Source organism: Bufo gargarizans, chromosome 2 (assembly GCF_014858855.1).
Source record: "Bufo gargarizans isolate SCDJY-AF-19 chromosome 2, ASM1485885v1, whole genome shotgun sequence".
NCBI lineage: Eukaryota > Metazoa > Chordata > Amphibia > Anura > Bufonidae > Bufo > Bufo gargarizans.
The window spans coordinates 216,769,228-216,841,316 of record NC_058081.1 but is presented as its reverse complement, the minus strand read 5'-3'; positions in this window follow the sequence as shown (position 1 = coordinate 216,841,316).

Genomic DNA, 72,089 nt, shown 5'->3' with positions numbered 1-72,089 from the left:
AGTAGAATAAAACCTTTTAAGATAAGATTCTCAATGGTGCTTCACTATTCTTCGTATCACCTTAAATCCTGTAGAGGAGGAGATCTGGGAGGATCGTATTCCTTGGCATTGAGGAGAGGGGTGGACACCCTTGCATCACCCACTTGTAACCGGAACACATAGTGTCCAGCAGCGCGGTTCCAAAACCTATTGATCTGACTTTTGCCAGTGTGAAACCTACCACACTATCCCGGGACCAGCAGCAGCGCAAGTAATTGTCCGTGTTGGGACACAGGACTGACATCTTTGTTATATTTGTAATGGACCAGTGATGGCCATGAGCTGGTCTGGGTGCCACCCTGCTGTGAACAAGGTTCCTCCTCCTCCATCTCCTCATCCTCCACCTCGTGATCCTCCAGAATTGTGCCCTGGCTGGACAATTGTGTACCTGGCGTTAGTGGGTGCAGGAACCCACCCTCGGAGAAACTTGTGAATGACTGTCCGGAAACCCTACAAAATTATCCCTCTTCCTCCTTCTCCTCCTGTGCCACATCCTCTTCCATCATCGCCAGCAGCGTTTTTTCAAGGAGGCATAGAAGTGGGATAGTAACACTGAGAGCGGCGTTATCGGCACTGGCCATGTTGTTGGAGTACTCAAAACAATACAACAAGGAACACAGGTCTCGCATGGAGGCCCAGTCATTGGTGGTGAAGTGGTGCTGTTACACAGAGCGACTCACCCGTGCATGCTGCAGCTGAAACTCCACTATCACCTGCTGCTGCTCGCACAGTCTGGCCAGAATGTGCAAGGTTAAGTACCAACTTGTGGGCAAGTCGCATATGAGGCGGTGAGCGGGAAGGCCTCCCATGTACTCATCTTGAAACATAAGTGGTTGGGCATCGGTGCTCTCAATCTCTTCCACTTCTGGTGCAGGGCTAGGTGGATGACCCTGGGAAACCCTGCTAACAGAGTCATCAAAAAGCAGAAGAGACTGCTGCATGACATGGGGCTCAGACTGCTTGGCTGATATGCAAGAGGGTGAGGAGAAAGACTGATGGACATTGGCTGCAGGTGCCAACTCTGATCTTTCAGCAGAAGACTGGGTGGGAGACAATGTGAAGAAACTGGGGGCACCATTCGTAGATCCGCATTAGGCCCGACCAAATACCGCTGCCGCTTCTATCACCTAATTGCACCTGAGGAAGGGGTTTCACTTGTGCGTGAAGCTGGCACAGATCGACCATTTCCTCTCCCTACAACAGGAGCTTCACCAGCAGCACCCTGACCGAGGACACGTCCCTTATTTGACGCTCTCCTCATATTTCTCAAATTTAGGATCTTGCCCTAAATGGGTGTTTTATTAATAGCAAAATAGAATCACAGTATGTAGAGGGTGTATCTCACACTTCCAGATGCAGACTAGGCTGCAATTAAAGATTTTTGCCCAAAATGCTTGTTTTTTTGTTAATAGCAGAATAGAACCACAGTATCTAAATGGTGTAGCTCACAATGAAATATGCAGCAAAGGCTGCAAAATTTAATTTTTTGCCCAAAATGGGTGTTTTTCTAATAGCAGAATAGAACCACAGTATGAAAAGGGTGTATCTCACACGTACAGATGCAGACTAGGCCGCAATTAAAGATTTTTGCCCAATATGGGTGTTTTATTAGTAGCAGAATAGAACCACAGTATCTAAAGTGTATATCTCACACATAAAGATGCAGACTAGGCCGCAATTAAAGATTTTTGCCAAAAATTTGTGTTTTATTAATAGCAGATTAGAACAACAGTATGTAAAGGGTGTATCTCACATTGACAGATGCAGCAAAGGCTGCAATATTAAGTATTTTGCCCAAAAACTGTGTTTTTTACAAACAGAATATTACAGCAGTATATAATGCTTGAATTTTACACGTGCAGATGCAACAAGGGCTGATTCACACAGTCTTCTCTTAACAGTTGTTCTAGAGATGTGTCTGCTGCTAGAACTCTGTGTGGCATTGACCTGGTCTCTAATCTGAGCTGCTGTTAACCTGCGATTTCTGAGGCTGGTGACTCGGATGAACTTATCCTCTGCAGCAGAGGTGACTCTTGGTCTTTCTTTCCTGGGGCGGTCCGCATGTGAGCCAGTTTCTTTGTAGCGCTTGATGGTTTTTGTGACTGCACTTGGGGACACTTTCAAAGTTTTCCAAATTTTTCGGACTGACTGACCTTCAATTCTTAAAGTAATGATGGTCACTCGTTTTTCTTTACTTAGCTGCTTTTTTTTGCCATAATACAAATTCTAACAGTCTATTCAGTAGGACTATCAGCTGTGTATCCACCTGACTTCTCCACAACGCAACTGATGATCCCAACCCCATTTATGAGGCAAGAAATCCCACTTATTAAACCTGAAAGGGCACACCTGTGAAGTGAAAACCATTTCAGGTGACTACCTCTTGAAGCTCATCAAGAGAATGCCAAGAGTGTGCAAAGCAGTAATCAAAGCAAAAGGTGGCTACTTTGAAGAACCTAGAATATGACATATTTTCGGTTGTTTCACACTTTTATGTTATGTATATAATTCCACATGTGTTAATTCATAGTTTTGATGCCTTCAGTGTGAATCTACAATTTTCATAGTCATGAAAATAAAGAAAACTCTTTGAATGAGAAGGTGTGTCCAAACTTTTGGTCTGTACTGTATATTTTTCTTATTTTACTAAAATAGGGCCCTATATGCTTTCACCAGAAATAACTGCAACAGTGCAGTGCATATATATTTTTCTTTTTTCAATGAAATACTCCCCTATATGCTTTCACCAGAAATAACTGCAGAAATGACCTGAGAATATATATTTCTTGTTGGAATGAAATAGGCCTCTATATGCTTTAACTAGAAATCAATTAAATAGTGCAGTGCGTATATATTTTTTCTATTTTAGTGAAATACGCCCCTATACGCTTTCACCAGACATAACTGCAACAGTGCAGTGCGTATATATTTGTCTTTTTTTAATTAAATATGACCCTATACGCTTTCACCAGAAATAACTAGAAGTGACCAGAGAATATATATTTCTTGTTGGAATGAAATAGGCCACTATACGCTTTAACCAGCAAACAATTAAATAGTGCAGTGCGTATATATTTTTCTTACTTTTCTGTAATACACCCCTATACACTTTCACCAGAAATAACTGCAACAGTGCAGTGCGTATATATTTTTCTTTTTTTTACTGTAATATGGCTCTATATGCTTTGACCAGAAATAACTGCAACAGTTTAGTGCGTATATATTTTGCTTGTTGTTCTGTAATATGCCCCTAGATGCTTTCAACAGAAATAATTGCAGAAGTTAAATGCGTATATATTTTTTTTGTCGTACTGAATAAGACACTAAGGTATAAGCCACTAAAGGCTTTCCAACATAACACTTGCAGCCCAATAACAAAATGCTGGAATGACAGAGCTGTCTAATGACTATTTGGATCCCCAAATAATTGTTCCCTGCACTTGTAAATCACTTTCCTATCAATGTCCCTAGCGCCTTCTGACGTCTCTCTCTGCACTAAAATGCTATGAAATGATTCCTTCCTATCCTTTCCCTGCACTTATAAATCCTTTTTTCATTTTTTTTTTAAACATAGAGGTCTTTCCAATAGCTGTCCCTAGCGCCTTCACACGTCTGTCCCTACACTCTGAACACTGGAAAATGTCAGAATCTAAAATGGCTGCCCTATTTATAGGGCATCACAGGGCTGGCTGGCTGCTGATTGGCTGCATGCAGGCATGTACATCTGGGTGATCCTGCCTTCCCAGAGTTCCATGCCCCATGTCCTCAGTCCTCACACTTGTAGCCGCCATTTTAGGAAAATTGTGATTCGTTACCATGAAGCAGAAGGAAATTCGCATTTGTTGCAAACAGAATTTTTCCTGAAATTCTAAACAAATTCCACATCGTCAGCTTTGATTCGCTCATCTCTAATTGTAACATTTTAAAAACTTAATGTGGCACTATCATTTTAGTTTTAGAATTTTGTCTGACATAATTTTATGTTTTCTATATTATTATGTTATTACTTCAGTATCCTGTGATATTGTAAAATGAATTTCTCTATCGGATTCACATTTGTAATGCAATATATGAATGCCTGCTTATACTACTACAACTCCACTTTGATGCCTCAAGCACTTCCTCTATCTGTATGTTTTAAAGACTAATATGCTCAATAATTTTGTTACACATGTTATGTATTTCTTTCCAGGCCATCAGATAAGAAACAAATGAGGCTGAGAGGATATATGGGTTTAATATTCAATCTGTGCACACAACACTTATGTTGCAATAAAGAGACCACCGATATATCTCTTAAGACACTACACAGCTACCTGCATTGTTTATGTGGCTTTAGCCCTTTGGAGCAATTATGTTGGATCATAACATCTGGGGAACAACTGAGACAAAAACACATTTTCATTCCTATGTAATAATATTCTACTTCCATTATGACTAAATAAACATTTATACAAGAAAGTATAAGACAGCAAGGATCTCAAATGTGACAGACTCAGCTGGTAAGCAACTTGGCAGATTTTATTTTTAAAGATTTTAGTATATTCTCTCAATGTCAACCCCAAATAATTTCTCACTGGCATACATGGATCATAATAATTTTAGATTATAAAGTATCCCTTTCTCAAAGAGGATCCAGCAAAGCATTTTCATATACACTCACCTAAAGAATTATTAGGAACACCATACTAATACGGTGTTGGACCCCCTTTTGCCTTCAGAACTGCCTTAATTCTAGGTGGCATTGATTCAACAAGGTTCTGATAGCATTCTTTAGAAATGTTGGCCCATATTGATAGGATAGCATCTTGCAGTTGATGGAGATTTGAGGGATGCACATCCAGGGCACGAAGCTCCCGTTCCACCACATCCCAAAGATGCTCTATTGGGTTGAGATCTGGTGACTGTGGGGGCCATTTTAGTAGAGTGAACTCATTGTCATGTTCAAGAAACCAATTTGAAATGATTTGAGCTTTGTGACATGGTGCATTATCCTGCTGGAAGTAGCCATCAGAGGATGGGTACATGGTGGTCATGAAGGGATGGTCATGGTCAGAAACAATGCTCAGGTAGCCCGTGGCATTTAAACGATGGCCAATTGGCACTAAGGGGCCTAAAGTGTGCCAAGAAAACACCCCCCACACCATTACACCACCACCACCAGCCTGCACAGTGGTAACAAGGCATGATGGATACATGTTCTCATTCTGTTTACGCCAAATTCGGACTCTACCATTTGAATTTCTCAACAGAAATTGAGACTCATCAGACCAGGCAACATTTTTCCAGTCTTCAACAGTCCAATTTTGGTGAGCACGCAAATTGTAGCCTCTTTTTCCTATTTGTAGTGGAGATGAAAAATTATAGATAAAAAGACTGGGCACACCTAGGATATGAGGACAAATGCTTTAATTAGTAAATATTTTGATAAAACAAAATTGAATAAAATGCAATAGAATAAAGTTGAATTACAATCGGGTAGATCAATTTAAGACATTCAATACCAATACTCTAAATTATAAAAATAGCAGCAATATGCAAAGTGCATTAGTAACAGTGGAGGTGGTAGCGGTTAAGGATAGTCTATAGCTTCTGCAATAATATATCTACTTGAGGGAAAATAGATAGACTTTGTTACTTTGTAGCATACATAATGTTTGTGGATCCACCTGTGGAGAATAAGATAGTTTCTAGCCAGCGCAGTCCTAAATAAATCCTCGATGTATCCAAAGAGAGGGGGATTTAAAGTGCCGTCTGTAGAGTCCTTCAATATAGCATTTGTTAGATACTAATACACTGTGCACTTCGTAATCAATAATTGTTTGTAGATGTATCCTCGACACTAAGTGCACACCATATACCTAACTCGGCGGCGTCCCGCTAACACTCAAAGTTTTAAGTTAGGGTGGTGTGCCAACTTTAGCTGGATTACTGTGCCGGATTTATAAATGAAAACGGTCTTACCGGTCTGTTAGATCTCCGTTCTCAACTGCGGATGAGTTCTTCTGTCCAGGGGAAGCTTGCTTAGGTTAGTTTTTTCAGTTAGGGAGATATCGTCTTCACCGCGTTAGATGTTTGCTCCACGTGGGTTAGCTTGTGCCCGCGGTGACGCTTTACTCCCTTCACCTTACGAGCTAGAGCTTCTCACTGGTTTGTTGCAATGTCCTTAGGTAGGTCCGGAGATGTGGTGCACTCACATAGGTTCGGGGGTCTGACCAGACGCGTTTCGGGGTTGGGGTATCCCCTTCCTCAGTGGTCCACTGAGGAAGGGGATACCCCAACCCCGAAACGCGTCTGGTCAGACCCCCGAACCTATGTGAGTGCACCACATCTCCGGACCTACCTAAGGACATTGCAACAAACCAGTGAGAAGCTCTAGCTCGTAAGGTGAAGGGAGTAAAGCGTCACCGCGGGCACAAGCTAACCCACGTGGAGCAAACATCTAACGCGGTGAAGACGATATCTCCCTAACTGAAAAAACTAACCTGAGCAAGCTTCCCCTGGACAGAAGAACTCATCCGCAGTTGAGAACGGAGATCTAACAGACCGGTAAGACCGTTTTCATTTATAAATCCGGCACAGTAATCCAGCTAAAGTTGGCACACCACCCTAACTTAAAACTTTGAGTGTTAGCGGGACGCCGCCGAGTTAGGTATATGGTGTGCACTTAGTGTCGAGGATACATCTACAAACAATTATTGATTACGAAGTGCACAGTGTATTAGTATCTAACAAATGCTATATTGAAGGACTCTACAGACGGCACTTTAAATCCCCCTCTCTTTGGATACATCGAGGATTTATTTAGGACTGCGCTGGCTAGAAACTATCTTATTCTCCACAGGTGGATCCACAAACATTATGTATGCTACAAAGTAACAAAGTCTATCTATTTTCCCTCAAGTAGATATATTATTGCAGAAGCTATAGACTATCCTTAACCGCTACCACCTCCACTGTTACTAATGCACTTTGCATATTGCTGCTATTTTTATAATTTAGAGTATTGGTATTGAATGTCTTAAATTGATCTACCCGATTGTAATTCAACTTTATTCTATTGCATTTTATTCAATTTTGTTTTATCAAAATATTTACTAATTAAAGCATTTGTCCTCATATCCTAGGTGTGCCCAGTCTTTTTATCTATAATTTTTTACTCTAATCAACAGTGGGGTGACACTGTGGGACTGTGAGCACCCTTGTTTGGAGGATCAGCATTCCTGTGCATCTCCTTCACTATCGTTATGTAGTGGAGATGAGTGGTACCCGGTGGGGTCTTCTGCTGTTGTAGCCCATCCGCCTCAAGGTTGTGCGTGTTTTGGCTTCACAAATGCTTTGCTGCATACCTCGGTTGTAACGAGTGCCGCATACTGGATGTTTTTCCCTTTTCACACCATTCTTTGTAAACCCTAGAAATGGTTCTGTGTGAAAATCCCAGCAACTGAGCAGATTGTGAAATACTCAGACCGGCCCGTCTGGCACCAACAACCATGCTATGCTCAAAATTTCTTAAATCACCTTTCTTTCCCATTCTGACATTCAGTTTGGAGTTCAGGAAACTGTCTTGACCAGGACCACAACCCTACATGCATTGAAGCAACTGCCATGTGATTAGTTGATTAGATAATCGCATTAATGAGAAATAGAACAGGTGTTCCTAATAATTCTTTAGTGAGTGTAGTGTATGTGTGAGTGTATATTAGAAGGCAACATTTCTAGAAACTTACCGCATTGTAGATACTCTGTTATGTGGCTTTTGTCCAGAAAAAAAAGTATGTAATATGTTTAAAGGGGTTCTTCGGGATTGAAATATTGGACTTATGCCCTTGATAGGTCATCAATATAAAATTGGTGGAGCATGACTCCCAGCAGCCCTGCTGATCAGTTGTTTTTGGAAGCCATGTTACTCACCGAGCTCTAGTGAGTGCTTAGCTGAGTTCACACTTCAGATATTTGGTTAGTTATTTCCATCAAGAAAGATCAAGTGTAATTATTTGATTTGTACCTATTCTGTGTTTTTTACCCCCACATGGACTAGGAAGAGGTCTAAATGGGGAACACGATGGCTCACTGGTGTCTTGCAGCACTGAGGTCCTAGGTTCGAATCCAACCAAGGTCAGCATCTGCATGGAGTTTGCATGTTCTCCCCGTGTTTGTGTGGGTTTCCTCTGGGTACTCCAGTTTCCTCCCACACTCCAAAGACATACTGATAGGGACCTTAGATTGTAAACCCCATTGGGGACATTTGGATGCTAATGTCTGTAAAGTGCTGCAGAATATAGTAGCTCTGTATAAGTGCATAAAATAAATAAGTGCTCACAGAGCTCATTGGCCTCTTCATGCAGCTGTTTTATTCAAATGAAAGCATACATAGATCTAGGGTTAGGCAGATGTTTTCCTCCATGGTCTAAAAAATGTGACAAAGCCTATTTATGGCTTCATGCAAATATCAGTATTTCGGTCCACAAACCAGAAATGTGTGAAATACGGATACCTTCTCTTTGCACTCTGCTTTTTCTTACTCCCGTTGATATTACTTTTCTCATCCACAATGTGAATCAGAATAGGACAAGTTCTGTTATTTGCAGAATGGCCTTATGACTCCACAAAAAGTACAGATGTGTGCATGGCCCCATAGAAATGAATGGGTCAGTGTGCTAGATTTTGCTGTCACTGATTAAACCTTATGAATTGCAAAAGGTGAGACACACAATCAAAATACAGATAAATAATTAACATTATGTGGATTTATTATCAGTACCACATGCCAATTTTTAAACAGATATTGTTTCACAATGAATTAATTAGATTTATTAAAATCTTATCCACTTTGCTGCCACTGCAATGCAATGTGGATTTTACATATCCAGAGGGAAATTCTGCAGTGTTTCTTATACATTTAATTGCACAAAGATATAAGCAAACACTGAAAGAATAAATACTTGGTGGTCATACTTACTGCAAATGCAGCTAGATGCTCTTTGCGAATATAATTAATCAAAAATATTTCGGGCCCATCTACCGATCGAGAAGGTAGCTTCTAATCATGCCTCTCCTGGGCTTACAGCCTACAATCTGGGCAAAGTAGTACCAAGCTGTATCCTACGTATGCCTCTCCCAGGTTGTGAGCCTGCAGTATGGGCTGAGTAGAATACAGCTGTACAAGCTATCTAATTAAAAGCACATGGTAAATTGGCTGGTGGTGCACGGTTCAATCTCACCACCAGGGGGAGCCACCTCCCTAGTGGCAGTGACAATGGGGAAAAAAAAACGAACCAGCACCTCCATAATAACTGAATATGAGAACGCATGTGCACGCTACCTTGGCTGAAACACAATTGGATTAATAGAACTACAGGTAACAGCACTCTGCTAGTCAATTGCACAAAGATATAAGCAAACACTGAAAGAATAAATACTTGGTGGTCATACTTACTGCAAATGCAGCTAGAAGCTCTTTGCGAAAATAATTGATCAAAAATATTTCGGGCCCATCTACCGATCGACAAGGTAGCTTCTAATCAAATGGGTCCTACTCTAACATGCCTCTCCTGGGCTTACAGCCTACAATCTGGGCAAAGTAGTACCAAGCTGTATCCTACGTATGCCACTCCCAGGTTTTGAGCCTGCAGTATGGGCTGAGTAGAATACAGCTGTACAAGCTATCTAATTAAAAGCACATGGTAAATTGGCTGGTGGTGCACGGTTCAATCTCACCACCAGGGGGAGCCACCCCGCTAGTGGCAGTAACAATGGGGAAAAAATAAACGAACCAGCACCTCCATAATAAGTGAATATGAGAACGCAGGTGCACGCTACCTTGGCTGAAACACAATTGGATTAATAGAACTACAGGTAACAGCACTCTGCTAGTCAATTGCACAAAGATATAAGCAAACACTGAAAGAATAAATACTTGGTGGTCATACTTACTGCAAATGCAACTAGAAGCTCTTTGCGAAAATAATTGATCAAAAATATTTCGGGCCCATCTACCGATCGACAAGGTAGCTTCTAATCAGATGGGTCCTACTCTAACATGCCTCTCCTGGGCTTACAGCCTACAATCTGGGCAAAGTAGTACCAAGCTGTATCCTACGCATGCCTCTCCCAGGTTGTGAGCCTGCAGTATGGGCTGAGTAGAATACAGCTGTACAAGCTATCTAATTAAAAGCACATGGTAAATTGGCTGGTGGTGCACGGTTTAATCTCACCACCAGGGGGAGCCACCCCGCTAGTGGCAGTAACAATGGGGAAAAAATAAACGAACCAGCACCTCCATAATAAGTGAATATGAGAACGCAGGTGCACGCTACCTTGGCTGAAACACAATTGGATTAATAGAACTACAGGTAACAGCACTCTGCTAGTCAATTGCACAAAGATATAAGCAAACACTGAAAGAATAAATACTTGGTGGTTATACCAAAAATAATTGCCTACAATCTGGGCAAAGTAGTACCAAGCTGTATCCTACGCATACCTCTCCCAGGTTGTGAGCCTGCAGTATGGGCTGAGTAGAATACAGCTGTACAAGCTATCTAATTAAAAGCATCTTAATCCAATTGTGTTTCAGCCAAGGTAGCGTGCACCTGCGTTCTCATATTCACTTATTATGGAGGTGCTGGTTCGTTTTTTTTTCTCCATTGTCACTGCCACTAGGGGGGTGGCTCCCCCTGGTGGTGAGATTGAACCGTGCACCACCAGCCCATTTACCATGTGCTTTTAATTAGATAGCTTGTACAGCTGTATTCTACTCAGCCCATACTGCAGGCTCACAACCTGGGAGAGGCATGCGTAGGATACAGCTTGGTACTACTTTGCCCAGATTGTAGGCTGTAAGCCCAGGAGAGGCATGTTAGAGTAGGACCCATCTGATTAGAAGCTTCATACACAAATTAGAGAGTCAGGAACTTTTTACATGGTTCGATGATTGGGAACAAATATTTGTCTAAATGTACTTTGACCTGATAATTGATCTGAAGCCAAGGACCAGAGCCAAAAGTCACTGTCCAAGATTTTTCCTTCATCAGGAGACACACTCTACAAGCTGTTCCTCCATACCCCAATTGTGGTACAGGTCATGTTATCAAACCAGCTTCTAAAGTGTGAGCTGCTGTATGTTTCAACTGAGCTCCTCAACTACATTGATGCTTCAGCATATTCCCATTCAGGTTACTTGTACCATGACTGGGGTATGTAGGACTGTTGAAATAATGCATATTATTCTGTGTATTGCAACAACTACATTATGTGATTGCCTGTTTCCAGACACAGTGTTATATTGTTAATAAAATACTACTACAAATTAAAAGCAGGAAGGGGTGAAAACTCACTGCACATGTACAAATGGATTAATAGAATTACAGGTAACAGCACTGTGCTAGTCAATTGCACAAAGATATAAGCAAACACTGAAAGAATAAATACTTGGTGGTCATACTTACTGCAAATGCAGCTAGAAGCTCTTTGCGAAAATAATTGATCAAAAATATTTCGGGCCCATCTACCGATCGACAAGGTAGCCTATAATCAGATGGGTCCTACTCTAACATGCCTCTCCTGGGCTTACAGCCTACAATCTGGGCAAAGTAGTACCAAGCTGTATCCTACGCATGCCTCTCCCAGGTTGTGAGCCTGCAGTATGGGCTGAGTAGAATACAGCTGTACAAGCTATCTAATTAAAAGCACATGGTAAATTGGCTGGTGGTGCACGGTTCAATCTCACCACCAGGGGGAGCCACCCCCCTAGTGGCAGTGACAATGGGGAAAAAAAAACGAACCAGCACCTCCATAATAAGTGAATATGAGAACGCATGTGCACGCTACCTTGGCTGAAACACAATTGGATTAATAGAACTACAGGTAACAGTACTCTGCTAGTCAATTGCACAAAGATATAAGCAAACACTGAAAGAATAAATACTTGGTGGTCATACTTACTGCAAATGCAGCTAGAAGCTCTTTGCAAAAATAATTGATCAAAAATATTTCGGGCCCATCTTCCGATCGACAAGGTAGCCTATAATCAGATGTGTCCTACTCTAACATGCCTCTCCTGGGCTTACAGCCTACAATCTGGGCAAAGTAGTACCAAGCTGTATCCTACGCATGCCTCTCCCAGGTTGTGAGCCTGCAGTATGGGCTGAGTAGAACACAGCTGTACAAGCTATCTAATTAAAAGCACATGGTAAATTGGCTGGTGGTGCACGGTTCAATCTCACCACCAGGGGGAGCCACCCCGCTAGTGGCAGTAACAATGGGGAAAAAATAAACGAACCAGCACCTCCATAATAAGTGAATATGAGAACGCAGGTGCACGCTACCTTGGCTGAAACACAATTGGATTAATAGAACTACAGGTAACAGCACTCTGCTAGTCAATTGCACAAAGATATAAGCAAACACTGAAAGAATAAATACTTGGTGGTCATACCAAAAATAATTGCCTACAATCTGGGCAAAGTAGTACCAAGCTGTATCCTACGCATACCTCTCCCAGGTTGTGAGCCTGCAGTATGGGCTGAGTAGAATACAGCTGTACAAGCTATCTAATTAAAAGCATCTTAATCCAATTGTGTTTCAGCCAAGGTAGCGTGCACCTGCGTTCTCATATTCACTTATTATGGAGGTGCTGGTTCGTTTATTTTTTCCCCTTTTTTGCACATGTACAAAGAGAGAGCTGAGAGAGAAAGAAAGCTAGATTCTGATCTTTAGTAAAAGCTATAGTCATATGTTGTGCTGTTATTTCTGAATAAAACACACGCCTGATGCAGACCTGATTATTCCACCACCAACAAGTTATCGGCCCAGAAGCACACAGAAGCACACATCATACAGGACAACAGTGAACAAAGAAAAGCAAATACCAGCAGTTCAGTGAAATTCACAGTGCCAGTTCTGACTAACCAGAACTACCAATCCTGGAAATTCAAAGTGAAGAGAATGTACAGGTAAAACTCAAAAAATTTGAATATTGTGCAAAAGTAAATTTATTTAAGTAATGCAACTTAATATTAGAATATTGCGTACAGGTTCAATATTCTAGGCTCAAAGTGTCACACTCTAGTCAGCTAATTAATCCATACCCCATGAGCAAACGGTACCTGAGATTGTGACTTTGGGGTTTTCATAAGCTGAAAGCCATAATAATCCAAATTATAACAAATAAAGGCTTGAAATATCTCGCTTTGCATGTGTAAGGGATTGCACCTTTATTTTGTATCCCGGGTTCCATTTTACTTTGCTGGTTTATTTTAGGTCAGAATTGAGAATTGCTGAGCCGTGTGTATTTGAGACAAACAAAGTTAATTGCTTATTAGTTCAAAGAAGTATGTGTGCTTGATGTTCTGGGAGTGCAACTGGTACAGGGTACTTTTCAAGGCTAAGATAAGGTTTTTTGTAATCAAATGTTCTTGACTTGCAAGCATCAAAAAGAAGTTATTATTATTATTAATCATGTGATGCTTACGTAAAATGACAATATCTGTGTTTGGCTTGAGTTCTAGAAAAAGGGTATAAATATTTTGTATCCGCCCAATAAAGATGAGAGAGAGAGATCATTCTGATACAACCTTGAGCCTGTGTCATTTATCTCTCCCGAGTATACTCGTACTTTTATCTGATTTGGACCCCAGCAGATCATAGAAGTAGGGGTTTAGCCCTAATAGTTCTTGGCGCCATCAATGTGGGGCTCGACCAGTGGACTCTTCCCAACAACTCCGACCGATTAAGGAGAGGGACCAGGATGCACAGATGATCTAAAAACAGCACTGTTAAGGTAAGAAGCTTATTCTTACAAATCTATCTGTGTCTCCTTTGCCTTTCTGCCTGGGATCGGGACTGTGGGGAAGTATAAAAGGTCTACTTAAGGTCGAGCCATATTTGAGAGGTAAGAACCTCAACCATGTAATTCCTATGATCGCTGGGTATAGATAATATATTTTTTTTTTTGGAACACCTTTGGGTTTGCACTTGGTATCGTCATATATGTCTTAGTAGTCCTGGATTTTGTATAGAACCACAGTGAATGCAGCACAGGGCATTCAGGAGCCCTAGAACCCCATAAGGTGCTGCTAAAAGCAGGTAGGGGTTGGTATTCTGCTGTCCTACGTAGTGTACACTAGAGGAAGGAAGTCTAGTGGGGACGCACCACGAGGAAGGGACAAGCAGGGAATTAAAAATACAGACGTCTGGACATAATTAGTGCATTCAGTTAAACCCCTAAGGGCTACAAACTGACAGAGGAAGTGTTCGAAAAGGCTGGGAATTGCTTGGGACTGTTCTGGAAGTAACTGTCTACCTATTTGTCATTGTTTATTGTGTGTGTAGAATCTGGCAGGAAGCTAGGGGAAGGGTCCAAAAGCCCAAAGAGGCTTTGGCTTTAACACAGTAGGTACACCTAGAACGCTGTGGGAGAAATTAGACATTTAAGGTTCCCCCTAGTAAGCACAGATTCAGGAATAGACAATGGGTAATCAGAACCCCCCAAGTGATGTCACGGCACTGGAATGTGAAATAGCGAGAACACTGTTGGCAATTTTAAGAGAAAATAACAAGGCAATGTACAGTACAGACCAAAAGTTTGGACACACCTTCTCATTCAAAGAGTTTTCTTTATTTTCATGACTATGAAAATTGTAGATTCACACTGAAGGCATCAAAACTATGAATTAACACATGTGGAATTATATACATAACAAAAAAGTGTGAAACAACTGAAAATATGTAATATTCTAGGTTCTTCAAAGTAGCCACCTTTTTCTTTGATTACTGCTTTTCACACTCAGTCCGAAAAATTGGGAAAACTTTGAAAAGTGTCCCCAAGTGCAGTCACAAAAACCATCAAGCGCTACGAAGAAACTGGCTCACATGCGGACCGCCCCAGGAAAGGAAGACCAAGAGTCACCTCTGCTGCAGAGGATAAGTTCATCCGAGTCACCAGCCTCAAAAATCGCAAGTTAACAGCAGCTCAGATTAGAGACCAGGTCAATGCCACACAGAGTTCTAGCAGCAGACACATCTCTAGAACAACTGTTAAGAGGAGACTGTGTGAATCAGGCCTTCATGGTAGAATATCTGCTAGGAAACCACTGCTAAGGACAGGCAACAAGCAGAAGAGACTTTTTTGGGCTAAAGAACACAAGGAATGGACATTAGACCAGTGGAAATCTGTGCTTTGGTCTGATGAGTCCAAATTTGAGATCTTTGGTTCCAACCACCGTGTCTTTGTGCGACGCAGAAAAGGTGAACGGATGGACTGTACATGCCTGGTTCCCACCGTGAAGCATGAAGGAGGAGGTGTGATGGTGTGGGGGTGCTTTGCTGGTGACACTGTTGGGGATTTATTCAAAATTGAAGGCATACTGAACCAACATGGCTACCACAGCATCTTGCAGCGGCATGCTATTCCATCCGGTTTGCGTTTAGTTGGACCATCATTTATTTTTCAACAGGACAATGACCCTAAACACACCTCCAGGCTGTGTAAGGGCTATTTGACCATGAAGGAGAGTGATGGGGTGCTGCGCCAGATGACCTGGCCTCCACAGTCACCGGACCTGAACCCAATCGAGATGGTTTGGGGTGAGCTGGACTGCAGAGTGAAGGCAAAAGGGCCAACAAGTGCTAAGCATCTCTGGGAACTCCTTCAAGACTGTTAGAAGACCATTTTAGGTGACTACCTCTTGAAGCTCATCAAGAGAATGCCAAGAGTGTGCAAAGCAGTAATCAAAGCAAAAGGTGGCTACTTTGAAGAACCTAGAATATGACATATTTTCAGTTGTTTCACACTTTTTTGTTATGTATATAATTCCTCATGTGTTAATTCATAGTTTTGATGCCTTCAGTGTGAATCTACAATTTTCATAGTCATGAAAATAAAGAAAACTCTTTGAATGAGAAGGTGTGTCCAAACTTTTGGTCTGTACTGTGTATATATATATATATATATATATATATATATATAAAAAAAAACTAAAACAATGATGAACAGACAAAGGGAAACTCACTATGTCTCCGGTAACTGTGTATCTTAATTTAGGATGTCAGCCCCCTCGAGTGAAGCAGTACCCCCTCCGTATACCACCTCCCCCTCCGTCATGCCGAGGAGATAGCAGTCTCCAAATTGATGCTTTTCTCCAGCCCTGAGTATTCCAAAGCATGATGAGGAATTTAACCTGTTCTGTTCAGAAATGCAGGGTCACAGTACTGCTGTGCTTACTCAGAAGCATGGTGAACGTCAACGCTCACTGGCATACTTCTCAGCTACAGGGAGTGCAGAATTATTAGGCAAGTTGTATTTTTGAGGATTAATTTTATTATTGAACAACAACCATGTTCTCAATGAACCCAACAAACTCATTAATATCAAAGCTGAATATTTTTGGAAGTAGTTTTTAGTTTGTTTTTAGTTTTAGCTATTTTAGGGGGATATCTGTGTGTGCAGGTGACTATTACTTTTACTTTTATTATTTTTACCAGTGAGACCAATATAACATTTCAACATTCACAAATATACATTTCTGACATTCAAAAACAAAACAAAAACAAATCAGTGACCAATATAGCCACCTTTCTTTGCAAGGACACTCAAAAGCCTGCCACCCATGGATTCTGTCAGTGTTTTGATCTGTTCACCATCAACAGTGCGTGCAGCAGCAACCACAGCCTCCCAGACACTGTTCAGAGAGGTGTACTGTTTTCCCTCCTTGTAAATCTCACATTTGATGATGGACCACAGGTTCTCAATGGGGTTCAGATCAGGTGAACAAGGAGGCCATGTCATTAGATTTTCTTCTTTTATACCCTTTCTTGCCAGCCACGCTGTGGAGTACTTGGACGCGTGTGATGGAGCATTGTCCTGCATGAAAATCATGTTTTTCTTGAAGGATGCAGACTTCTTCCTGTACCACTGCTTGAAGAAGGTGTCTTCCAGAAACTGGCAGTAGGACTGGGAGTTGAGCTTGACTCCATCCTCAACCCGAAAATGCCCCACAAGATCATCTTTGATGATACCAGCCCAAGCCAGTACTGAGTCGGACTGGAGCTCTCTGCCCTTTACCAATCCAGCCACGGGCCCATCCATCTGGCCCATCAAGACTCACTCTCATTTCATCAGTCCATAAAACCTTAGAAAAATCAGTCTTGAGATATTTCTTGGCCCAGTCTTGACATTTCAGCTTGTGTGTCTTGTTCAGTGGTGGTCGTCTTTCAGCCTTTCTTACCTTGTTCATGTCTCTGAGTATTGCACACCTTGTGCTTTTGGGCACTCCAGTGATGTTGCAGCTCTGAAATATGGCCAAACTGGTGGCAAGTGGCATCTTGGCAGCTGCACGCTTGACTTTTCTCAGTTCATGGGCAGTTATTTTGCGCCTTGGTTTTTCCACACGCTTCTTGTGACCCTGTTGACTATTTTGAATGAAACGCTTGATTGTTCAATGATCACGCTTCAGAAGCTTTGCAATTTTAAGAGTGCTGCATCCCTCTGCAAGATATCTCACTATTTTTGCCTTTTCTGAGCCTGTCAAGTCCTTCTTTTGACCCATTTTGCCAAAGGAAAGGAAGTTGCCTAATAATTATCCACCACACCTGATATAGGGTGTTGATGTCATTAGACCACACCCCTTCTCATTACAGAGATGCACATCACCTAATATGCTTAATTGGTAGTAGGCTTTCGAGCCTATACAGCTTGGAGTAAGACAACATGCATAAAGAGGATGATGTGGTCAAAATACTCATTTGCCTAATAATTCTGCACTCCCTGTAGATTAGATTCTGTTGCTCAAGCGCCCCCACCTGCATCAGGGCAGTCGTGGCAGTGCAAGTAATGATTGAAAAAGCCTCATAAGTAGTTTTGGACTACCCGGTGATTGTGCAAACTACATACAGGACATTCTCACACAGGTGCAACCAAAGCATTTCTGTGGCTAGACAACTCAGACTCCAATGTGCCCTCTTCATGCCAGACAATTTTTATTTCAAAAGGTGCTACTTTGTTACCAATTATAGATTCAGAAATGGGGAGGGTAGAACAGGTAGCCTTTTGTCTGATTTAGCGAAAAACGATCCTCATGATTGTATATAGTTGATGCAACAAGAAACTTCTGGATTTTTTATGTGCATAAAAAGCCTCTTGATAATCCTGATGTTGACTGTTTTGGAGATGGAAGCAGGTTTTTGGGAGAGGATGGCCGGTTCAATACTAGATATGCAGTGGTCGACACAGCATGAGGTAGCCATTGCTGAACCACTTCCTCCGCACATGTCTGCACAGGAGGCAGAGTTCAAGGCACTCACTGAGGTGTGTAAAATGGCCGAAGGGAAGGTGAACATCTACACAGACTCCAGGTATGATTTGGAGCCATATGGCAGCCTTGAGACTTTTTGACTTCTGCAGGTTAGCCAATTAAAAACAAAGACTCTGTACTTGAACTAATGAACTCTTTACTGTTGCCAGAAGAAGTTGCTATTGTGAAAGTAAAGGCTCACACAAGGTGTACCATGGCAGAGGTAAAAGGCAATGACAGAGCTGATAAGGCAGCCAAGCTAGCTGTGTTCCGGCTACTGAGTGCTGATGATATCCCGGTAAGAGCCTTAAAACCTGTGAATATATCCAAAGACACTCTGATCAAATTGTCTGAGCAGGCCCCACCAGAAGAAAAAGAACTATGGACTAAACAAGGGGCTGGGCCAGATGACCAACGACTATGGAGAAACAAAGACAGAAATCTGCTTGCTAAGTCCTCTGTACCCGGTTATGGCTCAGGAGGCCCATGGGCCTACACATCTGTCAAAAGGTGCCATGGTAAGTGGTGTGGTAAATATTGGCTGGATTGCTCCAGGGTTCTCTACAGTTACAGCCATTTTGTGCAAGGATGTATGGTCTGTGCATTTAAGAACCCCAGCTAAGTGGTGAAGACTCCAAGCAAGCACACCCCTAGGCCACTTTACCCTTTTCAGAGACTGCAGATAGACTACATACAACTACAAAAGGTAGGAATGTATGAGTTTGTTCTTGTGTGTGTTGATCTCTTTTCAGGGTGGCCGGAAGCCTATCCCGTGTCTAAGGCAAATGCAAAGAACACCGCAAAAAAACTGGTCAGTGAACTGATATGGAGGTATGGTGTTCCTGAAGTTGAATCAGATAGAGGTTCCCACTTTACAGGTTAAGTGATGAGAGATGTTATGCAAGCTTTAGGGGGTGACCTAAGCCTTCCATACAGTGTACCACCCACAAAGCAGCGGCCGTGTTGAACGATTGAACAGGATAATAAAACTGAAAATTCAGAAAGCCATGCAGGGAACAGGTAGACCATGGACAGAGTGCTTGCCTCTAGCCTTGTACTCAATAAGACCCACACCAAACAAGAAGATAGGCTTGTCCCCCTTTGAGGTATTGTTTGGTAGTGCCCCAAGGCTAGGATTGTATTTCCCCCAACAGATCACACTCATAAACAAGTGTTTGCTTCCATTCCAGATCCCGACTCAGTAGAAGGTATACACAGTCTTGACCCTGGAGAATGGGTGGTGATAAAGAGGCACGTGAAGAAAACCTTTGAGGCCAGATTTGATGGTCCTTTCCAAGTCCTGTTGAAAACTGCAACCTCCATAAAGGTGGAAGGAAAGCCTAACTGGAATTTACGCCTCACATTGCAAGAAAGTGCCAAACCCTGTGGATGGAAATCCTTGCACTGCTACTCCAGGCTCTGAACATCCAAGCTCTACATGTGAACCTAAAAAGTGACTGGGACAATGCCCTTATTAGCCATCATCAGGTCATGTTAAAGAAAATGACAGATGCGGACAATTTAAAAAAACTGTTGGATCTGTAATCACAGTCCTGTGAGTTCAAAGATTATGCCTCATTTAGCGATCCTGGTACTGTGGTTAGAGCTTGCTAACATGAACTGTACAAACTTTTTATCCATTCGAAGATCAGAGAATGAAATTGTGACCATTACTGCAGTTGCTTATATACTCCTTTATCATGTAACCTATAATTATACTCTTCCTGGTGATCTATGTTTTGCTTGTGGAGTGGCAGCATATAAGTGGATTCCACCTGGAGCTTACAGAACCTGTACTCTTGTCCGGCTGACTCCAGCAACATTTATACTGTCACATGATAAGCTTAATATAAATGCTGTGCCTAAACATACATTATAAAAAAAAATTCTGCAGACAACAAACCCATACCAAATGGGAGGCCTCATGTAGAAGAGATGAATATTGCAAATAAGTTCTTTAGTACTCATTTACCCAATGATTATGCAGATGTGGGATAAGCTAGTAGTAGCAACAAATTATCTAGATGACCAAATATGGGATGTGTTAGGCTTTGTAAATCAAACTAACGATGTACAATCTCAGTTAATCATAGTCACTAACCAGCATACTTTAGTTCTGGATTATCTCACTGCCAGGTGCAGTACGCAGACCTGCAGGGTATTGCGATGGTGAGGTCACGGTTAATAGGCAAACAAGGGTTGCTCTTGGTTACTCACAGTTTATGGGAGACCCTGGGCAGGCGTACAGCAGTGATGGAGAGGCTGGCACAGGAGACCCCTGGGGCACTCTCGGTGTATAGGGACCAGGCCTGATGGTAGATGAGGTGCCCTGGATGTTGCAGGTGTTTAATGTGTCGGGGGCAAGGTCCCTTTAAGATTCGTAACGCTGTGCCGGTAACGGTGGCACACAGATGTGATTATAGGAATAATTGAGGAACACGTGGTTGTGGTAAACCAAAACTTCCTTTACTGGAAACAGTTAACTTTGTACAGTCTAGGTTCAGTTCCACAGGGCAGTAGCAATAATAAGCAGGCTTTTACATCAATGGCAGGTACAATGTTCTTTGCAAGATACTCAGAGGGTTAAAACACTTACAGAACAGGCTGCACCTTTTCCTCAGAAATCCTGTGCACTATTCCTCAGAACTCCTGTCTGTCTTGATCCAAAGGCCTGTATGCCCTAATGCTGGCTTTATCCTTGGTAGAAAACTTCCTCAGGTATATATCCTTGCTTTAAGTAAAATCCTTCTGCCCTTCAGCCCTCAGGTTGGCTGGTTATCTTCTGCTCTGCACTTTGCTTGGTGGGAACTGCAGGTTTCTAGGGAGGTAAACTCTTCTCCTGGTGATGTCTAGCTGCATGTCAGAGTCTACACCTCAGTTCCACTTTGGCTAAAGTGTCCTCTTGCTTCTGACTCTGCACACAGACTCCCCCTTCCCTGTCTGGGCCTAACTTATGTATTAGGGGTTCCCTAGCTCCCTCTAGTGTCTAGGAGGAGGAACTACACCCTAACAGGCCTGATACACAGATAACAGGGGAAATGAACATAAAAACATATAAAAATACATTAAAATGGACTGTTAAATACACTGCCACTGTTCCACAGGAGGTGGAGGACAACGTGGCCCAATTAACCCTTGTGTAGTGCCCACATTTACCTAGTGGGACACTACACAGGGAAGGAGGAATGTGTCAAGTGATAGGACCAACGTGCTGTCATTATATAGATCCACAAGGCAACCTCCAGATAAGGGCAGGTATTGAAAAGATGAAGGACATGAGAGATAAGTGGTTGGATGAACATAGTGCGGACAAATATTCTTGGTGGTCAGACACTTTCTCTTTCTTGAACCCAGCAAATTGATTCAAAAATATTGGTGGATGGCTTGTGGTCATAGTGCAGGTGATAATACAGATTTTGTTGATTATTGCACTTATTTACATTGTGATTAAGCTAGCATTAATGTGCTTGAGTAAAGTGTGTGACAAAAGCAGTAGTAGGAGAGATTATTAAAATGTATTGAGATTATCCCTCATGCAGGTACGGATATGCAGAATCTGGGAAACCAGCAGCAAAGGGATATGTCCGGCTGAAGTATGTGTACCTGTTGCCTGCAATGAATGAATATCTCAAAATGGGGGAATTGTGAGGGATTGCATCTTCATTTTGTATCCTGGGATCCATTTTACTTTGCTGGTTTATTTTAGGTCAGAATTGAGAATTCGATTTAAATAAAGCTTCAAGGGCGCTCCGTGAGTGTGCTAGATAGTGGCAGCGGTATCGCAGCAGAACAGCAAGATCCGCCACATAAAGGAAGGCACTGTAATAAATATAACGATATTGCACTCTGGGACTTTAGATATATACAGATTAAGGCTTTGCCAGTATACCTCCTGTCTGTATATTGATCCTCCTGCTTGTACTCTTGTATTTGGTGCGCTGATGCGTCTTCCTGAAAATCTGAGATTGCCGATTGAATAATTATTGCTCACCGAATCCTCGATGCTGGAGTCCGGGGAATAAGGTGGTTCAGGTCTCATATGAGTTGGTGTGCAGGTTAGCGTTTAGGTCAGTGTGCAGCGTCGCGTCCCGGCCGGTGACGCGATGCTGCAATCAATAGAGGTTTGGACAAACAGCTTTTTTAGCGCTCACTGAGAGAAATGAGTGACGTCACTACCACGAGAATTGCTGAGCCGTGTGTATTTGAGACAAAGAAAGTTAATTGCTTATTAGTTCTCAGATCTCAGAAGTACAGTATGTGTGCCTGATGTTCTGGGAGTGCAACTGGTACTAGGTACTTTTCAAGAAAAAGATAATTTTTTTTTGTAATCAAATGTGCTTGACTTGCAAGCATCAAAAAGAAGTTATTATTATTATTAATCATGTGATGCTTACGTAAAATGACAATATCTGTTTGGCTTGAGTTCTAGAAAAGGGGCATAAATATTATGTATCTGCCCAATAAAGATGAGATCACTCTGATACAACCTTGAGCAACCTTGAGCCTGTGTCATTTATCTCTCCCGAGTATACTCGTACTTTTATCTGATTTGGACCCCAGCAGATCATAGAAGTAGGAGTTTTGCCCTAACACATGTAATAAGTCTATCTCATATATTAGTTTCACCTTTTAAGTTGCATTACTGAAATAAATTAACTTTGCACAATATTAAAAAAAAAGTTTCACCTGTATGTGGAAATACACACAATAATGTAGACCACACCTACTACCAGAGGATTGGCTAGAGAAGGATCAGAAAACACAGAGCCCTATCGAGTGGCGGATCCAGGGGGGGGGGGCAACGGGGCAATTGCCCCCCCCGAGCTGGCGGCGGGCGGCGGCGGCTGCTGGGCACAGGGAGCGCTCATCTCCAGTCATCTGTATCGCCGTCCTCAGGACAGCGATACAGATGCCTGCCTGTGCTGCGGTAGGGGAGGGAGAGGCGTGTCCCTTTCCCTTCCTCTGATAGGCTGCCGGCCTAGTGCCTGCAGCCTATCAGAGGCCAGCGCAGGCAGCGCGATGACGTCATTGCGCCGCCTGAGCCATACAGAGTGGGACACAGGCCAGAAGAGGCCTGCATCGCATCACTGACATGGAGGTAAGTATGTGTTTTTTTATTTTATTATATACAATACTTTTACTGGCGGGGGGGCTGTTATTACTGGCAAAGGGTGGGCTGTTAATACTGGCAAAGGGGGCTGTTATTACTGGCACCTGGGGGCTGTTATTACTGGCAAAGGGGGGCTGTTATTACTGGCAAAGGGGGGTTGTTATTACTGGCAAAGGGGGGGCTGTTATTACTGGCAAAGGGGGGCTGTTATAACTGGGGGCTGTTATAACTGGGGGCTGTTATTACTGGCAAAGGGGGGCTGTTATTACTGCCACAGAGGGGCTGTTATTACTGGGGGCTGTTATTACTGGCACAGAGGGGCTCTTATTACTGGGGGCTGTTATTACTGGGGGCTGTTATTACTGGCAAAGGGGGGCTGTTATTACTGGCACAGAGGGGCTCTTATTACTTGGGGCTGGTATTAATGACACAGAGGGGCTCTTATTACTGGGGGCTGTTATTACTGGCACAGAGGAGCTCTTATTACTGGGGGCTGTTATTACTGGGGGCTGTTATTACTGGCACAGAGGGGCTCTTATAACTGGGGGCTGTTATTACTGGCACAAGGGGGCTGTTATTACTGGGGGCTGCTATTACTGGCATAGGGGGCTATTATTACTGGCAGGGGGAGGCTGTTAATACTGGCACATGATTGGGGGCACTATAGGGGCATCTACTGAGGCCACAAAGAAGGGGTATTTTATATGGGCTCTCTGTACAGTACAATTTTATACTGGGACACATTATGGTGGGTACTATGGGGAAGGGGGAGAGGAGTACTATGGGGTCATCTACGGGGGGGCACTAAGAAGGGGTATTTTATACTTGCAAATTATGGGGGACACTGAGGGCATCTACTGGAGCATTTTATACTGGTACATTATGGGGGGCACTAGGAGGAAGGAGGGTGTGGAGCACTATGGGGTCATTTACTAGGGGCACTATATTGGGGTATATTATACTGGCACATTATGGGGGCACTATGGGGACATTAGCTCAACTGGGGGCATTACAAGGGGGTATTTTTTGCACTGTCACATTATAAGGAGAATTATTACTACTGGGGGGGGGCATTATGGTGGGCTTTATTACTCCCCCATGGTATGAACCCCTAGTAGCAGCACCGGCCTCTCCCTGCTCTGCTTTCCCTCTGCCCCTTCTCCAAATCCTTATTATGAAATCTTTCTCATTAGGATAAAACAGCTCCGCCGAGCCCCCAGCCAAAGTGTGGAAGTGGTGTCCGAGATCCCCAAGGGCCACGCCAAGTAACTGTAAGTTTTCATGTGAAATATGTTTGTTATACACATATAGCCTACACTGTGTAGTCTGTTCTATAAGCACCATTGTTTTGTGGCAGCAGACAGAAAATAATCTGAAAGTCCCCCTCCCGAGACCAGGCTCTGGATCCGCCATTGGCCCTATCTCTCTCAGTATAGATGATGATCAGATTGTGCATATATGTAAAAAGAAATGTTCGATGAGCTATGGAAAGTACATGAAAGAATGAATCACTGCAATTTAATGAGAAAACTGTACCAGTCTAAACAAACCGAGGGCCAGAATATGCAGGACTATATAATGAATACCTTAGAACTTGTAGAGTGCCTCCGAGGTATTAGAGAAGAAAAAAAAGATTTCCATGTCGCCACATTGTTACTTAGCGGTCTTCCAAAAAGTTATGACACACTTGTGACCGCATTATATGCACGTCCAGAAAATGAGCTCACTCTGGAGAATGTTAAAGGAAAGCTTGTAGATGAGTTGTGAAGAGAGAAAATCAGAAAATGTTAATAACTGTCACAGAGCAGAAACTGCATTAAAGACAGAGCATCTAGTCACAAGCAAAACTAATTTAAAGGGGGACACATCAGTGTTTTTTTACCATTGGTCATCTGAAAGCTGGAAATTTGGAAAAAAGCAACAATCCAAGTACTGAAGCTCCAGTTATTATTAAATTATTCAAGTATTTAAGTACATCAAAACATGCATAATGTAAAGATTCAAGAGCAACTAGTCATATGACAAGACAGAAACTTCTTCTCTAACCTTGACCAAAGTAAGGCTCCATTCAGACATCTGTAGAATGGGTCCGCATCCGTTCCAAAATTATCTGGAACAGGTGCAGACCCATTCATTCTCTATGGGGCCGTTCCGCATCCGCATTTCCGGAGCGTGGCCCCGATCTTTCTGTCCGCAGCTCCGCATGAAAATAGAGCATGTCCTATTCTTGTCTATGGGGCCGGGTGTATTGCAGACGCCTAATTTGCAGAACAGCAATGCACTACGGACGTCTGAATGGTAAGACACAGTAAGGGATCCTAGCTGATGGTCAGTTTATGACTTCAGAAGGAGACAGCTACATTAATTACCAGGTCTCCCCAACACAAAGCAGAAGGATTCTAGTAAAGTATGTGCTGTATGTTCCTAGTCATGAAAGCAATTTATTGTCTATGAAGAAAGTCACTGGACATGGCAATGAAGTCACATTTAAGAATGACTGCTACATCATCTTAAAACAAAGGTACACACGTGCAGAAGGAAAAATTACAGATGGGCTGTATGAGCTAAAATGCAAAGAACGTGTGTGCACTGCCAAAAAAAAGCTGTACAGGGATTATGTTCACGTATGGCACAGACGTCTTGCACATATAGACCCAGAAGTAATAATAAAGCTAGTTCGAGACCAGCTTGGTGAAGGTGTTAAAATAGGACAATGCAGTCAGATGATGAAATGTGTAAGGTGTCTTAAAGGAAAAATGTCCAGAAAAACATTTCCTAAAAATAGTGTCACAAGATCAGAGCAGCCACTTGACTGAATACACACAGATGTTTGTGTGTCCAATGAGCATGCTCACCACTGGCAAGAAAAGATACTTCCTCACTTTTATTGATGATTATTCAAGTCAAGATTAGGGATAAACAAATCCCAACTGCAAAGTTCGGGTACCTGGACCTGAACCCAGACTTTTTCACTGAAGTCCGGGTTCGGTGTTCGAGTGATTTTATTATTTTCTGTTATAACAGTTGTATCGGAAAATAATAGCATTCTTAAGACAGAATACAAAACAATATGGCTATTTAGGTGTTAAAAAAAAACCTCACCTCATCCACTTGATCGCTCTGCAGCAACTTCCTCTATCTTCATCGAACAGGACTTGCCAAAGGACCTGCAATATGCGCAATGCTGTTGCTGCACTCTGCCACGTAGTGATGTCAACACCCAACACACATATTGCAGGTCTTTTGGCAGGTCCTGTTCAGTGAAGATAGAAGAAGCTGCTGCAGTGCAATCAAGTGGTTGAGGTGTTTTTTAACCCCTAAATGGCCATATGGTTTTCCATTCTGTCTTATGAATGCAATTATTTTCCAACATAACTATGTTATAACAGAAAATAATAAAATGAAGTTTGAGTCCCTATTGACTTCAATGGGGTTCAGAGTTAAGTTCAGGTCAAATTCAAGTCCCGAACGCGGTGAAACTGAGCTTCCATGGGTTGGCTCATCCGTTTATTTGCTTCATAGCAGAAATTAAGTTCTAGAGAAACTTGAAGAATATCTCTCTGAGGCAAGTAACACGCTTGGGAAAAAGCCATAGATTCTATAAGCAGACAATGGAACTTAATACACAAGTGATAAAACACAAACTATTTTAAAGAGAAATGGAATCTTATTCAACACTACTGTACCATACAATCCTGAACAAAACAGTGTTGCAGTAAGAAAGAATCAATTTCTCTGTGAAAGTGGAAGTAGGCTGTTTGATGCAGATCTACCAACAACATATTGGACTTAAACATTCATGACAGCTTGCTGTATTCAAAATAGACTACCAATTAAAGTTACTGAGAAAACGTCATATGAACAATGAAACAAGAAGCTTTAACTACACCACATAAGAATATTTGGAAGTAAGGCATGCTCCCAAAGAAAAATGTACGAAGTTGGAATCCAAAGCCAAGGTAGTTATCCTGGTAGGCTATAGTGAATCTTAAAAGGGTTACAGAATCCTTCACCCAGAGACCAACAAGATAACAATAAGTGGATATGTAGTGACTGATGAGAGTCCTGTGTCATTCAAATTTCATGACGTCCCACCAATAGTTCATCCTAAACCAGAACAACTTCAGTTATAATCCAAATGCAACCAGAAAGAACATATAGAAATCTGGTTAGTCTTCAACTGAAGAAACAACAGAAGTACCAGATTAAGTATGAGATCAACGTCAAGCCAAACAAAGGCATCCTTGCTTAATGGTTATCTTAAATGGTCAAGACACTTCCAGAGTCAGAGCCATAGTCATGGGAAGAGATGTAACAATTACCTACACATGAAAGACAGAAATGGATTAAAGCTGCTGATGAGGAAATCAAAACACATATCTGATAGTATGAGGAATTAAATTACACAAAACACTCAGAAAAATCTCCCTGACATTAAAATCTACCTTTTATTAAATATTCATTTAAAACTGAAAAAAAACAATAATCATCTGATACATCATTTACGTCGGCTCTAGATTAAGGGCAGAGTTGTTTAGAGGTGGTACATATCATTTCCTTCTTTACTCACAGTTTGTTGGTACCAGATGACGTGGTGGTGGAGGTAGTAGATGTCCATACAAGACTCTTAACATTCGGCAGGTCTCAAATTCATCAGCAAAGGGCCCATTATTAATAGGAATGGTAGATCCCCCTTAAATGGAGGGAATCATCCCCCCACCCACAGCAGTCCCCCAATATCTAGTTACTAATAGGACTAGAAGTTCCTGCAAAAGGCTGCTTTGGAACGCATATGCGCTCCACCGCACGGCCGGGACCGGAAGTAACATCCACGGAACCGGAAGTAGGCCGTGGAACGCACATGCGTTCCAATACTCTGTCAAGTTATTATTGGACAACTGAGGACAAACTAGACACCTATTATTAATGCCCAGAATGTGATATAAATATCAATGTGGAGGAATGAATCTATTTGAAGTTTTTATATCAACTACCCCACATAGGATTTTGTTAATGGGCATAAAAATATATAGAGATGGCCTTGCGGTTCGACCGGTGGTCGTTTCGCTGCAAACTTTGCGCGTTCTCAATTTGCTGAACATGCGAACATATGGCGATATTCGGGCCCGCCATATTCTTTTACACTGTGAAGAACTTTGACCCAACTTTGACAAACGGTAGTGGAACCAATAATTTCTACTGGTGTGATATACCAGTTGCCCCCCAAAAAATTGATTGAAGCAGGAGTGTGATATACCAATAATATACTTTCTATATAGTGCATTTAGGTAGTGCAGCATTTGTTTGCGGTTTTGCTGCGTTACCGCATCTACACAGAGTGACAAACGCTATTGGAACAAATAATTTCTACTGGTGTGATTTACCAGTTGCCCCCACAAAAAAATTATTGAAGCAGGGGTGTTATAAACCAATAATATACTTTCTATATAATGCATTTAGTTAGTGCAGCATTTGTTTGCGGTTTTGATGCGTTACCTCTGCTACACAAAGTGCCAAACGCTATTGGAACCAATAATTTCTACTGGTGTTATAAACCAGTTGCCCCCCCAAAAAACGGATTCAAGCAGGGGTGTTATATACCAATAATATACTTACTATATAGTGCATTTAGGTAGTGCGATATTTGTTTGCAGTTTTGCTGAGTCAACGTAGCTACACAGATTGTCAAACGCTATTGGAACAAATACGTTTTACAGGTGTAATTTAACAGTAAGGCTCCATTCAGACATCTGGAATGGGTGCAGACCCATTAATTCTCTATGGGGCCCCGATCTTTCTGTCCGCAGCTCCGCAAGAAAATAGAGCATGTCCTATTGTTGTCCACAATTACAGACAATAGGCATGTCTATGGGGGTGCTGGCTGGGTGTATTGCGAATCTGTAATTTGCGGAACTGCAGTGCACTACGGACGTCTGAATGGTAAGACAGAGAAAGTGATCCTAGCTGATGGTCAGTTTATGACTTCAGAAGGAGACGGCTACATTAATTGTTAGGTCTCCACAACACACAGCAGAAGGATTCTAGTAAAGTATGTGCTATATGTCCCTAGTCTTGAAAGCAATTTATTGTCTATAAAGAAACTAACTGGACATGGCAATGAAGTCACATTTAAGAATGACTGCTGCATCATCTGGTTGCCCTCCTCAAAAAATTGATTAAAGCAGGGGTGTTATATGCAACGAAGCGAGGACCGCAGTAACGTGCAGTGGGTCAGGATATGTATATATGTATTTTTGAGTAGTTTGTGACGCAAATTGCAGCTTGCACAGGTACTGTAGCAGGGCCCTTTAAGATGTTATAATTCACGTACCAGGTGAGGAATGCCAGAGGGGGATAATGTCTCTGTATAGCAGATATGGTAGTGTCAACGGTGTCTCCTACCTTGGTATGGCTGTACTCCTGGATCCTGGCTCACTTGCAATAAAATGAGTGTTGTTAATAGGAGTAATTGAGGAACTTTGGTAATAGTAAATGAGATCCAGACTGGTAATATAATCCAACTTGTCTTTACTGAATGGCAGCTTTAAATCCATACGAGTTACAGCAATAGTCTTGGGTGCCAGCAAGTATAGGCAATGTATGGCAGCGATCAATATCTCTTCTGCTTCTATACTATGTGCCTGGAGAATCTGGCAGGTATTTATCTTCTGCTCTGTCTGTCTTCTGCTTGTAATGGGCCTGACTAGCTAAGGAGGAATTGGGCTTCTCCTGGTCTCTGGATATGTACTCACAGCTTGGCTCGCAGGGAATGCTTCTTCCTGGAGGCTGGAGATGGCTGCTTTTCTTGTCAACCAGCTGAGACTGATGGCTCAGACTGGGAAGAGTAATCTTTGGCCTTAGCCGAGGCAAGATCCTCTCTTGGGATCCCTGTTTCTGGGAGCTCCTACTAACACAGCCTACCCCAAGTGGGTATAGCTGGTACACTAACTTAACTTCCTTCTCCTTCCCATGAGACAGGACATGGGACCAGCCCACTTCTGCTCACAGAGAGGGGAGCTAAAACTGGAATGAAGTATTCCAGTCTACCAATATTAAACTGGATATGGTCCTGAACACATTGCTGCCACCTGCTGGTGTACAGGGAAATTACAGCATGATACATGAAACAGGCCTAGAAATACATTAAATGACATTAATGACAATATAATTATATAGACGGACAATAAAATTACACTTAACATGTTGTAGCAGGGAAAGAGAGTTTAGTAACATACTTCAGGATGTTACATATATACCAAAAATATACTTTCTATATAGTGCATTTAGGTAGTGCAGAATTAGTTTGCGGTTTTTGCTGCGTTACCTCTCATACACAGAGTGACAAACGCTATTGGAACCAATAATTTCTACTGGTGTGATTTACTAATTGCCCCCCCCCAAAAAATTGATTGAAGCAGGAGTGTGATATACCAATAATATACTTTCTATATAGTGCATTTAGGTAGTGCAGCATTTGTTTGCGGTTTTGCTGCGTTACCGCATCTACACAGAGTGACAAACGCTATTGGAACAAATAATTTCTACTGGTGTGATTTACCAGTTGCCCCCACAAAAAAATTATTGAAGCAGGGGTGTTATAAACCAATAATATACTTTCTATATAATGCATTTAGTTAGTGCAGCATTTGTTTGCGGTTTTGATGCGTTACCTCTGCTACACAAAGTGCCAAACGCTATTGGAACCAATAATTTCTACTGGTGTTATAAACCAGTTGCCCCCCCAAAAAATTATTGAAGCAGGGTGTTATATACCAATTATATACTTTCTATATAGTGCATTTGGGTAGTGCAGCATTTGTTTTCAGTTTTGCTTCTGTAAAATTTATATCCAATGACCGTGTAATCTACCTCCAGCAACATACTTATTTGTTCTTTTCTGTACTGTGAATTCCACACCAGTGACGACCACGTGTTATCGAATTTCAACTATTATCATTAGGGGGTTTTATTAAGAGGGGGGATTTCGTTAGCTATGTTTTAAATGCAATTTTATATTTTTAGTTCTTTTAAACATATGTATTTGACCTGCATTTGTACTGGCCTGCAGTAAAATTGATATCCTTTGACTGTGTAATATACCTCCAGCCACATAATCATTTGATCTTTTCTGTCCGGTGAATGCCTAATGTTTGTGGCCTGTAGTCCAGTGGCCTACAGTAAATTTTGTATCCACTGACCGCATAATGTACCTCGAGCCACATAATCAGAATTTCTTTTATGTCAGGTAAATGCCTAATTTTTAAGGCCTGTTCTCTCGTGGCCTAAAATAGGGCACATTTAAGAGAATTTTCTTTTAAGATGCATAAAAATGTCCCCTAATTAAGATACATATTTTTGGTTGGAATTTTTGTCATTGATCCCCCTCTGGTATGTCATTGTCCATGTTGTGGAATGATTTGTGCGCTTCTACTAAGTATTTGGTGGCTGCAAATATGAGCTGAAGATTTTTCAGGTTCGCCTGCCATTAAAGGGAATGGGGCCTGCTGCGAACTTGCGGCTCGCAAATATTTGATTGCTTGATCGCGTTCTCGAACCGTCCATCACTAGAAATATATATCCAGAGGATTAGATCTATCTGTAATCTATCTATATAAATTATTCAACAGATATTTATGGGAGGTACTAAACGGGTACACATACATCACAAGGGATAGATAGATAAAAGTCCATTGCAGATACAAATATTAAAGGACGGGATAGAGGTATAAGAGTCCCTTGCAGTTACAGTATCATATACCCCGAGCTTAATCGAGGGGTTAATAAACAAAAAGATGTGTCAGCAATTGACTGTTTTTATATAATTTACTTATGATGGCTAATTGAATGGTCCCTAGTATACAAAGGGAATTTAAAAGAATAAGTTCTGCAAAATAGGCTGTGGAGGAAGGAGTACATTTTCAAAGAAAACAACTAAAGGAGAGTTGTTCATTTAATCCTTCTGGATAAATTGTTTCTAAATAATAATCCATCTCGCTTCTCTTTGTAAGATTTTTTTATTCCAATCCCCTTTTCGAGGTGACAGATTAATTACCTAAATCGCCTGAAATTTGAGAGTTTGTGGATTACCACTATGGGCCTGTAACACATGGTTAGCTATGGGGGTATCCCGCTTATGTTTTATGTCTCTCAAATGGTCCCCTATAGTAATGAGTGACATAGGCAATATTCGAATTCGCTATATTTCGCAAATTTTTGGCCGAATATTCACCGTAAATTTGCAAATTCAAGAATTCAGGATTTCCAGTCATTATTTTCTTGATTGCGAATATCGGCAATTTAATATATTCGTGATAAAAATTTGTGATTAGAATATTCGCGATCAACACTAAGGGGTAGACAAATTTCCTATTGGTTGTTAGGGATGTTGCTAAGTGCCGATATTCACGATAAATTTGCTATAAATTTGCAATAAATTTGTGATTAGAATATTTGCGATCAACGCTATTCGCGAATACGAATATATAGCACTATATTCTAAATATTCACAAATTCTTGAAGTGGCGATATTAACGATGAAAATTCGCTATTCAAATATTACAGTGAGATACAGTGAGATTAGCTGTGCCACATCTCCAGTGTAAAGTGTGCGCATCCAAAAAATATCTGTGACATCCAGTGTACTTTTTCAATAGACTGTGTTCGCTGCGGACAGTGAGATTAGACGTGCCACATCTCCTGTGTAAAGTGTGCGCATCACTAAAACATCAGTGACATCCAGTGTACTTTTTCCGTAGACGTTGTCCGTTTCTGACAGTGACCTTACTAGGGCAACATCTGCAGTGTAACGTGTGCGTTTAAAAAAAGAATTTTGTGACATACTTTTTCCTTAGACGGTGTCCGCTTCTAACAGTGACCTTACCAGGGCCACATCTGCAGTGTAACGTGTGCGCTTTGACAATTCATCTGTGACATACATTGTAATTTTTCTGTAGACGGTGTCCACTTCTGACAGTGACCTTACCAGGGCCACATCTGCAGTGTAACGTGCACAATTCAAAAATGTATCTGTGACATATAATGTCATTTTTCCGTAGACGGTTTCTGCTTCTGACAGTGACCATACCAGGGCCACATCTGAAGAGTAACGTGTGCGTTTCAAAAATTTATCTGTGACATACATTGTAATTTTTCTGTAGATGGTGTCCGCTTCTGACCGTGACCATGCCAGGGCCACATCTGCAGTGTAACGTGTGCCATTCAAAAATTTATCTGTGACATACAATGTAATTTTTCCATAGACGGTTTCTGCTTCTGACAGTGACCATACCAGGGCCACATCTGCAGTGTAACATGTGCACTTCAAAAACATTTCTGTAACATACATTGTAATTTTTCCATAGGCGGTGTCCGCTTCTGACAGTGACCTTACCAGCGCCGCATCTGCAGTGTAACATGTGCACTTCAAAAATGTATCTGCGACATACAATGTAATTTTTCCGTAGACAGTGTCCGCTTCTGACAGTGACCATACCAGAGCCACATCTGCAGAGTAACGTGTGCACTTCAAAAATGTATCTGTGACATACATTGTAATTTTTCCATAGATGGTGTCCGCTTCTGACCGCGACCATGCCAGGGCCACATCTGCAGTGTAACGTGTGCAATTCAAAGATTTATCTGTGACATACAATGTCATTTTTCCATAGACAGTTTCTGCTTCTGACAGTGACCATACCAGGGCCACATCTGCAGTGTAACGTGTGCGCTTCAAAAATTTATCAGTGACATACATGGTAATTTTTCCGTAGACGGTGTCCACTTCTGACAGTGACCATACCAGGGCCACATGTCCAGTGTAACATGTGTGCTTCAAAAATGTATCTGTGACATACAGTGTACTATGTCAGTTTTGAAACCATGCTTCACCCGGAACCCAAAGACTTTGGTTTCCCGGAAGTAGCTCGGCGAGTCATGGGAATAACGCCGCCGGACCGACGGTCGTCATCGTTTATGTCGGAACTACGGTATCTGATCGTCTTCGAACTTCCGACTTTCGTTTTTGATTAATGAAAACATTCTTGGCAATTGCTTTCGCTTTGGTTTGTCTTGCGCCGGTCCAAGAATTTCACTTCTAGTGGCGCAATACGGATGTCCCCGGCCGTTCCTCTTAATAATGGCCCCAGTTTCCGAAAACCAACAAAATAGAACCAGAGTCCAATTCCATTATTCCTAGCTGAAGTATTTTGGTGACCCAGCCTGCTTTGAACATTGCAATTTTTTTCAATGGTCAGCTAAGTAGCAGGCACTCTCCCATAATTTGTAAATGGTCAGCTGAGCAGCAGGCCATTAACTATAATGTTTTAGAGGATCAGCTCAACCGCAGCCCCTCACCTACAATCTTTTAGAGGGTCAGCTCACCAGCAGGCCCTCACCTACAATCTTTTACAGGGTCAGCTCACCTGCAAGCGCTCACCTAATTATACCTAATAGGTAATTTGCGCGCATGCTGCCTTACTTGGATGTGGTAGCCATAGCTGTTTCTCAGGCTCCCTCTCCGGAATCGAACACTGATTCCTCCTTACCCGTGGTCACCGTGGTTGGCGCTGAAAATAACATTGAAAATTCATAGGGCAGACATCCGAATGGATCATTGCCGTCATGGGGACGTGCGATCGGCCCCAGGTTATCTAGAGTCACCAAAGCAGCAGCAGGCCCTCGCCCATAATGTTTTAGATGGTCAGATCAGCAGGTGCTTGCTCCAAATGTCCCCAGCAGGCCATCAATCATAACTTTTTAAGGCTGTGTATGATGCCCTCCTTTATGTGTAACAAAGGGTGTATTGGAGTGCTGGTTCCTTGTAATTTTTGACAACCCTTTCATTAAGTGCATAGGCTTTATGAGTAGAGTTGAGCGAACCCGAACTGTAAAGTTCGGGTTCGTAACGAACTTTAGGGTTTTCGGCACCCGAACCCGAACATTTACGTAAAAGTTCAGGTTTGGGTTCGGTGTTCTGCGATTTTTATGGCGCTTTTTGAAAGGCTGCCAAGCATCAACTACTTGCCCCAAAAGGCCATCACAGCCATGCCTACTATTGGCATGGCTGTGATTAGCCAACTAACTTAGTCACTTAGCGCCGCCCGTCACTCTACTCGGATTAGTGTAGGGAGAGGCTGCAGCTGTTGTGAGGGAGAGATCAGGGAGCGATCTTATCAAAAACTGGTTTATGTACTCAGCAATCTGCAGAAAAAGTGTTTTGTGGGTGCAGTGCACAATTTTTTTAAGCCTGCCCTGAGCCAACTACTGCTGAAAACTAACTTTTTTTTTTTCATTTCATCAATATCAATACCTGATCGGCAGCCATTTTATGCAATGATAGTGCACCAGAATAGGCTATCTGCAAGTCCAGAAATACAGCTTTGGCATACTGGGGTGAAAAAAGCCTCTAATATACTGCACATCTGGGATTAGACAAGCATAAGTGACTGTCACATTTAGGACAGAAATACAGCTTTTTGGTTAGTGTGAAAAAAGCCTCTAATATACTGCGCATCTGTGATTACACATGCATAAGTGACTGTCACATTTAGGACAGAAATACAGCTTTTTGGTTAGGGTGAAAAAAGCCTCTGATATACTGCACATCTAGGATTAGACATGCATAAGTGACTGTCACATTTAGGCCAGAAATATGGCTTTTTGGTTACTGGGGTGAAAAAAGCCTCTGATATACTGCAGATCTGGGATTACACGTGCAACAGTGACTGTCACATTTAGGACAGAAATACAGCTTTTTGGTTAGGGTGAAAAAAGCCTCTGATATACTGCACATCTAGGATTAGACATGCATAAGTGACTGTCACATTTAGGCCAGAAATATGGCTTTTTGGTTACTGGGGTGAAAAAAGCCTCTGATATACTGCAGATCTAGGATTAGACATGCATAAGTGACTGTCACATTTAGGCCACAAATACGGCTTTTTGGTTACTGGGGTGAAAAAAGCCTCTGATATACTGCACATCTAGGATTAGACTTGCATAAGTGACTGTCACATTTAGGCCACAAATACGGCTTTTTGGTTACTGGGGTGAAAAAACCCTCTGATATACTGCACATCTGGGATAAGACGTGCATAAGTGAGTGTCACATTTAGGCCACAAATACCGCTGTCATATAGAGTTTAAAAAAAAATATATAGAGTGCAATACCCTACATCAGGGTTTATATTGGCGGTTAATTATTTTTAACATACTTAACCGCTTTTTACTTTGCTTTGTAAACACTAACTATGAGGCAAACATCTAATAAGGGATGCGGTCATGGTCGTGGTGGTGGTGTTGGTGGAGCCTCTGGTGCTGGGAGAGGACGTGGCCGTTCTGCCACAGCTACACGTCCTACTGAACCTACTACCTCAGGTCCCAGTAGCCGCCAGAATCTACAGCGATATTTGGTCGGGCCTAATGCCGTTCTAAGGATTGTAAGGCCTGATCAAGTACAGGCGCTAGTCAATTGGGTGGCCGACAGTGGATCCAGCACGTTCACATTATCTCCCACCCAGTCTTCTGCAGAAAGCGCACAGGTGGCGCCAGAAACACATGCCCATCAGTCTGTCACATCACCCCCGTGCATATCGGGGAACCTGTCTCAGTCTCAAGTCATGCAGCAGTTTCTTATGCTGTTTGAAGACTCTGCTGGCAGGGTTTCCCAAGGGCATCCACCTAGCCCTTCCCCAGAGGTGGAAGACATAGAATGCACTGAAGCACAACCACTTATGTTTCCTGATGAGGACAAGGGAATACCACCTCAGCACGTCTCTGATGATGACGAAACACAGGTGCCAACTGCTGCGTCTTCCGAAAAGGAGGTTAGGGAGGAAGACTGGGTGGAAGACGATGCAGGGCACGATGAGGTCCTAGACCCCACATGGAATGAAAGTCGTGCAACTGACTTTTAGAGTTCAGAGGAAGAGGCAGTGGTGAGACCGAGCCAACAGCGTAGCAAAAGCAGGAGCAGGGTGCAAAAGCAGAGCAGCCATCACCAAACCAGTTCGCCTGCTACTGGCCACCGTCAACAGGGACCGAGCACACCAAAGGCAGCTTCAAGGAGTTCCCTGGCATGGCTCTTTTTCACACAATGTGCTGACGACAAGACCCGAGTAGTTTGCATGCTGTGCCATCAGAGCCTGAAGCGAGGCATTAACGTTCTGAACCTTAGCACAACCTGCATGATCAGGCATCTGCATGCAAAGCATGAACTGCAGTGGAGTAAACACTTTAAAAACAAGGAACTCACTCAGGCTCCCCCTGCTACCTCTTCTGCTGCTGCCTTGGCCTCTTCCTCTGCCTCTGGAGGAACGTTGGCACCTGCCGCCCAGCAAACAGAGAATGTTCCACCAACAACACCACCTCCGTCATCAAGCATCTCCACCATGTCACATGGAAGCGTTCAGCTCTCCATCTCACAAACCTTTGAGAGAAAGCGTAAATTTCCACCTAGCCACCCTCGATCCTTGGCCCTGAATGCCAGCATTTCTAAACTGCTGGCCTTTGAAATGCTGCCATTCAGGCTGATGGAGACGGACAGCTTCAAACAGCTCATGTCGCTTGCTGTCCCACAGTACGTCGTTCCCAGCCGCCACTACTTCTCCAGGAGAGCCGTGCCCTCCCTGCACAACCAAGTATCGGATAAAATCAAGTGTGCACTGCGCAACGCCATCTGTGGCAAGGTCCACCTAACCACAGATACGTGGACCTGTAAGCACGGCCAGGGACGCTATAATTCCCTAAATGCACACTGGGTAAATGTAGTGGCGGCTGGGTCCCAGGCGGAGAGCTGTTTGGCGCACGTCCTTCCGCCGCCAAGGATTGCAGGGCATTATTCTTTGCCTCCTGTTGCCTCCTCTTCCTACTCGGCTTCCTCCTCCTCTTCTTCCACCTCCTCACCCGGTCAGTGACAGACCTTCACCACCAACTTCAGCACAGCCAGGGGAAAACGTCAGCAGGCCGTTCTGAAACTGATGTGTTTGGGGGACAGGCCCCACACTGCGCAGGAGTTGTGGCGGGGTATAGAACAACAGACTGACGAGTGGTTGCTGCCAGTGGGCCTCAAACCCGGCCTGGTGGTGTGCGATAATGGGCGAAATCTCGTTTCAGCTCTGGGACAAGCCGGCTTGACGCACATCCCTTGCCTGGCGCATGTGCTGAATTTGGTGGTGCAGAAACTTATTCACAACTACCCCGACATGTCTGAGCTGCTGCATAAAGTGCGGGCCATCTGTGCGCGCTTTCAGCGTTCTCACCCTGTTGCTGCTCGCCTGTCAGCGCTGTAGCGTAACTTCGGCCTTCCCGCCCGCCGCCTCATATGCGACGTGCCCACCAGGTGGAACTCCACCTTGCACATGCTGGAGAGACTGTGCAAGCAGCAGCAGGCCATAGTGGTGTTTCAGCTGCAGCACACACGGGTGAGTCGCACTGCAGAACAGCACCACTTCACCACCAATGACTGGGCCTCCATGCGAGACCTGTGTGCCCCGTTGCGCTGTTTCGAGTACTCTACCAACATGGCCAGTGGTGATGACGCCGTTATCAGCGTTACAATACCACTTCTATGTCTCCTTGAGAAAACACTTAGGGCAATGATGGAAGAGGATGGCCCAGGAGGAGGAGGAGGAGGAGGAAAAGGGGTCATCTCTAACACTTTCAGGCCAGTCTTTTAGAAGTGGCTCAGAAAGAGGATTTTTGCAAAGGATGCGCGACTACAGGCGCACTCTGGTAGACGCGCTCCTGAGAGCATTCCCAACTGACGCCGGGGGACAAGTGGAAGCACAAGGCGAAGGCAGGGGAGGAGGAAGAGGTCGCCAACGCAGCTGTGTCAGCGCCAGCACCTCAGAAGGCAGGGTTAGCATGACCAACATGTGGAAAAGCTTTGTCACCAACAACCGGCCCCAACTGCTGATATGGAGTGTGTTAGCAGGAGACAGCATTTGAACAACATGGTGGAACAGTACCTGTGCACATGACTACACGCACTGACTGATGGTTCTGCCCCATTCAATTTCTGGGTCTCCAAATTGTCCACATGGCCAGAGCTTGCCCTGTATGCCTTGGAGGTACTGGCCGGCCCTGCAGCCAGTGTACTCTCTGAACGTGTATTTAGCACGGCAGGAGGCGTCATTACATACAGACGCAGCCGCCTGTCCACAGCCAACGTGGACAAGCTCACGTTCATTAAAATGAACCAGGCTTGGATACCACAAGACTTGTCTGTACCTTGTGCAGAATAGACATTTATACCACCATAAAACATACATTCTTGTACTCAAGTCAAGTGCAATTTTTCCTTTTTTTTTTATTTGTCCCAATATTTTGGGGGCTACCTACTCAATAAAAAATAAAAAATAAAAAATAAACATTGTTGGCTACCTGTTCCTTCTCCATTGCTGCCTCCACCTACAACACCACATTCACCGCCTCCTCAACCTCCGACTCCATATCCACCTCCTTCTCTGAGTTGCAGGTTAATAATTTGTAATTTTTAGTTATTTTATTCTAAGTTATTTCCCTATCTTCATTTGTTTGCAGAGCAGTTGCCATGCTCTTAAGCACATTTTAGTGCCTTTTACATCCCTCTAGCCTTTTCAAGGACAATTTTAGTGCCCTAAATTGAAAAAAAATCTTATTTTCAATTGTCGGGTGAGATTTTACCATTTTTGAGGTATAAAACCCCTGCTGTGCCTGGGTGACAGGGGCCTAAATCACTCAAAATCCTCTGTTGTATTGCTGGGTGACAAGAACCCTCTTTTGCCGTGAATGAATCCCTGCTGTGCCTGGGTGACAGGGGCCTAAATCACTCAAAATCCTCTGTTGTATTGCTGGGTGACATGTACCCCCTTTTGCCGTGAATGAACCCCTGCTCTGCATTGCTGACAGGGGCCCAAATCTCCAAAAAATCCTCTGTTCTATTGCTGGGTGACATATACCCCCTTTTGCCATGAATAAACCCCTGCTCTGTATTGCTGACAGGGGCCTAAATCTCTAAAAATCCTCTGTTCTATTGCTGGGTGACATGTATCCCCTTTTGCCGTGAATGAACCCCTGCTCTGCATTGCTGACAGGGGCCTAAATCTCTAAAAATCCTCTGTTCTATTGCTGGGTGACATGTATCCCCTTTTGCCGTGAATGAACCCCTGCTCTGCATTGCTTACAGGGAACCAAATTTAGTGAAAACATATTTTACTGATCGGAAGATGCGCGACTACAAGCGCACGCTGATTATAGCATTCCCACCTGACAGCGGGGGCACAGTGGAAGCACAAGGCGAAGGCAGAGGTGGAGGAAGAGGTCACCAACGCAGCTGGGGCACTGCCAGCACCTGAGAAGGCAGGGTTGGCATGGCCCAAATGTGGAAAAGCTTTGTCAGCCTTGGAGGTGCTGACCGTCTCTGCAGCCAGTGTATAGTGTGAACGTGTGTTTAGCACGGCAGAGAGCATTATCACAGGCCACAGCCAATGTGGACAAGCTTATGTTTATTAAAATGAACCATGCATGGATCCCACAGGACTTGTCCGTACCTTGTGCAGAATAGACATTTATACCAGCCTCAACCATCCATTCTTGTACTCAAGTGCACTTATTCTTAGTTTTAGTTTGTTATATGTCCCTATATTTTGGGGGATACCCCATTTAAAAAAATAATAATAACACAAATCAGTGTTGGCTACCTATTCCTCCTTCACCGCTGCTTCCACCTACACCGCCACGTCAACCTACACCGCCACATCCACCCATCCACCGCCTCCTCAACCTCCTACTCCTAAATCCAGATTGTTATTTTAAATTTTTCTGTATTTTATGTTATTTTAAGTCATTTCCCTATCCACATTTGTTTTCAGAACAGTTGCCATGCTCTTAAGCACATTTTGATGCAGTTTGCAGCCCTCTAGCCCTTTCCAGGACTATTTTAGAGCCATTTTAGTGCCCAAAAGTTCGGTTCCCCATTGACTTCAACTTTTTTTTCAAGTTCGGCCAAACCTGCCGAACCCGAACATCCAGGTGTCCGCTCAACTCTATTCATGAGTGTAGGAGTCCCACTACCTGAACAATTGTACCATAATGTAAATGAGGCCCTCTTTTATGAGATATACAGGTTGTATCGGAGTGCCTCTTTTTTGTAATTTTTGGCAGCACTTGCACTTCATATACAAGTAAATATACAGGAAAGAATGTTTCCTAACAATGTTTCCTCTAAAATCGATTGTATCTTCAGTTTTGTGCGTATTATTGTCAGTCTGTAAAAGTGGTGTACTACTCGGACAACATCGTTCCCAGCAGCGACCTGGGAGTCCAAGATAAATCCAGACATCCTCTCCATGCTGTTCCCAGACCATTTCGGTGGTGTTTCCATCAATTTCTGACATTTTCCTATGAACCAGGCACCCTCCCCTCTTTAGAGCAGGGGGTGCCTGGTTTAATGCTTGGGTTCTCCCATTGACTTCCTGTAGAGCACCCGAGCATCCTGATGTGTACGGCCCAAACCCCTGAGCACCCGAGCACTATGGTGCTCGATCAACACTATTTACTATACATACTGTGGACTAAGCGATCCCTGAGGGATTTACCTCTCCTGAATGTCACTAAAGGATAGGGTGTAAGGATGTCAGTCAAGTCCTGATCTGTGTGGAGGATTTCCCAATGTTTCCTGAGTATATTAAGGATTCTTTCCTGTGCTTTATCGAATGTTCCAATGATTCTAATTGGATTTTCACTATTCCTACTCTGAGGTTTAAGGAATTCACTCCTATCTGTGCCTAAAGAGTATATTAAAGGCCTTCCTTAATATTTCCTCAGGATAGCCCGTTTCCTGGAATCTATCTTTAAGGTCCCTTGATTGTTGAAGGAATGTGGGAACATCCGAACAGTTTCTCCTAATACAAATGTATTGCCCCTCTGAGATACCTTTTTTCATGGGTTTTTATAGCCGTGGACTTACGGTAGGTTTCAATATGTAACATACCCCTTTTCTTTGAAATTCTCAGATCTAAAAAGAAGATAACCTTATCTGCTTCCCATGTAAATTATTTATCAGATGATTATTGAATCTTTGTAAATAATTCTTTTGAGGGTTTTTTCAGTTTTTAATGCATATTTAATAAAAGGTAGATTTTAATGTCAGGGAGATTTTTCTGAGTGTTTTCTGCTGATGAGGAATAGCGATGAGCGGCAGGGTTCATATTCGAATTTGTGAATATTGTAGAATATTCGTCATATATTTGGAAATTCGTATATTTGTCATATTCTACATTCTTTTTTTTAAATGCGAAAATCGGCACGGCAATGATCTCATAATATGCGATTATTGAGCGCTCAATACAGGCGTGGGTCAAAAACAAATATATAGCACTATAGAATATAGTGCTATATACTTGTTTTTTTTAGAATATTCATCATTTTTTCCATCTGAGCACATGATTCCTCTCTGCTTCTTCCTTGTGGGCCAATGAGTAGGGTTGAGCGAACCCAAACTGTAAAGTTCGGGTTCGTACCAAACTTTAAGATTTTTTGACTCCGAACACGAACATTTCAGTAAAAGTTCGGGTTCGAGTTCGGTGTTCGGCGATTTAATGGCACGTGTTGTAAAACTGCATGGAAGCCAATCAACAAGCATTTAACTCGTGTGCCCTTAGAAGCCATAACAGGCATGCCTACTAATGGCATGGCTGTGATTGGCCAGTGCAGCATGTGACCCAGCCTCTATATAAGGTGGAGTCACGTAGAGCCGCCAGTCACATCAGCTCTTACTAGTGTAGGGAGAGGATGCTGCAGTTGTGAGGGAGAGATTAGGAAACAATTCTGGTGTTCTTCGTGTTAAATCTGCAAACTACAACGATTATTTTTGTGGGTGCTATGCTTAATTTTTGTACCTCTGAGTCCAGTGCCACAGAGAAATAAGCTTTAATCAGTCAATTTCTTAGGTGGGCATCGGCGACCATTATTGCAAGTCCAGTGCACTTGCAACTGCCAGGGACATTACTTTAATCCGGTTCTGGTAGCTCAGTTGGCAACACCTAGGCATCTTTTAAGGACACCTTCACTGCATATGTGCCAAGGAAAGGGAAAATAATATAGGTAATCCGTCTGCGACTTCAGGGCCCCGAACGATGGGGGGGGGGGGGACATATAAAAAAAAAAAATTATGTGAAATACCCCTGTGCTTAATGTCTGACAGGTAAAATCTATTCATTAAATCTATCTGTTAGATTCCAGAGGGACAAATTATTTTGGTGGTCAAGTACCCTGCGGCCTGCAGTACATACCTGCAAGTGAAAATAATTCAATTACATTAGTCTGTCACATATTTGTGTGACCTAAAGCGATTTTTTCTCTTTCTGACACCAGCACTGCATTTCTGACAGTGAAATAAAACCAGTAAATACTGCTGTTACACTGTTGGTTAAAAGAAAATCACACTTTTTGTGCTAGATAGTACATTTATAGCCTGCGCTGCATTTCTGACAGTCCAGTAAAACTGTTAAATACTGCATTTACATTGTTGGTTGAAAAAAAAACACTTTTTGTGCTACATAGTACATTTGCAGCCTGCGCTGAATTTCTGGCAGTCCAGTAAAACCATTAAATACTGCTGTTACATTGTCGGTTGAAAAAAAATATCACTTTTTGTGCTAGACAGTACATTTGCAGCCTGCGCTGCATTTCTGACAGTCCACTAACACCATTAAATACTGCTATTATATTGTTGTTTGAAAAAAAAACACCCCTTTTGTGCTAGATAGTACATTTGCGGCCTGGCTTGCATTTCTGACAGTCCAATAAAACCAGTCAATACTGCTGTTACATTGTTGGTTGACAAATTCACGTTTTTTGTGACCGTGAAGTAATTGTATTAAATTCGCCTGTCACACTGTGGTGTGACCTCAAGAAATGTTTCCTCTTAATGACACCGGCACTGCCTTACTCTCAGTGAACTTAATTGTTGACTATTGGCGGTTACATTGTCGCCTGACATAAACCATCTGTTAGTTTGGTGGGTGAACGCAAAGAATGAGGAGATCTTCAAATAAGGGACGTGGCCCTGGTCGTGGTGCTGCTGGTGTTGGTGGAGCTCCTGTTGCAGGGAGAGGACGTGGTCGATCTGTGCAAGTTACACGCACAAGTGAAACACCTTCCTCAGGTGCAAGTAGGCAACAGAACCTTCAGCGTTATTTGGTAGGGCCGAATGCGACTCTACGAATGGTGAGGCCAGAACAAGTGCAGGCAATAGTAGATTGGGTGGCTGATAGTGCCTCCAGTTCCTTCACATTGTCTCCCACCCAGCCCCTTGCTGAAAGATCAGAGTTGGCACCTACAGCCTATGGCCATCTGTCTTTCAACTCACCCCCTTGCAAATCAGGCAAGCAGTCTGAGCCCCAAGTCATGCAGCAGTCTCATGCTTTTTGATGACTCTGCTGGCAGGGTTTCCATGGGCCATCCACATAGCCCTGCACCAGAAGTGGAAGAGATTGAGTGCACTGATGCCTAACCACTTATGTTTCAGGATGAGGACATAGGAAGACCACTGCAGCACGTCTCAGATGATAATGAAACACAGGTGCCAACTGCTGCGGCTTTCTGCAGTCTGCAGACCGACAGGGAGGGCAGGGGTAAAGAGTGGGTGGAAGATGATGTGGAGGATGATGATGAGGTTTTAGACCCCACATGGAATCAAGGTCATGCGAGTGACGTGTGCAGTTTGGAGGAAAAGGCGGTGGTCACACAGAGGCAAAAGCACAGCAAAAGAGGGAGAAGGGTGCAAAAGCGTCTGTTACATTCTTGGGTGACATTTTACAAATTTTTGCAAAATCGTCTGTTACTGATCGGAAGATGCGCAACTACAAGCGCACGCTGGTCGATGTACTGCTGATGACATTCCCACCTGACAGCGGGGGCTCAGTGGAAGCACAAGGCTTAGACTGAGGAGGAGGAAGAGGTCGCCAACGAAGCTGGGGCACCGCCAGCACCTCAGAAGGTAGGGTTAGCATGGCCAAAATGTGGAAAAGTTTTGTCAGCACGCCACAACAACCAGCACCACCAGCTGATATGGAACGTCTTAGCAGGAGGCAGCATTTCAGCAATATGGTGGAGCAGTATGTGTGCACACGCCTACACGTACTGACTGTTGGGTCTTCCCCCTTCAACTCTTGGGTCTCCAAATTGAGCACATGGCCTGAGCTTGCCCTTTACGCCATAGAGGTGCTGGCCTGCCCTGCAGCCAGTGTATTTTCTGAAAGTTTGTTTAGCACGGCAGGAGGTTGGTATCACAAACAAGCGCAGCCGCCTGTCCACAGCCAATGTGGACAAGCTTACGTTCATTAAAATGAACCAGGCAGAGATCCCACAGGACTTGTCCATACCTTGTGAAGAATAGACATATATACCAGCCTCACCCAGCTATTGTTGTACTGCAGCGCACTTTCTCTTTGTTTCCCAAAGTTTTGGGGTCTTCCAAAATTTAAACAAACAAAAAAAAATTAAATAAAAAAGAACTGTATTGGCTACCTCCTCCTCCTCCACCGCCGCTTCCACCTACACCGCCACATCCACCACCTCCTCAACCTCCTACTCCATATGGACCTCCTCCTCCTAGATCAAGATCATTATTTTTTATTTTTACTTATTTTATGTTATTTGAAGTAATTTCTCTATCCACATTTGTTTGCAGAGCACTTGCCATGCTCTTAACCACAGAGCCATTTTAGTGCTCCAAAGTTCGGGTCCCCTCTGACTTCGGGTGCCAAACTCAAACTTTTTTGTGAAGTTCGTCCGAACCCGTCAAACTCGAACTTCTAGGTGTCCGCTCAACTCTACCAATCAGTTATTGGCCCACAAGCAACTTTAGCAGGGAGGAATCATGACTTTATATGTAAAGAAATGGCGAATATAAAAAAAATAAAAATATATAGCACTATATTCAATATAGTGCTATATATTCATAATGATGAATATTCATAATTTTTTTCCATCTGAAGTCATGATTCCTCCCTGCTTCTAGCTTGTGGGCCAGTGAGTCATTGGTCCACAAGCGACTTAAGCACGGAGGAATCATGACTTCAGATGAAAAAAAATTACAAATATTCAAAAAAACTAATATATAGCACTATATTCAATATAGTGATATATATTCGTAATGACGAATATTCGTCATTTTTTTCCATCTGAAATCATGATTCCTCACTGCTTAAGTTGCTTGTGGGACAATAACTCATTGGCCCACAAGCAAGAAGCAGGGGGGAATCATGACTGCAGATGGAAAAAAATAATGAATATTCGTCATTACGAATATATAGCACTATATTCTAAATATTAGCAAATTCGACGATATTCAAAAAGTGACGATATTCGGGATTAAAATTCGCTATTCGAATATTTGTGCTCAACACTAATGGAATCCCTTCATCAACTTCAAACAGGGAAACTCACATAGTTACAGATAAACAATGGGGGCACTATTGTATGTAGCAAACTCGACTCGCCCAGATATCACAGCAACATTCGGAATTCTCTGCAGACACATAAGCAAACCACGTCAAAGAGACTCGACCACTGTTAAGAGAGTTCTTAGATATGTGTAAGCAACTGTAAATACAAGTTTGAAGATATCTGCCTCCGGAGATTTCAAACTCATAGGCTATGTAGATGCAGGTTGGGCTAGTAAGTGATTCAGAGGACCGTAAATCCACAAGTGGTTACATATTCAAGGTAGGCAAAAGTTTGATTTCCTGGTCTAGCAAAAACAGGTTTCTGTTGCTTTGTCATCTACAGAAGCAGAATTTATACCTGCAGCCTACACCAGTCAAGAAGTAATTTGGTTGAATGAACTCTTGGAAGAACTTGGTGAACCATTAAGTCAACCAATAATAGTCTATGAAGACAACCAACCATACATTAGCGCAAAAAACATTTATGTGAAAAGTCTTCACCTGCGTGATTTGGTGAAACGAGGCATAATTGAGTTTGCTTACTATTGCAACTGAAAAAATGGTAGATGATTCAATGACTAAACCATTACACAAGTACAAATTTGAAAAACGTAACTTAAAAACTACGTATCCTGTTAGTCCCATAGCTGGTTTGAGTGTGGGTGTTAGAATAATAGATATTTTTCTGTGTATTGCAACTATTACATTATATGATTGCCTGTAATGCTCTGGCCTATATTATAATGCCCCCAAATTGTGCCTCCTGTATTATAATTAACCTGCAGTGGTCTGGCCTGTACTATAATGCCTTCCATAGTGACTCTTGTAGTATAATACCCTACCCCCGGTAGTGCTGGTATGTATAATGCTCTCACCCCTAGTTGTCCCCCTGTAGTATTATGCCTCCATAGCACTAGCCGATGTAATGCTCTGAACAGCACCAACAACCCCGCCCCTAGTGTACCTTTGCAGAAGTAGTAATATTTAATGCTTCCCCCGTAGTTATAATGCCCCTATATATAAAATGCTCTCCTCCCATAGTATAATGCCCCATATATATATAAAATGCTTTTCCCCTTGTAATTCAAAAGCCAGCATATATAATGCTCTCCCAATTTAGTATAATGCCCCTTTTATATATAATGCCCCCTCCCGTAGTCCCCCTGTAGTATAGTGCCCCCATATATATAATGGTCTCCCCCTCTGGTATTATGCCCCTGTTATATATAATGCTCTCCCCCTGTAGTATGACGCCCCCATAAATATATATATATATATATATATATATTTCCCCCCTCCAGTAGTGCAATGCATACAGTATGTAGTGTACTGTATATAAAAAAAATATATATATATAATACTGCCTAATACACACCTGTATTCCATTCTCTCCCACTGAATTTGATGCAGGCCACAGGCTTCTTCCTGCCTGTGGCCTGAGTTGCCGCTTCCCAGTGCAGGCAGTCATGATGACATCCCTGCGACCTCCTGTGCTGGGTCACACACGACGTGATGACGTGGCCATGTCATGATTACGTCATTATACTGCCCATAACCCCAGTTTTTGATGATGTAATCGTGACCGTTTGCACTTTTCGACTGCCTCATAGGTTTCAGGCCTAGTGGCCTGAGGCCAAATGGCAGGGTTGGGAGTCAGAGCCTCCTCTGCCCCGCCATAAACTTCCACCCTCCTCAGAAGCAGGTCCGCTTCCACCTGATGTAAGATTTTCATCTCGCCTCATGGCAGAAGTAGGTCTGTCTGTATCTGTATACTGTATCACCTATATAGTTGTAACCCTGGCTGTGATGATAATCAGATGACTGCCGAAAAGTGGTTTGAACAGACCAATAAGCACCTATTATTAGGCCATTGACCAGTTTTCAAAGTGCAGGAGTTTTTTAAAATATAATTTGTGACTTAGAAAGTTAAAAATAACCATCTGCAATTCTTTAAAATATGTTTAGCATAAAAACTTAGTAACATAGTTTATAAGGCCGAAAAAAGACATCTGTCCATCCAGTTCAGAATGTTAAACTGCAAGTTGATCCGGAGGAAGACAAAAAAAAAAAAAAGTGAGGTAGAAGCCAATTTTCCCCACTTAAGGGGAAAAAACCTCCTTCCCGACTCCAATCAGGAAATCAGAAAAACTCCCTGGATCAACGACCCCTCTCTAGTAGCTATAGCCTGCAATATTATTACACTCCAGAAATACATCCAGGCCCCTTTTGAACTCTTTTAGTGAACTCACCATCACTACCTCCTCAGGCAGAGAGTTCCATAGTCTCACTGCTCTTACTGTAAAGAATCCTGTTCTATGTTTGTGTACAAACCTTCTTTCCTCCAGACGCAGAGGATGTCCCCTCGTCACAGTCACAGTCCTGGGGATAAATAGATGATGGGAGAGATCTCTGTTCTGACCCCTGATATATTTATATATAGTAATAAGGTCTCCCCTAAGTTGTCTTTTATCTAAAGTGAATAACCCTAATTTTGATTATCTTTCAGGGTACTGTAGTTCCCTTATTCCAGTTATTACTTTAGTTGCCCTCCTCTGAACTGTCTCCAGCTCTGCTATGTCTGCCTTGTTCACAGGAACCCAGAACTGTACACAGTACTCCATTTGTGGTCTGACTAGTGATTTGTAAAGTGGCAGGACTATGTTTTCATCATGGGCATCTAAACCCCTTTTGATGCAAACCATTATCTTATTGGCCTTGGCAGCAGCTGCCTGACACTGGTTTCTACAGCTTAGTTTGCTGTTCACTAAAATTCCTAGATCCTTTTCCATGTCAGTGTTACCCAGTGTTTTACCATTTACTATGTACGGGTGACTTGCATTATTCCTTCCCATGTGCATAACCCTACATTTGTCAGTATTAAACCTCATCTGCCACTTATCTGCCCAAGCCTCCAATCTATCCAGATCGCTCTGTAGTAGTATACTGTCCTTTTCAGTGTTAATTACTTTACACAGATTAGTGTTATCTGCGAAAATTGATACTTTACTATGCAAGCCTTCTACAAGAGCATTAATAAATATATTGAAGAGAATAGGGCCCAATACTGACCCCTGAGGTACTCCACTAGTGACAGTGACCCAATCTGAGTGTGTACCGTTAATAACCACCCTCTGTTTTCTATCACTGAGCCAGTTACTTACCCACATACAGATGTTTTCTCCCAGTCCAAGCATTCTCATTTTATATACTAACCTTTTATGTGGTACAGTGTCAAATGCTTTGGAGAAGTCCAGATATACGACATCCATTGATTTGCTGCTGTCAAGTCTAGAACTTACCTCCTCATAGAAACTGATTAAATTAGTTTGACATGACCGATCCCTCATGAAGTCATGATATGGCGTTATTTGCTTATTTTCATTGAGGTACTCAACAAGCCATTTTCTGATGTCTGAGGTCCTGAGTCTAGTGAAAGACTGTGTATATACAGTACAAAAGCATTTTGAAATTATCTTCATGTTGAAATATAGCTAAGTAAACATGACACAGTGAGACTATGGAATGGATATGTACAGTGAGGCTGCAGATAATTTATAGAAATTATGACTAAGGCAATAAACACTAAATCAATGACCATTGCAAATCCATTTGCTTTGTGTAATTGTTGTCAGTATATTTAGTACAATGTGTCATTCGTTTGGAAATGTTAATTTGCAGTGTTATTTTTTATCTGTGACATTTTATCCATGGATTAGTTATTAAAGTTATAAAATGCATAAACCTGTGGACACTGTCATGTTAAGGCCTTAAATCAACCAAGGACACAACCTACAAGTGAATTCTGCTGAAAGACTGAAAGATCTACTGATTGTAAAATCTTCCTCACCCAGTTCTGAATGTACTGAACGCTCGTTATTTATTCAAAGAGCACACCTTTGTTTTTTCTTGACTGTCATTCCCCAACTAATGAATGTGTGTACTAAAAATATAATTATTTTTCGCAGAAATAATCTGTTATATATATATTCATTCCTCAAAAATGCCTGGGTAACAAAAAGTCGATAAATTGACTCCACACTTTCATGAAGTATATTAAAAGTGTTTAAAATGAATTTATTTTTCTGCACCCATTTCAGAGGTGTGACTATGCTGAAGGAAATGGTAATGGGTGTGAAGATGAAAATAACTGATTAATAACTTCAGATTAATAAAAAGTCTTTAATACAGTAATTTCCTTTAAGCAGCTAATTAAATATGGTAATATTTCAAAAAATTCATATTACATTTATTACCATACTAAAGAATCAACATGACTATAGTTTTGATATCCATTTTTTTTGGTTCCTATTTCTTATTTTTGGTAATACAATAACTTAAAATGAATGCTAACCTGTATACTTGATACAAATGTATTGCACTGGTACAACCCAAGAGAAGTCCACTATGGGACAGAAACTTGACATGCTACACTACATTGTGCTCCTGGCTATAAGTTTAAATCCCAGACACATATAAAACTTTACTGGCTAGAATTAGATACATGTAGGTGTGATAGTACAGGTATGTTCACTAACCATTCCCTTTCTTTTTTAGGACCCTCACTATTATATATCTATTCACTCTCCCATTTATCTAATGTGTTCATTTTCATCTCAGTTTACTCCATGTTTGTCTATTCCAATCATATTTGCAGTGCATTTATCCAAGTCTATACAACATGGACCCACAGGCCCCCAAATGGCGGTTCTTGGGACTCCATTCATAATGCTATTGATACTTTGTTATACTGACCAGTTATATAGGATTGATGATACATGACTGTATTGTTTTCACTCGTGTTATTACATGATTTTTTTTTTTTTAATCAGTGTATTTTTTTTTATTGTCAAACAAGTTGCAGCCAAATGACAATCAGCAAGTAACAATTGTTTATACAAAAAAAATACATCAATATTACAATATACATTTGTTATTGTCTTCATTACTTTATATGCTTGGCAACATTATTTTTTTATACTCTTATTCCCCCCCCCCCTATTTTTTATTTACCCACCCACCACAACCGAACCCATAACAAAAAGTGCATTGCATTATTTAGTGTAGTACATCATTATATCACCTTACAATACATTACAATGTGCGGTGAGACAGCCAACCCAACAGTGCATAGCACCCTGTCATTCTTAACAGAGCATATCTTATATTTCACTACTAGTATGGAACAATCCACAGAATCGAACCCTATTTCTCAGCTATTCATCCCAATACATTATGGACTATAACGTGTATTCAGGATTATTGTAATCTACCTAATCCAGAAATTTGATCTCGGATACATTTTTCAGCTAGTGCCCTTTGAAACTAATCCAGAATAGGACACCCAACTCCCCCACACAGCCATAAACTTATTTGGACATTTGCGTTTGATATGCGTGTCTCAATTGTAAAAATTGATAAAACGCTGAGTGCGGGAGTGCAAATTCACTTTGTAACTGCACAAAGGACTTCATGCTTCCATTCTCCTGGATATGGTTTAGATTAAGAACATCCTTATTCTCCCAAGGAAAAAAAAAACTCCAATCTAAATATCTCCGTACGTTTCGGGTTTCGCCATAGAGGCGTATGTCCATAGAGTCCGGTAAGGTCAATAATATCTTTAAATCTAGACCAGATTTTACGCATTAGGGATATCGTGGATAAATCCCCTTCACCTTGTATTCTCCCTATTTCAGGTACCCCGATTGGTACAGTACAGACCAAAAGTTTGGACACACCTTCTCATGCAAAGAGTTTTCTTTATTTTCATGACCAAAATCTGAAAATTGTAGATTCACATTGAAGGCATCAAAACTATGAATTAACACATGTGGAATTATATACATAACAAAAAAGTGTGAAGCAACTGAAAATATGTCATATTCTAGGTTCTTCAAAGTAGCCACCTTTTGCTTTGATTACTGCTTTGCACACTCTTGGCATTCTCTTGATGAGCTTCAAGAGGTAGTCACCTGAAATGGTTTTCACTTTACAGGTGTGCCCTGTCAGGTTTAATAAGTGGGACTTCTTGCCTTATAAATGGGGTTGGGACCATCAGTTGCGTTGTGGAGAATTTCGGTGGATACACAGCTTATAGTCCTACTGAATAGACTGTTAGAATTTGTATTATGGCAAGAAAAAAGCAGCTAAGTAAAGAAAAATGAGTGGCCATCATTACTTTAAGAAATGAAGGTCAGTCAGTCCGAAAAGTTGGGAAAACTTTGAAAGTGTCCCCAAGTGCAGTCACAAAAACCATCAAGCGCTACAAAGAAACTGGCTCACATGCGGACCGCCCCAGGAAAGGAAGACCAAGAGTCACCTCTGCTGCGGAGGATAAGTTCACCCGAGTCACCAGCCTCAGAAATCGCAGGTTAACAGCAGCTCAGATTAGAGACCTGGTCAATGCCACACAGAGTTCTAGCAGCAGACACATCTCTAGAACAACTGTTAAGAGGAGACTGTGTGAATCAGGCCTTAATGGTAGAAAATCTGCTAGGAAACCACTGCTAAGGACAGGCAACAAGCAGAAGAGACTTGTTTGGGCTAAAGAACACAAGGAATGGACATTAGACCAGTGGAAATCTGTGCTTTGGTCTGATGAGTCCAAATTTGAGATCTTTGGTTCCAACCACCGTGTCTTTGTGCGACGCAGAAAAGGTGAACGGATGGACTCTACATGCCTGGTTCCCACCGTGAAGCATGGAGGAGGAGGTGTGATGGTGTGGGGGTGCTTTTCTGGTGACACTGTTGGGGATTTATTCAAAATTGAAGGCATACGAACCAGCATAGCTACCACAGCATCTTGCAGTGGCATGCTATTCCATCCGGTTTGCGTTTAGTTGGACCATCATTTATTTTTCAACAGGACAATGACCCCAAACACACCTCCAGGCTGTGTAAGGGCTATTTGACCACGAAGGAGAGTGATGGGGTGCTGCACCAGATGACCTGGCCTCCACAGTCACCGGACCTGAACCCAATCGAGATGGTTTGGGGTGAGCTGGACCGCAAAGTGAAGGCAAAAGGGCCAACACAAAAGGGCCAACAAGTGCTAAGCATCTCTGGGAACTCCTTCAAGACTGTTGGAAGACCTTTTTAGGTGACTACCTCTTGAAGCTCATCAAGAGAATGCCAAGAGTGTGCAAAGCAGTAATCAAAGCAAAAGGTGGCTACTTTGAAGAACCTAGAATATGACATATTTTCAGTTGTTTCACACTTTTTTGTTATGTATATAATTACACATGTGTTAATTCATAGTTTTGATGCCTTCAGTGTGAATCTACAGTTTCCATAGTCATGAAAATAAAGAAAACTCTTTGAATGAGAAGGTGTGTCCAAACTTTTGGTCTGTACTGTATATCTTGTTTTCCCACATATGATACTATACATGCTGAGGGCCCTCCCTCCGTACATTGCCCCCAACCCTTTAAATGTTGTAATTGAGCAGCAACATGGTATGCCCAAGGATTTGGTACTGACAGACCTCCTTCCTCTTTACCTCTCTGCAATGTTTCCAGCTTAATTCTAGGTTGTTTTTATTTCCATATAAGTGATCTGAAAATGCCTTGAATTTTATAGAATAACCCTTGGGGAACCCAGACAGGTGAATTATGTAGGAAGTATAACAGTTGGGGCATCAGGATCATTTTAATCAGATTGCATCTCCCCACTACAGAAAGTGGAAGCTTGGACCAGGCAGCGACCTTGTCCAGAAATTTAGTTAACAGAGGGTCTATATTAAGCTTAACATAATCTGTGACCTTTGATGTAATCAGGACATCGAGGTAATTAAATTTATCGCCAGTTTGCAATTGAACCTTTGACCAATCCACATGAAGTGGGAGCGCATCAAGTGGAAGCATAACTGATTTATCCCAGTTGATACGTAACTCTGATCGGAGACCAAATTCAGTAATGTGTTGCATCACCGGATGAATCAAGTGCTCCAAGTCACCCATATATAAAAGTAGGTCATCTGCATATAGGGAGACTCGCTCATGAGAACCTAATGGAAACCCCATCCAGTCCGTTGATGCACGCAGTGTACATGCTAGCAGTTAAATAGCCAATGCAAATAAGAGTGGGGACAAAGGACATCCCTGTCTAGTCCCACGGTGCAACAAGAATTGCAGACTAAGCTGTCCATTGTCTCAAATTCTAGCCAGTGGGGATCTATATAGGAGTTTCACCCAAGATAAAAAACCCGGACCAAACTCCATAATTTTCATGGTCTCCCATAGATAGTTCCACTCGATGCTGTCAAATGCTTTGGCAGCGTCAAGAGAAACCACGGCCCTACACCCCCTCGTATCCATTTGCCGTTGAAGGTTAAGGAAAAGCGTCCTCACTTTGATAGCCGTACTTTTATCGGGCATAAATCCTGATTGGTCATCATGTATTTAATTATTAATAACTCTGTTTAAGCGTATGGCCAATATTTTTGCTAAAATTTTAACATCTACAGGGAGGAGGGAGATGGGCCTATAAGACTCCTGAAATGTGGGATCTTTACCCGATTTTGGTATGACCACCACCACAGCCTCATGAAGGCCGGTAGTATTCCCTCTCTGAAAGCGTCATTAAACACTTTAAGAAGTTTCGGCAGGATATCATCCTGGAATTTTTTAAAAAATTCACTAGGTAATCCATCAAATCCCGGGGCTTTTTCATTGGCAAAAGACCCAAGTGCCATCTTGAGCTCCTCTAATTCTATAGGCTCGTCTAAATAATGTGCAGATTCTGCAGAGGAATATTTGCAAGATATGACCTTATATTATTGTTATCCAGCATAAGTTTAGAAGAATATTGGTCTCTGTAAAAGGAATAGAATTCATGAAGAATAACAGAGTCATCCGTTGACAAGATTCCCCCTGTCGTTCGGATAGCCATTATCTGAGAAGATTCGGATTGTGAGCAAACTATTCTAGCTAGTAAACTACCTGCACTCTCCCTTGCTTCGAAATATTTCTGAGACATAAAGAAGCGTTTATGGTCTGCAATCTGATTAAAATGATTCCCTAGTATTTCTTGTGCCTCCTTCCACTGTAATTCCTTTTGAGGTGAGGAGTGCCGTACATATTCTGCTTCCAAAACGTTTACTTCCCTCTGCAGGGTATCTGTAAGCTGCCTAGTAACGGATTTCTTCCTCTTAATTTTTGGGATGTAAAGACCTCGGACTTACGCCTTCATGGCTTCCCAGACAATCCCCACAGATGTTGAGCCCTGATTAATGAGAAAAAAATCCTTAATCTTTTCCGTAATTGGTTCCCCTCTATCAAGGAGGTCTTTCCAAAACGGATTAAGCTTCCACATATAAGGACCCCTATTCCCAATCGTGAATTACAATTCTACACAAAGCGCAGAGTGGTCCGACAAACTACGTGGTAGATATTGAATGTGAGAAATAAGAGGTAGCAGTTCCAAGGATCCAATGACCAAGTCAATCCTGGAAAGGGAGCTATATGCCGGGGAAAAACAGAAGTATTCACGAGCATCTGGGTGTCTAACTCTCCAAAGATCATGGAGATCTAATTCCCTCATCAATTTGGCCAGTGAAGTCTCACGTATCTCACCAGGGAGAGGATGATGTTGGAATTTATCCAACATAGGGTCTAGATACTTATTAAAGTCTCCTAGCATAAGTACTGATATTATTGGACCCTGAGCTACAATATTCATGACTTGCTTTATCATCTGACACGAATACGGTGGAGGTATATACAAAGCAACAAGAAAAAAGTGGCCTATTATATATAGAACAGTGATGGCAGACAAATCTATCATCATGGTCTATAACAGAGTTATAGCATTCAAAGGGTATAGTCTTATGGACCAGGACGCTGACCCCTCTAGCATGAGTGGAGAATGTGGAATGATAGGAGTAAGAGATCCATGGCTTGTGTAGCAACTTATGGTCCTGTGCAGACAAATGTGTCTCCAGAAAACATAATATGGCAGGTTGATGTTGTTGGATTGCATTGTAAATAGCTTGTCTTTTGACACTGTCTCTCATCCCCCTAACATTCCACACTAATACTTGCATTTTACCCAACATTATGTTTCAACATGGCAATATTAAACAGGATATGCCGTATAACATGATGGACGAAATCCATACAGCACGCTAACATATGTAAGTAAGCCATCTCACCGCACATTCCTCCCCAATACAATTGTACTTGACCATAGCAGAGCAATGCACAACACAGTAAAACTGTAACAAACAAAGAGGAGATAATATCCCCCCCTAGACAAAAACATGAGGCTCAATAAATTCCTGAAACTAGCACTTACAACAAGGTGCATTCAGTAATGATACTATAGTGCAAGTATTCTAGTATAAACAGAATCCTGAGCTTAGCATCACAAATACTGAATGAAACTGAGGCACAGGTAGTATACATTTAGCTTATTTGTGATATAGGCTGGTACGAGCGCTTCCAGGCCCGTATGTATGACAATATAATATTAGCAAACTGAAACGTCCCAACATGAATAGACACCCTATTAAAAAAAGGGGGTTAAAGCAGCACATAAATGGAACGAAGTATAGAATATACTCATCAATCAAACGGCTGAAAAGCGAAGACATTCATGACGACACCTTTCGTGATCTTTAACAGCCCTGGTCATCAGTCCAGATCTTCAGTAGAGACCTTATGCAGATCCTGTTGATCCAACCAAGCGGAGGCATCTTCTGGTGATTCAAAAAAATATGTTTTCCCTCCCGCAATCACTCGTAGCTTTGAAGGATATAACATGGAGTATTGCACATTTTGGATCCGCATACGTCTTTTGACTTCCAGGAATCTCGCCGCTGGACATCCGCAGAGACATCCAGGAATATGGAACTTTTATTGCCATCAATAGTAAGATCCAATAAATCCCGAGCTTTACACAGGATAGCATCACGATCTTGGAAGTGAAGGATCCTGAGCAGTATCGGCCAGGGAGGCGCCCCTGGTGGTGGAGGACGGAATGATACTCAGTGTGCCCTAGCGAATAGTGGGGATAGAACCTGGGCACCAAATTTTTCTGTAAACCATTTTTTTTAAAACACTGGGGCATTAGAACCTTCAGCACTTTACGGCACCCCCACCAGCTTAAGATTATTCGGCCGAGACCTATTTTCAAGGTCCGTTGCTTTATTGATAAGAAGAGTGATGTTATGTATAACCTTAGCCATGTCTCTTTTAACAGGAGGAAGTTGGTCTTCCAAGTCACCCACACAGTGTTCTACTTCTGCTACCCTCTCATTGACTTTCTTAAGATCTTGCCGTATAAAAGTCACATTTGTCTGGAGGGAGCCTATAGAAGTGTGCAGGGAGGGTAGCGCAGTATTACATTGCTGCACTGCCGCGTAAATATCTTTGGCCGTTGGTTCGGTCTCCTGGGGAAGGTCAGGGATTGATCTTTCATGCAGAGAGGTAATCTTCTTTGGAGGTGGGACCTTATGTACATCAGCGCTGGCCTGTTTCTCCACCAAACCATCTTCCCCCACAACTTCACTGCTGTCAGCATGATCAGGAGCTACAGGGAGCTCATCTTCACCAGAGCTAGTCGCCGGTATGTTCTCCTCAGTCCGAGGAGTTCTATGAAATTTCTCCAGGCGAGCCGCTGCGTCTGCCGCTCTGGCTGAGGCCATCTTGTTTCACCACCGGAATGCCCGGACCCTCTCTACACTCTTTCTCTTTCTTACCCGCATGGGTCATTGCAGGAGTCGGTCCGTGGAGTGTCAGGGTGTCTCCTCGATACTGCTCAGGAGCTCAGCAGCGCGCGTCTTCTCACACAACTAGCCAGGCCACGCCCCTATTACATGAAATTCTGACAGTGAGCATACTATAAACTATTGAGATCTCAATCCATATATGATTTGGTTTAATGTATTATGCACTTTATTAACTTGTATTAATTACCCTTTCATGACCAAGGGTCATTGATGCCCTAGTGTCCAGGTCAAAATTGACAAATGCGTCACTTTATGTTGTAATTGCTTTGGAACACTTTTATTTATCCAAGCTATTCTGAGATTAACATTTCCCATATGTCTACTTTATGTTGGCATCATTTTGGAAATGTCATTTTTATTTTTTTAGGACGTTAGAAGGCTTAGAAGTTTAGAAACAATTCTTAAAATTTTTAAGAAAATTTCCAAAACCCACTTTTTAAGGACCAGTTCAGGTCTAAAGTCACTTTATGGGGTTACAAAGTGGAAGCCCCCCATAAATGACCCCATTGTAGAAACTACACCCCTCAAGTTACTCAAAACTGATTTTACAAACTTTGTTAACCCTTTAGGTGTTTCACAAGAATTAAAGGAAAATGGAGATGAAATTTAAAAATTTAACTTTTTTGGTATATTTTCCATTTTATTAATTTTTTTTCTTTAACACATTGAGGGTTAACAGCCAAACAAACTCAATATTTATTACCCTGATTCTGTGGTTTACAGAAACACCCCACATGTGGTTGTAAACTGATGTAAGGGCGCACGGCAGGGCGCAGAAGGAAAGGAGCGCAGTATGGTTTTTGGAAGGCAGATTTTGCTGGACTGGTTTTAGATGCCATGTCCCATTTAAAGCTCCCCTGATGCACCCATACAGTAGAAACTCCCAAAAAGTGACCCTATTTTGGAAACTAGGGGATAAGGTGCCAGTTTTATTGGTACTATTTTGGGGTACATATGATTTTTAATTGCTCTATATTAAGTTTTTTGTGAGGCAAGGTAACTGAAAAATTGCTGTTTTGGCACAGTTTTTTTTAAATAAGATTCATCTGACAGGGTAGATCATGTGCTTTTTTTAATAGAGCAGGTTGTTACGGTCACAAGGATATCAAATATGTCCACTTTCTTTGTTTGTTTCAGTTTTACATAATAAAGCATTTTTGAAAAGGAAATTATGTTTTTGTGTGTCCATTTTCTGAACACCATATGTTTTTTATTTTTCTACCAATTGTCTTGTGCAGAGGCTCGTTTTTTGCAGAAAGAGTTGAGGTTTTTATTGGTACCATTTTTGGGTACATAGGGTTTTTTAATCATTCATTATTACACTTTATGGGGCAAGGTGACCAAAAAATTGGCTGTTTTGGAACAGTTTTTATTTATTTACTTTTACAGCGTTTCTCTGAGGGGTTAGGTCATGTGACAGTTTTATAGAGCAGATCGTTATAGACGTGGCAATACATAATGTGTAAACTTTTTCTCATTTATTTAAGTTTTACACAATAATAGCATTTCTGAAACCCAAAAAATGATGTTTTAATGTCTCCATAGTCTGAGAGTCATAGTTTTTTTTTTTTTTGGGCGATTGTCTTAAATAAGGTATCATTTTTTGCGGCATAAGGTGACAGTTTGATTAGTACTATTTTGGGGGTCATAAGCCTTTTTGATCGCTTGCTGTTGCACTTTTTGTGATGTAAGGTGACAAAAAATTGCTTTTTTGGCACTGTGATATTTTTATCGAGCAGGTTATTATGGATGCGGCGATACCTAATATGTACACTTTTTTTTTTTATTTCACTTTAACACAATAATAGCATATTTCAAATAAAAACATTATGTTTTATTGTCTTAATGTTCTAAGAACTATATATTTTTTTTTTTTTTAGCGATTTTCTTATGTAGGGTCTCATTTTTTGCGGGATGAGGTGACGGTTTTATTTGATATAAACCTTTTTGATCACTTGGTGTTGCACTTTTTGTGATGTAAAGTGACAAAAATGGCTTTTTTTACACCGTTTTTTAAATTTTATTTTTATAGTGTTTATCGGACGGGGTCTATCATGTGATATATTTATAGAGACGGTCGCGGAAGCCCCGATGGTGGAGAGAGGGAGCCCCCCGCGGCATCTATGGGGTTACAGCAGAGTGTCAGCATAGAATGGAGCCACCGCCATCACACACAGCAGGGGGACCGCATCGGAGGCATGGGGCAGCGCTGGAAAGGGGGGCGGGTATGGCCAACATTGAGAGAGGCTGAGGCAGCACAAAATGGGGGCAGGAGGAATGTATGGGGCTGGGAGGGGGCGGACTGCATCAGGGTAGGAGCTGCATCGCATCAGGGCAGGCGATGCATGAATATGGAGATGAGCTTCAGGGACAGGCAGACACAAGGGGGGGACTTGGTGGGGAACAGATCGGGGGGCACAGATCAGGGGGCACGAGGAACACTACCTGATTTCAGGCTCTGATCTGCAGAGCACAGATCAGAGCCTGAAACTGGCATTTTTTCACTGCCGCGATAGACTAACCAATCGGATCGATTGCCAGCAAGGGGCCACTCTGATTGGTCCCTTGCCGGCATTACTGAACTGTATGCTGTTGGCAGGGGAAGAAGCTTTAATCCACGTGGTAGCTGCACGGGGCATGTGCAAATATCACGTATATAAATGGATTGCAGTCGGGAAGGGGTTAACAATCAATTGACATCCTTTTAAAATGTTTATGAGGGATCATGCTATAGTGCTATGTACTTACTCTAGTGGAGACTACAGACCCAAGTCCTCTACACTCAGTAATATATTAAGTATGGTGTTAATTGGAAAGTAATGATTTCCCTCTTGACTGTAGTCTACAGCTGAATACATTGTGGAATGCACCTTGACCTATATGAGAACTGTCAAGTCCCTTTTACATGAGCAGACAATTTTGACAATTATCAGGAAGGAGCATTCCTAGGAATACTTGTTCCTGATAATAGTCCTCTGTGAAGGTGTTGCCGATCACCTGATGAACAAGCAAACACTGGGTTATTAGGTGAAACCATCAATCTTAATTTCTTTGCAGAAGATTGTGCTGTCTAAATTTGTATAGGGAATGAATCTTTATGGAAGCAAGCTATCGAAGTGGCAATTGCTCATTCCCATACAGCAGTAGTGATTACTGCATGCAAATGTAGCTCTCACCTATACTGACGAGCAGGAAATTATTGGGAACACATGGTTCATTCAGGATACTGAATGCTTGGTTAATCCATATAAAGATTGCTGCTCTACCATAGTAGTTTTAAAACATCCTAGGTAGCAAACATTGCAATTCAATTTCGAGACAACTGAATCTTAATTTAGATAAAAGAAAAAACAAACTTATACATAATACTCTATACTTTATAGCCTACTTGCTTATTGAGTTTTTAATAGTTATTTTGGGAAAAGTTCATGTTGTTTCCAAACCTTTAAAGGGGTTCTCCAGGCTTTCTTGAAAACCCTCCTATGTGCTGATCTGTGGAGGAAAGATAGCCTGCTCAGTACATAATACTCTGTTGCGCACCAATTCCGCCATACTCATATGACTGCCTGAAATGGACACAGGATCTTCCATTCAGGTCCAATTAGATGTGTGTTAGTTTTCCTGTTCAGCTGCATTTACAGACTAAAGAACTCATCTGGCTGACACCTGAGCCAAAGAGCACGATGGAGGAATAAATACTTCCCTCTACAGGTCAGCACACAGGAAGATTTTCAAAAAAGCCTGGATAACATAAATTCTAAATATATACAGAAAGAATAAAAAAATCTGAAAAATGTATATAAAAGTGTATACAAAATAATGTGGATTAATGAATGGGTAGTCCTGTTGTAATTTTCATTTAGTTAGCTATGTCCATGTAGGAAATAGATGTAATCATAATTGCATTGATCAGAAAAGGAAAAAAGGAAAAATGTTCCGGTGATTTGTGAAAAATTTAAAAAGTATAAAAATATGAAAGAGTAAAAACATAAGTCCAGTGATGGTGAAAAAATATAATAGATGAGGTTAAAAGAATATAAACATATTTGTAATATATGGGTGTAGTTATACTGCAAATTGGTAGGTTCACCGCAATGATAGTAGTGGTAGTGGATTGTGCCTCCAAATTTCCTTTACATTTAAAATTTAGTATCCAATGTATTTATAGTATTAATATTTTGTATCAAATGGAAGGTAAAAAGATATTTATGTTGGCTATGATGTAGCTGGTTTACCGTACTGCTGGCTTTGATGTAGCTTTCCTCCCCACTGTGTCCATGCAGAAGAGTGTAAGTGCTTGTTCCTGGGGTTGGCAGCCCACTTATTGGCATGCTCTTTATTCCTGGATTACAGGCTGCGGGGACCGCCGGCTAACTTGGGTCAGGGATTGTAGGAATCTCAGTCCAATAGGGATTGTAGGATTTTCACCCTGATTGATTACCAGCCAGGCTATATTTCACAGTCGGCGGTAGTATTACCTTTCAATGGATGATTTTTGTATTCGGGCTGTACGGTGTATAAGAAGTTTCTTTTAAGATTGCATTCCTGTATTCCCTGACGAATTTCGGGACCTACACGTCCCTTCCTCAGTGGTACCACTGAGTAAGGGATGTGTAGTTCCGGAAATGCGTATTAGGAATACATAAATGCAATCTTATAAGAAGCTTCTTATACACTGTACAGCCGAATACAAAAATGGACACAGCCGGGAGGAAAGCTACATCAAAGCCGGCAGCATGGTAAAACAGTTACATCGTAGCCAACATAAGTATCTGTTTACCTTCCATTTGATACACAATATTAATACTATAAATACATTGGTTACAAACTTTTAAATGTAAAGGAAATTTAGAGGCACAATCCACTACCACTACTATCATTGCAGTGATCCTACCAATTTTCACTGTAACTACACCCATATATTACAAATATGTTTATATTCTTTTAACCTCATCTATTATATTTTTTCACCATCACTTGACTTATTTTTTTACTTTTTCATATTTTTATACTTGTATTATACTTTTTAAATTTTTCACAAATCACTGAAACATTTTTTATTTTTTCCTTTTCTGAGCAATGCAATTATGGATATATCTATTTCCTACATGGACATAACTAACTAAATTAAAATTACAACAGGACTACCTATTGATTAATCCACATTATTTTGCATATAATTTTATATACATTTGTCAGATTTGTTAATTGGGACATGATTAACCTATACAAGTATATAAATGGGCCATACCAAAAATACAGCGAAAAGCTGTTCCATGTAAAATGTGCTCAAAAGACAAGAGGGCACTGCCTCCGACTGAAGAAGAAAAAGTTTAGTCTCCAGAAGTGTCCAAGCTTCTTTGCTGTAAGAACTGTGAATCTGTGGAATAGACTTCCTCAGGACATGGTCACAGCAGAAACAGTGGTCAGTTTCAAAAAGGGTTTAGACAAATTCTTAAAAGTAAAAACATAAATGCTTATGAAAATGTCTAGAAATTTGAGTCTCACTTCCTTCTGGGATTCGCATCCCCACCTATCCCTTGGTTGAACTTGATGGACGTTTGTCTTTTTTCAACCGTTTTAACTATGTAACTATGTAACTATGTTATACTTTTTGTACAGGGAGTGCAGAATTATTAGGCAAGTTGTATTTTTGAGGATTAATTTTATTATTGAACAACAACCATGTTCTCAATGAACCCAAAAAACTCATTAATATCAAAGCTGAATATTTTTGGAAGTAGTTTTTAGTTTGTTTTTAGTTTTATCTATTTTAGGGGGATATCTGTGTGTGCAGGTGACTATTACTGTGCATAATTATTAGGCAACTTAACAAAAAACAAATATATACCCATTTCAATTATCTATTTTTACCAGTGAAACCAATATAACATCTCAACATTCACAAATATACATTTCTGACATTCAAAAACAAAACAAAAACAAATCAGTGACCAATATAGCCACCTTTCTTTGCAAGGACACTCAAAAGCCTGCCATCCATGGATTCTGTCAGTGTTTTGATCTGTTCACCATCAACATTGCGTGCAGCAGCAACCACAGCCTCCCAGACACTGTTCAGAGAGGTGTACTGTTTTCCCTCCTTGTAAATCTCACATTTGATGATGGACCACAGGTTCTCAATGGGGTTCAGATCAGGTGAACAAGGAGGCCATGTCATTAGATTTTCTTCTTTTATACCCTTTCTTGCCAGCCACGCTGTGGAGTACTTGGACGCGTGTGATGGAGCATTGTCCTGCATGAAAATCATGTTTTTCTTGAAGGATGCAGACTTCTTCCTGTACCACTGCTTGAAGAAGGTGTCTTCCAGAAACTGGCAGTAGGACTGGGAGTTGAGCTTGACTCCATCCTCAACCCGAAAAGGCCCCACAAGCTCATCTTTGATGATACCAGCCCAAACCAGTTCTCCACCTCCACCTTGCTGGCGTCTGAGTCGGACTGGAGCTCTCTGCCCTTTACCAATCCAGCCACGGGCCCATCCATCTGGCCCATCAAGACTCACTCTCATTTCATCAGTCCATAAAACCTTAGAAAAATCAGTCTTGAGATATTTCTTGGCCCAGTCTTGACATTTCAGCTTGTGTGTCTTGTTCAGTGGTGGTCGTCTTTCAGCCTTTCTTACCTTGGCCATGTTTCTGAGTATTGCACACCTTGTGCTTTTGGGCACTCCAGTGATGTTGCAGCTCTGAAATATGGCCAAACTGGTGGCAAGTGGCATCTTGGCAGCTGCACGCTTGACTTTTCTCAGTTCATGGGCAGTTATTTTGCGCCTTGGTTTTTCCACACGCTTCTTGCAACCCTGTTGACTATTTTGAATGAAACGCTTGATTGTTCGATGATCACGCTTCAGAAGCTTTGCAATTTTAAGAGTGCTGCATCCCTCTGCAAGATATCTCACTATTTTTGACTTTTCTGAGCCTGTCAAGTCCTTCTTTTGACCCATTTTGCCAAAGGAAAGGAAGTTGCCTAATAATTATGCACACCTGATATAGGGTGTTGATGTCATTAGACCACACCCCTTCTCATTACAGAGATGCACATCACCTAATATGCTTAATTGGTAGTAGGCTTTCGAGCCTATACAGCTTGGAGTAAGACAACATGCATAACGAGGATGATGTGGTCAAAATACTCATTTGCCTAATAATTCTGCACTCCCTGTATATATTTATATTAGAATATCCAAATAAATTCTACAATTTTTAATTGCATTTTATTTATGAATTTATACACTATTTGATTTAATCAATAGGTGATTGCAACACAAGTAATTGGTTATTGTGATATACATTCCTTTATTAGATCTTGTTTATTACGTCTTACATCGGTGCAGTTCTGGATGGTTGAGTTGCCTGTTATACAACACCATATATATTTTGTTTTTACCGAGTAAAAGAGGGAAACCTCTTTTAACAGAGCACTAGAACCATTTTCCACAACAGGTGAGCCACCATATACCTTTTATATTTTTAAATTATCCTTATAGAGGCTGATGAATTAATGTACAGGGTGGGCCATTTATATGGATACACCTTAATAAAATGGGAATGGTTGTGATATTAACTTCCTGTTTGTGGCACATTAGTTTATGTGACGGGGGGGGGGAAACTTTTCAAGATGGGTGGTGACCATGGTGGCCATTTTGAAGTTGGCCATTTTGAATCCAACTTTTGTTTTTTCAATAGGAAGAGGGTCATGTGACACATCAAACTTATTGGGAATTGCACAAGAAAAACAATGGTGTGCTTGGAAAAACAATGGTGCTGCCCATTGTGTTGGATTGTCAATGCAACCCTCTTCTCCCACTCTTCACACACTGATAGCAACACCGCAGGAAAAATGCTAGCACAAGCTTCCAGTATCCGTAGTTTCAGGTGCTGCACATCTCTATCTTCACAGCATAGACAATTGCCTTCAGATGACCCCAAAGGTAAAAGTCTAAGGGGGTCAGATCGGGAGACCTTGGGGGCCATTCAACTGGCCCACGACGACCAATCTACTTTCCAGGAAACTGTTCATCTAGGAATGCTCGGACCTGACACCCATAATGTGGTGGTGCACCATCTTGCTGCTTGCTGGAAAAACTCAGGGAACGTGCCAGCTTAAGTGCATAAAGAGAGAAACACATCATCAGTGTGTGAAGAGTGGGAGAAGAGGGTTGCATTGACAATCCAACACAATGGGCAGCACATTGAACACATTTTATAAGTGGTCAGAAGCTTGTAAATAACTCATGAAAGAATAAAGTTACGTTAAAACCAAGCACACCATTGTTTTTCTTGTGAAATTCCCAATAAGTTTGATGTGTCACATGACCCTCTTCCTATTGAAAAAACAAAAGTTGGATTCAAAATGTCCGACTTCAAAATGGCCACCATGGTCACCACCCATCTTGAAAAGTTTCCCCCCTCACATATACTAATGTGCCACAAACAGGAAGTTAATATCACCAACCATTCCAATTTTATTAAGGTGCATCCATATAAATGGCCCACCCTGTACTTTCTTTCCAAAGATAGTTTTTCTCAATATGTTGGTTTTTTATATTATGTCTAATTATGTTTGCTGTGATGTTGTACCTGTGGGCTGGCATGGCCCAGTGCCTTGGGGGTTAGCATGACAGCAGGGGTGTTTGTAGGCTTTTCAGTCTTGCTGCCTGCAGGTGCTGTGTTGTAATGGCAGTGGTAGTTATGAGGAGTGGCATCAACTTAGAGTCAATCAACTTACCTACTCAACAGAGACCACCTTGATGTGGGGAGTGGGCCCATGCATTTTAATCAAAACGTATTCTAAGTGGATGTACAGCTTGACGTGATGACGTGGAGGACGTCGCGCTCTCCGCCTCCCCCCCGGCTCAGCTGTCTCGCTGCTTTGAACATGTTGGCGTTTTTTGTGCCGAACCCTCCCCGCACCCTCTCCATGACCGTGGGTTAAGCGATATCACGGTACAGCGCTACTGCCTCTCGTCTACAGCCTACGACGCTATTGCCACCGATTGTTGAGCTCGGACGTGGGGCCTGCTTTGCCTATTGTCGATCCTGCTGCTCCTGCCGCTTCCTCCTTTCTTACCCTCCGTGCCGTCGTGAAACAGGTCGGTATGTGGAGTTCTTCCGTGGAGTGTGTCTCCGGTCCCTGTTGATCCGCTGCTCCCCTCCTGCTGTCAGTGTGAGTAACACCTCTGTGTTTCCCTTACCCGATGGTTTGTTGGACAAGCTGACAAGTTAAAGTTAAAGAATCATACCTTGGACTGCTGCTGATTCCCCTTGCTCTCTCCTCACGTTACTGCATATGATCTGGCCCTCCCCTTGTGTTTTCAGCTTTTACCGACTTGCTCCCTCTTCTCTTTGATGCTGTGGTGACTAACCTCCCTGTGATTGCTGACTCTAACTAACCCTGAGTGGAGATCGATAAGTTACTGGAGGACTCTTCAGGGGGCTTGTATGAAGTCCATGATACAACTAACCCCGTTTTTGTGCCCTTAGATTCCGTCCAGTATTTTTGATTTTTGATTATTGTTTTCCCCTTTTTTCCTTTATACTGCTGGGACCAATTCTATTGATCCTACTCTGATAGGCTGCTGGTGTTAATATCTTTTGGGAAAAAATAAAATAAAAAATGAGGTGCCTATGATTATAAAAGAAGTGAACTATAGAATATAAAGCATAAGGTGGAGAAGGGGAAAAAAAAAAAAAAGGAGGAGAAAGAGTATAAAGAAGAGTGGACAAATAAAACAAAAAAAAAAGGGAGGAAAGGGGAAAAAGAGGAAAAGAAAACAAGAACAAACAACAAGGGAGTGAAAAAGGAAAAAAAATAAATAAATAAAAAAAAAAAAAGAGAAAGAAGGAGAGCAAAGAAGAAAAGATATATTCTTAAAAGGAGAGAAAGAGGCGGAATAAGGGGAAAGAAAGAAAAAAGAGAGGAAAAAAAAAAAAAAAAAGCAGGAATAAGATATGGCCCCAAAAGCTAGTAGGCGCTCGACTGATCTCTCAAGTCAGAAACACGGGTCCAAAACTGTTGAATCAACAAAACTGGACCAGTTCCTGAGATCTCCTAGGGTTAATACGAGGGGCGGACAAAAGGAATTTTTCACAAAAAAAAACGATGACTCAGAGATGACTGAGTTAGAAACACAAAAAGTCGCTAGATACCCCGAAGAACAAGACGGTATAATGGGGGAAGTTATCCCTAATGACAATTCTTCTCCGCTAGAAGAAATACTCCTAGCGGTTAAACAGAACGGGGATTTAATACAGGCGGTCACAACCCAACTTGGGTTTATTCAAGTTGATGTGGGACTAATAAAAGATGATTTGTCAAAAATGCGAGACAGAGTCAACATCCTTGAGAGTTCCGTCACCCTTATACAGAATGAATCCAAAAAAATAAAAACGGAAGTCTCTACATTTAAATCAGAATATAACCTCTTGAAGAAAAAGGTAGTGGACCTTGAAGATAGGTCACGAAGATATAATGTGAGAATAATTGGGATTCCAGAGGGTGTGGAAGAGAAAAATCCAACCCAATTTATACAGAAATTAATTCTTGAGAACTTTGGGAAAGAGTCATTTTCTCCTCTTTTTATGATTGAAAGAGCTCATCGGGTCCCAGGGGGAAAACCAATTCCAGGGAGACAACCTCGGACATTCCTTGCTAAGTTATTGACTACAGAGGACAGAGATGTCCTCCTGAGAAGGGCGAGGGAATCCTCACCGGTTGTGTATAACGGGATTAGACTGGCCTTTTTTTCCGATTTTTCGAAAGAAATACAAGAAAAGAGACGCACATTTATGATTGTTAAAAAGAGGCTAAGAGAAAGGGATATTAAATATTCTCTCATATTCCCAGCCAAATTGCGGATTGTTTTTAATGATAAAACCCTTTTTTTTGACACCTCAGAAGAAGCCGCGGACTGGCTTGACCAAAATAATCGATAATTCAATTGGGTTATGATCTGGCGGGAATAATTAGTACTATAAGGGGCTTATACCCCTAAATGTAGTTTTCTTTGCTTCCTAATGGGGGTGGCTGAGTGGGGGGAGTGTGGGAGGGATGGTCATAGGAAAGAAATCTACTACAATATGTGGTGGATTGCCTGTGGGAGGGGGGTGAGGGGAGGGGGGGTGGGGTTGGCTTGTGGTGTGTCAGAGTAGGTGTGGTTTCCCTTCTTTTAGTCTATTATTCCTTTTTTTTTTTCTCCCTCTCTCCTGTTTCTTCATTTAACCATTGTTGATGACGATGATTAGAATTTTTGCTTGGAATGTACGTGGTTTGGGGGATAGAGGTAAGATACAAGCGGTTTTTGACTTGACTCAGGCCCATTTACCAGCAATAGTATGCCTGTTAGAGACCCACCTCACTGAGGAGACCACTAGGGTGGTCGACAGGGGATGGGCTGCGCATACGTATCATTCTACCCTCTCCAATTTCTCGAGAGGTGTTACGGTGTTGATACATAGACTTATTGACTTCGTTTGTGAGGCATCCTCTGTCGACCAACAGGGGAGATTTATTTTTTTATACTGTAGGTTAGGGGGAAAGTTATGTATTTTGGCCTTTGTCTATATCCCACCGCCATTTTCTTTTTCGGTTCTTAATTCTCTTTTATTATTCATGGATAAATGGCCAGAATGTCCAACATTGATTATTGGCGATTTTAACTGTGTCATCGATCCTCTACGTGACAGGGTCTCTATGAGTGCCAGAAGAGACAGCCCGGTCCAGGGGTCTCCCCTGGCACGGTTTTGCCTGGAGGCTGGATTTGAGGATGCTTGGGAACATCTGGGACAGGGGAAAAGGGTTTTTTCATGCTTCAGTAAAGCAGGTAAATCGTTGTCCAGAATAGATCTTGTATTGATAAATAGTAAACATGTGAAACTGATAAAGCGAATGAAATATGAAACAAGGTCAATATCTGATCATTCTCCGCTATTACTTGAATTATGCTTATCTCATGAAAGATATACACCAAAACCTCCCTTTAGACTAAATCCTTATTGGCTATCAGTTATAAAGAGACATGAAATAATTCGAAATGAAATAGGCCGATTCTGGGATATTAACTATGGCTCAGCAAAAATTCAAGTGGTATGGGATACATTTAAGGCGTATATGAGGGGATTGATGGTTAGCAATATCACGAACCTTACAAGGGAATATGGAAAAAAACAGAAAAATCTAGAAAAACATGTAGTGTTGGCGACAGAATCCTTCCACATAAACAAGACGGAGAAGAATAGGGAAAATATGCAAAAAGCCACACAAATATATGCCAAGTTTCTATTGGATAAGGCCCAACAGAACCTTTTCTTCAAAGGGCAAAAATATTTCACAGAGTCAGGGCGACCTGGTAAACTCCTCTCCAGAGTAATCTCCAATCAACAACCCAAAAAACATATAGATAAGGTTCGAGTGAGTGATGGTAGGATAGTCACCAGACAGGGCCCGGTGGAGAAGGCCTTTCTTGATTATTTCCTTGATCTGTATAAAGCTGACTCTAACATTACAGATGATAAGATAGATTTCTATCTAGACAGGATCAATTTTCCAACTATTACTGAGACGCAAAAGAAAGCACTAGAATTGGAGGTCTCAATTCAGGAACTTGAGGGAGCTATTAAACTATGTTCAGCTAACTCCACTCCTGGTTCAGACGGGCTTCCATATGAATTTTATAGTAAATATGGGGACTGTATCTTTCCCAGACTGTTGGAGGTCTTTGCTGAATCAATGGAGGATGGGATGCTGCCAGATTCAATGATGGAGGCTACAATAATACTAATTCCAAAAAAAGGCAAGGACCCTTTAGATTTAGAACCTTATAGACCAATTTCACTGCTCAATGCAGATGTAAAGCTTCTTGCGAGGGTCCTGGCTACAAGGCTTTCTAGGGTCATTTCCTCCATTGTCCATCCGGATCAGAGCGGTTTTATCCAAAATAAGGGTACACATCATAATTTACATCGGCTCTTTTCTAATATCCAGGCCCCTGGACCGCCCGCTCCATCCTGTCATTGGATGCCTCTAAGGCCTTTGACAGGGTGGAGTGGCGTTTCCTCTGGAAGGTTCTTGCTAGGATGGGCTTTGGAGAAAGGTTTATACGCACTCTTAAGCTATTATATAGATCTCCAAGGGCCAAATTGAGTCTTAATGGAATTCTGAGTAGTAGTATTGATTTAAACAGAAGCACCCGTCAGGGTTGCCCATTATCTCCCCTGTTGTTCGATATTTATATCGAACCCCTTGCGATGGCCATCAGGCAGGATGATCAGGTTAAAGGATTTGGTACGTTAGGAACACAAGACCGTATCTCATTATATGCAGATGATGTTCTGTTTTTTATAGATCATACGGAAATTACTCTCCCTAGGATTATTCAAATGGTTAAAGTATTTGGTGAGGTGTCTGGTCTTCTTATAAACTGGACCAAGACCAGTCTGCTCCCAATAGATCCCCTGCCACAGAAAGAGGTTCCT